This window comes from Populus trichocarpa, chromosome 10 (genome assembly GCF_000002775.5).
Source record: "Populus trichocarpa isolate Nisqually-1 chromosome 10, P.trichocarpa_v4.1, whole genome shotgun sequence".
NCBI classification, from domain to species: domain Eukaryota; kingdom Viridiplantae; phylum Streptophyta; class Magnoliopsida; order Malpighiales; family Salicaceae; genus Populus; species Populus trichocarpa.
The window spans coordinates 8,016,437-8,083,939 of NC_037294.2; the positions used below are offsets into that span (position 1 = coordinate 8,016,437).

General features: G+C 34.5%; 6 protein-coding genes, 1 long non-coding RNA gene and 1 other non-coding gene across 17 annotated transcripts; 3 read left to right on the plus strand and 5 right to left on the minus strand.

The window, feature by feature from the left end:
• Nucleotides 1-8,920: 8,920 nt before the first annotated feature.
• Nucleotides 8,921-8,993, plus strand: TRNAR-ACG (transfer RNA arginine (anticodon ACG)). The gene has a single exon. It is a non-coding gene; the product is annotated as a tRNA-Arg (tRNA).
• A 677-nt stretch (nt 8,994-9,670) lies between these two features.
• On the minus strand, nt 9,671-17,282 carry LOC7477080 (eukaryotic translation initiation factor 4B2). The gene is made up of 3 exons (XM_002314553.4): nt 15,641-17,282; nt 11,270-11,692; nt 9,671-10,149 (listed from the first exon to the last, which is right to left on the minus strand). Exons 1-3 carry the CDS (start codon nt 16,762-16,764, stop codon nt 10,128-10,130), a joined length of 1,569 nt encoding a protein of 522 aa, XP_002314589.2. The 5' UTR covers nt 16,765-17,282; the 3' UTR covers nt 9,671-10,127.
• LOC112328951 (uncharacterized) lies at nt 13,726-15,632 on the minus strand. The gene is made up of 2 exons (XR_002984357.2): nt 14,729-15,632; nt 13,726-14,677 (listed from the first exon to the last, which is right to left on the minus strand). It is a non-coding gene; the product is annotated as an uncharacterized LOC112328951 (long non-coding RNA).
• A 334-nt stretch (nt 17,283-17,616) lies between the features above and the next one.
• Nucleotides 17,617-23,193, minus strand: LOC7477078 (alpha-galactosidase). 4 transcript variants are annotated; one of them, XM_024610484.2, is made up of 14 exons: nt 22,872-23,179; nt 22,329-22,470; nt 21,953-22,210; nt 21,554-21,728; nt 21,009-21,070; nt 20,742-20,923; nt 20,537-20,634; nt 20,083-20,141; nt 19,856-19,990; nt 19,530-19,774; nt 19,288-19,303; nt 18,967-19,042; nt 18,835-18,888; nt 17,617-18,253 (listed from the first exon to the last, which is right to left on the minus strand). In XM_024610484.2, exons 1-14 carry the CDS (start codon nt 22,928-22,930, stop codon nt 18,033-18,035), a joined length of 1,782 nt encoding a protein of 593 aa, XP_024466252.2. In that variant the 5' UTR covers nt 22,931-23,179; the 3' UTR covers nt 17,617-18,032. The 4 variants fall into 4 exon arrangements, 3 of the variants coding, with proteins under 3 accessions (XP_024466252.2, XP_024466248.2, XP_006378245.3); XM_024610480.2 differs by having other exon boundaries at nt 19,288-19,438; nt 22,872-23,168; XM_006378183.3 differs by having other exon boundaries at nt 19,288-19,438; nt 20,760-20,923; nt 22,872-23,152.
• On the minus strand, nt 18,158-38,939 carry LOC127903900 (uncharacterized). 2 transcript variants are annotated; one of them, XM_024610483.2, is made up of 15 exons: nt 38,499-38,937; nt 38,308-38,378; nt 37,829-37,970; nt 37,452-37,709; nt 37,018-37,192; nt 36,118-36,179; nt 35,867-36,030; nt 35,642-35,739; nt 35,180-35,238; nt 34,954-35,088; nt 34,622-34,872; nt 34,383-34,533; nt 33,998-34,073; nt 33,866-33,919; nt 32,886-33,271 (listed from the first exon to the last, which is right to left on the minus strand). In XM_024610483.2, the coding sequence occupies exons 2-15, from the start codon at nt 38,364-38,366 to the stop codon at nt 33,051-33,053; spliced, it is 1,905 nt and encodes a 634-aa protein (XP_024466251.2). In that variant the 5' UTR covers nt 38,367-38,378; nt 38,499-38,937; the 3' UTR covers nt 32,886-33,050. The 2 variants fall into 2 exon arrangements, 1 of the variants encoding a protein (XP_024466251.2); XR_008060300.1 differs by lacking the exon at nt 32,886-33,271 and adding an exon at nt 18,158-18,253 and having other exon boundaries at nt 33,866-34,073; nt 38,499-38,939.
• A 1,739-nt stretch (nt 38,940-40,678) lies between these two features.
• LOC7460744 (protein PECTIC ARABINOGALACTAN SYNTHESIS-RELATED) lies at nt 40,679-46,583 on the minus strand. The gene is made up of 11 exons (XM_002314551.4): nt 46,185-46,583; nt 46,047-46,097; nt 45,859-45,949; nt 44,321-44,397; nt 43,322-43,410; nt 42,756-42,875; nt 42,525-42,641; nt 42,252-42,395; nt 42,036-42,159; nt 41,762-41,953; nt 40,679-41,172 (listed from the first exon to the last, which is right to left on the minus strand). The coding sequence occupies exons 1-11, from the start codon at nt 46,455-46,457 to the stop codon at nt 40,813-40,815; spliced, it is 1,638 nt and encodes a 545-aa protein (XP_002314587.1). The 5' UTR covers nt 46,458-46,583; the 3' UTR covers nt 40,679-40,812.
• A 75-nt stretch (nt 46,584-46,658) lies between these two features.
• On the plus strand, nt 46,659-51,353 carry LOC7460743 (uncharacterized). 2 transcript variants are annotated; one of them, XM_002315623.4, is made up of 3 exons: nt 46,659-46,812; nt 49,578-49,964; nt 51,093-51,353. In XM_002315623.4, the coding sequence occupies exons 2-3, from the start codon at nt 49,633-49,635 to the stop codon at nt 51,100-51,102; spliced, it is 342 nt and encodes a 113-aa protein (XP_002315659.1). In that variant the 5' UTR covers nt 46,659-46,812; nt 49,578-49,632; the 3' UTR covers nt 51,103-51,353. The 2 variants fall into 2 exon arrangements, with proteins under 2 accessions (XP_002315659.1, XP_024466018.1); XM_024610250.2 differs by having other exon boundaries at nt 46,696-46,812; nt 49,582-49,964.
• Nucleotides 51,354-58,390: 7,037 nt separating this feature from the next.
• LOC18102411 (coilin) lies at nt 58,391-64,831 on the plus strand. 5 transcript variants are annotated; one of them, XM_024609338.2, is made up of 14 exons: nt 58,391-58,956; nt 59,050-59,114; nt 59,229-59,498; nt 59,708-59,863; nt 59,980-60,135; nt 60,951-61,020; nt 61,733-61,810; nt 62,030-62,249; nt 62,397-62,437; nt 62,975-63,172; nt 63,431-63,502; nt 63,589-63,738; nt 64,116-64,278; nt 64,391-64,831. In XM_024609338.2, exons 1-14 carry the CDS (start codon nt 58,780-58,782, stop codon nt 64,576-64,578), a joined length of 2,004 nt encoding a protein of 667 aa, XP_024465106.2. In that variant the 5' UTR covers nt 58,391-58,779; the 3' UTR covers nt 64,579-64,831. The 5 variants fall into 5 exon arrangements, with proteins under 5 accessions (XP_024465106.2, XP_024465108.2, XP_052312844.1 ...); XM_024609337.2 differs by having other exon boundaries at nt 58,392-58,956; nt 62,030-62,261; XM_024609339.2 differs by having other exon boundaries at nt 58,392-58,956; nt 62,066-62,261.
• Nucleotides 64,832-67,503: the final 2,672 nt, after the last annotated feature.

Genomic DNA, 67,503 nt, shown 5'->3' on the forward strand with positions numbered 1-67,503 from the left:
GGACAGGTCACCTTATACAAAAAAAAGTTGGGGGACTAAAATGTATTTCACTAACAAATTTAAAAGCGTCACTTATGTTACATGTGTATTTTACTTCAGTCCCCTGCCTTTCAATTCAATCCTCTTTCCCAAGAAAAATGCCATTGGGTGCTAATTTTGGCTTCAAAAGTCTCAGTTGCGCAAAGAAAATTTTTAAGGATCAAATTGAATTTTTTTTTAAAAAATCAATGCTCTAATCTACGGTGATTTGTAAGAAATTGAACAATGATTTTATATACAGTGAAAACACCACAAGCTTTATTTTTTGTTAATAGTAACAAAAGATAACAGTGTTAAAAATAAAAACTTTATTGATAATACATGTAATTACAATCATATTCGTAAGAATACAATAAAATGATTATAAAAATAAATTTTAATTATTTTAATTTTTCATTTTATTTTATCATTTGACAATACTTGATTTTTAATCAGTAATTGTATTACAATATAAAATATAAAATCTTGATTTGTTTTTTCAATGTACCCCCTCAAATTTCTAGAGATTTTAAACAAAATTTTTTATGAGTTTGATATTTATATTTAAAGATAATATTGAAATTTTGATGATGATTTTGAAAAATAACCTCAATAGGCCAAGGCTATTCAAGCCAATAACAACCAAAGAAAAAATAATTTATAAGTAAATATTTAACTCTTTGTAAATCTTGAAAAATATAACATGAAATTAGTAATTTATAAACAAGAGAAATGCCAAAAAAGTCATAATAAAAAAGAGTCTCGAAATTGTGATTATAAGGACAATAAGAAATAATGATAGTAAATTATAGGATTAGTGTTTAAATCACTTAATCAAATATAGGTTGATAGTAATATAAATTTCTTGTAAGAGATGTATGATGATGAAAGAAAGAAAATGACAAAAATAAAAATGGTTAACAAAATAAAATAAATCAAGATTAAAAGAAAAGAATGGTCGGTCAACGGATGACGATAGACAACAATGTTGTTTGTCGATAAATGCAAAAAATATTTAAAAAACTCAATACATGACAATCACTTGTTCTGATACAATGTTAAAAATAAAAAACTTTATTGATAGGATATATGTATATTGTCTCATGTTTCACTGTAGATTTTAATACTGCTATTTTTTTTTCATTTTAGTCATCAAAAAAAAAAATTATTGCATTTTTTGTGAGCTATTTTGGACATTTTGTGAGTTGATTGTTCCTTATATTCATGTATTCTGTTGACTTAAAAGGAATTTTTTTCATATTTTTAAATTTTTTTGGAGTCTAATTTAATGAATTATAATCCTTATTTGTAGTGGAAAGGAATGGTTAAAAAAGGGTCAAACTACCCACCTAGCCAATCTTATATTCATATGAAACAAACCTTTTTAGTCCACAAATTTTCCTTTTTATTCTTTTACAATCACTTTAGTTATTAGAGTTTTACTTTTGATCTAAAAATTCATTTTGTTTATTTTTCAGTTTCTTAGTTTGGGTGAGAAGGGAGAAAGTGCTGAAAAATGATGAAAGAGAGAGAAAGTTGTCTGGTGACCACATTCTAATAACAAATAGATTAATTTTTATATTAATGAGTTCTATTAAACAAGAGAATTTTCATATAGGTGTTTTAGAACTGTCATTTTGTTTAAAGAAAGTAGATTGCGACTAAAAAATTATTTTGAATTTAGGTTACTTATTTTGTTTTTTAACTGATTGAATGTTGATTTTAGAATCAAAATGGACTTGTTCAGGTTTCTAAATTGTTTCTTTGGTGTTTTCAATTGGAAAAAAAAAGGTTAAAAATGAATTATTTTTTTGGCACCTAAGATTTAGTCTTGACTTTCTGACCATTCAAGGTGGCTAGAACGTCAACTGTTAGATGATGTGTTGTCTGTCCAATTTAACAAAAACAAATATAAAGAGGGCCACACACGCAAGCTAAACGAGCTGGTCCAGGTCATGGATTTGACGAGTTAGTCTGGTTTGACTTGGATCAATCTTGAATATCATCGATTCAATATTTTTTAAAAAATGCTAAAACAAAACCGTCTATATTTTTTTAGGGTCATATCCCTTTTTGAATGGGCTGACCTATTCACGTTTAGTCCTACTCGGTCAATCGAGTCACATCAAGTCAACTTAGACCATGTTTAATTTGAAGTTTGGGCTAGGAGAGGAGCTAGGATAGGGGGTCCCTAGGTTGACCATGCAGTTAAGGTTGGGTTAAATAATATCGTCAAAACGTTTTGCAAGACAATGCATGAGAAGTGTATTATTTTTATATTTTTTAATACATTCGCATCAAAATTATCTAAGCATTATTATTTTTATATAATTTAAATTTACTTTTATTTTATAATTATGATAAGATGTTTTCTAAGAAAGCATTATGCTTAAAAAAAATCAAGATAAAGAAGAATATCTTATTTTGATTTTACATCATCCAAATAATTTTTACATTTTCTTGGTTGTTTTTTTTTTTATTAAAGAAAGGATATAGAACAAAAAATTATATATTTTTATTGGAAAAAAACTTAATAAGAAAACAAGGGATTATGCTAGCATAGTATTTTATTTCAATAAACTATTACTTTTGTTAAGAAAAAATACTAACATATAGTTGAATGAGAAAAATTGAACAAGTTTTTATGACACAAGATCATATATTCTATGTGAATTTACCTCAAAACTTCTAGATTTTTTTTTTGTATTATTGTTAACAACTCTTTTTAATATTTATTGGTATAAATTATTATTAATTTATTTTATTAAATATACACATTGGTTTTTCTTTTTTATAATTAAGTATTTCAAGATGTTAAAAAAAATTAACACCGCTTGTATAATTTTTTCATTACAAATTAACTTTTAATCTTACTAAGTGGATAAGTCTACTTAGAGTTGAATGTTATTTATTTATATTTATCTTAGTAATAAGGTAGTATGCACATTGAGGTAATCAAAAGTGAATATTTATATTGATTTGTTTTTATAGGGTTATAGTGATTTTAGAAAAATATCTCAGTATTAAATTATACTTGATTTTGCAAGTATTTATTTTTTATTATATAATTAAATAAAATGATATAAATTTTTTTTTATTAAATTCAATGGAGTTCATAACTCAAGTTGAATTTAAGTTGATCTAAGTTGATCTAAATTCAATGAGTTAATCTAAGTTGACCCGGACTGATCAAATATATCGCCGTCTCAATTTTTTTTTTAAATATGTAATTTTGAAAATATTTTTAAAATCAAACTATGTTTTTACTAATTGTTCGAGTTTTGTTTTAATTTGTTAAGTCGATTGGGTTATGTTGTAACAACTCTTATTATTTTCAAGGAGAAAAGAGAAATTCTTATTATTTTTGTTTGGCATGAAAGTATTTCTCTCTTTTATATATATGTTTCTCTCCTATAATATAAATATTAATAATTATAACTTCAATATTATAGATTTTTTTTTAAAAAAGGTAGGCAGCTCCTCTAAAAATCAGTGCATTAATAAATACAAAATATATTAAAAATAAACAATTAAGAGTATAAGGAATTGAACCGTTACCTCCCTGATAGATATTATGCTCCTGTACAATTTGTTTTTTAATTTATATTGATTGTCCAGACCAATTTACATGGATCTCCTGCATAATTTTTATAATAATTTACTTAATCTCATTCTCCCCTCAAGTTCGTGAGTTTTAAATACAACTATTAAAATTCTAACTCTTTTGATACAATTATTAATATTTTATTTTCTTCTCTTTTATTTAACTTAACGATAATTTAAAGCATTTTTTCTAAGAAGTCAAGTTTAACACCAATAGTTGCCAAATTAAATCTGAATTATCGATTATAGCTTGAAGGCTAATGGATTATCAACCATAAAAAACCTATTTTTTTTTATTAAAAAAACATCAAATCTATCAAGTCCAATAAATATTAAAAAAAAAAGACTAAACTAATTCTGAAGTGTCATGTCTCAACATGAATAATTATTAAATTTTATTTTAAGTCAATACATTGCATTTTGACGGCGGCTATTTTTTTTTTTTAATGGAAGTTATTATGTTTTGAAGTTCATCTATAAAGTTTAATTAATATAGTTTTATGTTAATTTAAAAAAGAAGTAATTTAATTTTGGGTTTTCATTTGTTTTTGCAGTTTTTTTATTTCAATGATGTTGCGATTTATCATTTATCTCAAATATATAAATAAATAAACGAAATGAGAAGTCCATACGTACAATATTATAATTAGTTTACTAAATATTATGTATATTTCTTGCAAATAATTTCCTCACCAGCCGTTTAAATATCAATGAGATACAATATTATTTATTATGTGAATGAAGGCTTTAATGAAAAAAAATAAAAATTAATCATTCCAACTTGCATATATTAAAGTTCTCAAAATATTAAAATTATCGTTATAAGTTTCGGTTAAGTATTTGTTTATATTTAGTATCGTAATATATAATGTTTTTTTAAAGTGTTTTTTCTTGAAAATTTATTAAAATAATTTATTTTTTAAATTATTTTTTTTATTTTTGACAATAACACATTAAAATCATTGAAAAACAATAAAAAAAATTAATCTAAAAAGACATGTATAAGATCTAATTAAATAGGAAGAGACTTCATTATATGTATAAGTTATCCTGAAAATACCTTAATTTAATAAAAAATAATTAGTTTACTAAATATTATGTATATTTCTTACAAATAATTTCCTCACCAGCCGTTTAAATATCAATGAGATACAATATTATTTATTATGTGAATGAAGGCTTTAATGAAAAAAAAATTTAATCATTCCAACTTGCATACATTAAAGTTATCTAAATATTAAAATTATCGTTATAAGTTTCGGTTAAGTATTTGTTTATATTTGGTATCATGATATATGATGTTTTTTAAAATGTATTTTTTCTTAAAAATTTATTAAAATAATTTATTTTTAACAATAACATATTAAAATCATTGAAAAACAATAAAAAAAAATTAATCTAAAAAGACATGTATAAGATCTAATTAAATAGAAAAAGACTTGATGATACGTAAAAGCTATCCTGAAAATACTTTAATTTAATAAAAAATAATTTAAGAACTTTTAATGTCTAAGTTCTAAAACTATTAATTATTTTTTTTCACTCACGAGAATAAACTGTAGAGTGATGTTTTTTACTTGATTTGTGCATAAGATTGAAAATAGTTTTTTACAAATCACTTTCGGTAAAAAATACATTTATTTCTTGTTTCTCAACCTAATAAAAGTATTTTGAAAAATAAAATAAAAATATGATTGCAACACCAGATCATACTCTTAATTAAGCCTACAGATCACTTTCGGTCAGCCCTGCTTAACACTAAATTGTTTTTTATTCAAATAAAAATTATATATTTCCTAGTCACTTTTTTAGTCATGATAAGTATTTTGCTTACAATATAAAATTTATATATTATTTTTATTTTATTTTATTAGATTTTAATATTTGAAATTTCTCTTCAATACATGAAAGTTAATAAATTAACAAAAATTTAAAAAACTTGGGAGGTGGCCATTGGTCACATTAACAGTGAACCTCTTGCCCTTTTTTTAATTGCATCTTTTTACGGTATAATTAAAGTTAAGTTTCAAATTACAGTAGAAATATAAAATTAAAAAATAATGGTTAAATTTTTTTTTCTTTTCAATTGCATCCTTTTAATCTAATTATATAAAATTAGATTCTAAATTATAGTTGAATTACAAAACAAAAAGATAAAGGACTGAAATGTGAAACACTAAGAAAATACATCGTTCACTCTAAATTCATAACAACTTTTATTTTGAAAAGTTTTTTTTTATTTATTTTTCAGTCCTTGTGTTAGAAAAAGAAGAGAGAAAGTTGTTGGAAAATAACGAAAGAGAGAGAAAATAGTTGGTTGTCGCGATTCCAACAACAAAAATTGTCAAGTTTGTTGTCAATGAGTTCCATTCAATAATGTGAGTTCAATGGTAATGAGTTTTCCCTGCAAACATGCATGAAAAAAAAGATCGAGTTTCTTTTTAATCTTTAAGGTTCGATTGATTTTGGTTTTTTCGGGTGATTTTGGGGTATTTTGAGTTTAGTCGATGGTTTAGGAAGGCTTTTATGGTAGTGTTAGGTGTTTTTGGCTGAAGATAAATTGAAAAATTGATTTTCAACTCAAAAAACTCCACCTCATAATTTTTTGACCACCACAATGAATGAGCAACATCATGTCACATTATCTATTTTCCATAAACGTTGTCTTTTTTAAAGTCTTGACACGTTGGGCCACTCAGGGTTGCGTGCCTGGTCTGACCTCTTCTTCTTTTATTTTACCTTCAACGTTGGGTTTATGATGATTTTTTTTTAAATTTTTTTTATTCAATCTCATATTTTAATATTGAGTTGATTTTGAATTAGTATTTATTTTTTTATTATATAATTAAAAAAAATATCAACCTATTAAAGTTCATTAAATGGATAATAGGTTTGACGAGTTAACTCGAGTTGACCAGAATTGATTCAATACTCCATCATCTCCATAGTTATTAAACCCGGCCCGGCCCGGCAGGTCGACCCGGGGCCTGGACCGGGCCGGGCAATACAAAAGACCGGTGCAAGGAAAAAACCGGCCAGACCCGGGCGACCCGGGCGACCCGGCCAGACCCGGGTGACCCGGCCTGACCCGGGTGAGACCCGGGATATATATACTAACTCACCTGCTAAATTTTTACCCTAATTTCCTTCTCTGCCGTTCAAAGTTTGATTAATTTTAATTCGAAAGAGAAGCTCGATTCCATTGCTATATCTTGTCATACTCTTGTAGGAATTTGCAATTTGCACCAGTAATTCAAAAGAGAAGCTCGATTCCAGGTGCGTCCTCTTTCTGCTTCACAGTATTTAAGTTTACAATTTATACTCTTTTCCCCTTGCGTTTCCCTTTTGAATTCAAACCTCTCAAAGCATGAAAGCAATATTCTGATGATGGATTGTTGATATTTGCTTGTGACTGACACCAATGCTTGCTAAAAATGGGCCCACATGTTGACTCAAACCTTGGTGGATTGTTGATACACTGTTACCTCCTCTTGTTCATGATATTTTGAATTTATTCTGAACAAAAAGTATACTTTGACGTTGAAAGAGAAGCACTTTGTTAACCATCAGTCCATTGAAGTCTGTAGAAACAGTGTTAAGATATAATGATAAGAAGGATCTGTCGATGTCTGTCACGTGAAGAAAACTAATGGCAGTGGTGAATGTGAATCTTTTAGGTCACTTGCATGTTCAGTGAAAGTCCTAGTCTGCTCAGTGTTTGCCTGTGTCATCTTCCCCCTGCATATTGACTCCGCTTGCTCTGCATTCTATATATTTCTGCTGTGAAAGGCTAATGGCAATGTGCTTCTTTTGTTATCTTTAAAAGTTGTTGTTTACTTGTTTTGTTGTTAATGTTACTCGTTTCTCTTTGGTTGATCTTGGCTGTTCGATTTAAAATCATTTTAACCGTTGATCGCCATCTTCACCCCTCTGAACATCGCTTTCCTCCAAATTGATGTGCTGGACACGTTCATGGCTTATTATTTCAACTTCTCAACAAATATACGTTTAGCGATGGAAGAACGATTCTAACTTAGCTTTCCTCTAGCTTTGTTGTCGTTCGCTGGGCTCTTTGATTAGTTTGATTTGTTCTTTGCTAATCATTGTAAAGAGAGAAGAAAATTTGTGACTGTTGATTATATTATTTGACTTGTACATAAAGTATAATTTTTAAAAATACAAAATGAAAGCATTACGTACTCAAAACATAATACATTCTAGATAATATTTCCTTTTTTTTTTTACTCTTGTATTTATTTTAGCATTTTGTTCTTCCCTTTTCTTTTCATGACATATGCTTTCAATTGTGCTGAATAACAAGTTAACGACCAATAAGATAGATTATTTGCTTTCGTTGGGTTATACATACAACTGCATCAATTTTATTTTGTTTAATGTTGACTTTTGTGAAGAGATATAAATGGTGATATATGTTCTCAATTAGGAAAATGGATTCTAATGCAAAATGGAGTTAAAATGTTGATTTATGGATTATAATGCAAACTAGAGTTGAATGTTGCCACCTTATTTTTATTATGTTAAATGTTTGTTTATTTGAAGATAAATGCATTGTCTAATCTATTAATGCTAATTAATTATGCTAGTACATATGTTAATGTGATATTTTATGTTAAAAAAATCATATTAATGTGTGTTTTTGTTGTTGACCCGGGTTGACCCGGGTCAACCCACAAGACCCGTGACCCAGTCATTTTACCGGGTCAACTACCGGGTCGGGTCTGATAACTATGATCATCTCAATGTTAAAAAATAAAGATATTGGCTTCAATGTTTTTTTAATCTTTTTAAGTAAAACTATTTTTTACTGGTCATCCATATTGCATTTAAACCAACGAGTTTTGTCTTTATTTTTTTTATATTAGTTTTTTTGTCTTTTGATTTTTTTTTTTGTATTTGAATCTAACAAGTTGATTATGTTGCATCCCGCACAATTTAATTTAAAATTTACACTAGGCATGAAGTCAAAGTCAATTTTTCAAATTTAACTTAGAGGATGAAATTTAATAATAATGATAAAAAAATTCCATAACTTAGATATTATTTTTTACATTAAAAAAAAATTAATCTAGCCTGCATAGTGAAGTAAACTAGTGACTTACTAAACGAAAGAATTTTTATGAATAATGGAGGGTGATTTTGTTAAAACAAAACTACTTGAAGGTTGTCACATTCCATCCACAAGCTTCGAACCTTCTCTAGAACATTTAGTTATGATTTGAATGTAAAATATTACATATATATATATATATAATAATATTTGAAAATAGATAGCACGGAGGATTCCATGGCCCAATGGATAAGGCGCTGGTCTACGGAACCAGAGATTCTGGGTTCGATCCCCAGTGGAGTCGTTTATTGTGGCTGTGGGTATATACCCGAAGCCTGCGCATGGTGGTTTTTTGGTTGTTGTTGCAGAAGACCGGTGAAACCTGCAGAAGTCGTCGCACATATTTATATTTTTATGTTGTAAGAAGGTATTTAAGAGTATAATAATGATTATTTTTTTTGAAATAAAAAAATTATTTTTCAGCATAATAAAATAATCAGAAAATACTAAAAAGAATTAATTTAAAGCAAAATAAAAATAAAAATTAATATTTTTTAAAAATCATTTTTATAACGTAAAAACACAACTCTATGACCATGAGTAAGGTCTAATGTCGCATTCCTATTTCCAACCTCATGAGCTTGATTTCTATTTCCTCGCTTCCTTTTTCTATATCCATTGCTTCGAATGTTATCATGAGACATGAATAGATGGATTTAACATAAAGAGGAGTCTGAATCTGATGCAGTGAATAAATGCTCCCTTCATTCTGTAAATGGCGACCCTGTCACTCTTTTTTTTCACGGAACAAACGTCTTTTTTATATCCAAGCAGTGGAGCAACTACAAGCATGAAATAGCATTGCGAAATATTTACTGTGGTAGAGTCATTCATAGGCACAAAAGGAATCAAAACAGGTGAAAATGAAGCAATCCCTCAAGCACTGTAAAAAAAAAAAAAAAAAAAAAATTCTTTGTGCAGTTGAGAGGAAGAGAAAAAAAGAATCAATTGAGAGCATAGCAGTTAGCACAAAGCAGCTTCCTCGGCTCAGGCACAACAGGACCATTTAACTGTATAGCACCTTGGAACTGTCCAAGAAGGGGCAAAAGGAGGAGGAAAAACTACAGGTCCCATAGTGTTCAAATAAATTGAGTCCTACAAATGACACAGCCTCCTTGCCACAAAAGGGACAGAAAAGGGGAGGAAATTCAACTTTACATAGTCTTCTCAAGATGTAACAACAGATTAACCCAAGGGTTCCCAATGCTTGAAACTCCATATTCCTTGCTCTATTCCCAGAGCACATGAACAAGGGGAACATGTAAATTAAAAAAGAAAAAAGGAAAAATGAAAAGCAAGGAATAAGGGAGACAAAATATTATTTGGTTTCAGTTGTCAAAAGATGAAGAGAACTCAATGAATCAACACTGCCAGCTTCTCACCACCTATCCGTCCTTTGCCTGCCAAACAAAACCTTGTTAGCATTGGGGATTTCATTTCCCCTCTGTCCAGAAACAAGGGGAATGCACATGCAATGCAGGCAAATAACACGATCATGGCAAAAACACCATGGTAGAGACTTTTATTTTACCAAAACAAGCCTGGGAAAAAAAACCATCCATGCAGAAAAGGTTTGGTTTTAACGAGAGCTGATTGCTCTTTAAGCATCGATGGTTCCTAGGAAGATCAACAAACCTAATACAACAAACATCTCACCACCATTGCCACTCTGCTAGGTGACTGCAAGGCACTTGCAAACCAGATGGATCGATTTAGCCTATGCACTTATAACGGAAGAGCAATCATGGCAATCTATTGTCTAGATACAGGTTTCAAAAACATTCTTTTGCCTTAAACTGCCCGTGATTGTTAGTTCTCAGCTAGAAGATGCTTGTGGCACTCTTTACCCAGACTCTTTCATATTAATTAGCTGGGTAAAGCTAGGGCTACTTAATTCTTTACTAAGACTTTGTTACTAAATGATGTGGCAGCTTGTGATTGGTGATTTATTAGCTAATACTATAATAATAAAAAATTCACTTCATATGATTTGGAAAACTTTCCATACAATGAAACGCCACATCACTTGGTAAGAAATATTTTGCAAAATATTTAAGAACCCCTTGCCATTACTCTTGCTAGATGTCCAGGCTTTTTGAAGTAGCATGCTCAATTGACTGGCAGGTTAAAAAATTAGAACAAAAAGGTTCAGAGATAAAAGGATTGTATCTAATTTATTGAACAAAACCACCACAGAATTCCCAATTTAAGTATACAGGCAGCTTTCATAGTTTCATGAGCTGCTCCAACAAAAAGTTTGTTAATATTTGGAGTTCGTTAATAAACCATTTTTTCCTGGCCTTCCGATAAATTAATTAACTTCCCAAATGAAATTGGCAACTCAAAATTAATCACTGAACCTTTTGCCTATATTAATAGATTAAACCATGGCTGACAATACTTCAAATAACATAAGATCTAAAAAATACCATTATGAAAGAGGGCAAAAGGGGCTACTTCACAGCTAATGCTAAAGGGAAGATCAGAGATACATGAAAGAAGTTATTACTATATCTTTACCTGTCAAAATCTCTGCTACCCAGAAATCCTCTTTCCCTGCCACCTTGAAATGATCTTTGCTCGTCAGCAGGCCTTGCCCAAATATCTGGCTTGCCACGAGATCGAGGCCTATCCATGAACTCCATACTTCTCGACTCGTCAAATGACCCAGGTCGCGAAGGAGGTCTCTCTGAAAACCCAGGAGACCTGCCTGCCCCAGAACCTGGCCTTTCAATGGCTTTTGGTCCAAATCGAACTTTGTCATCCAAATCACGGACCAATATTTCTAATTCCCTTTCTTTCTCATTTATCATCTCCCTTAAACTGGGTAGGTCATCAACAGAAACTTGTTGAGGTTCCTGATTCACTTTTGTCGCTTTCTCAAGCTCCGTCTTCAAATGCTCTATTTGTTCTTTCAATAACTTTTCCTCTTCAGTTTCAGGCCTAAAATAATTTTTACAGTTAGTATCAAGAATACAAGTTCATCAGTCACCGTGAGAACCACACAAAGCTGACACAGTGCTGAAAATGAGCACAGACATAGAAAAATACATTATTCTAAAGCATTCACATACAACCAGAGAATCCTAGGTCACAGTACAGACTTTAAAATAAAGTAGGCAGTCGCAAAACTCCAGTAAAAGTTTCAGCAATTAAAGGAAGGTGCAAACAGGTAGAAGTGGAAAAATGTAGTGAGCAACAGTAGAAAGGTGGTGTTTACGCTATGAAAACTGAGAAATGCAGAGTGAAGATCAAGCAGGGGTACTAAATCATGGTGTAAAATACATTCAGCAAAATGAAGATGGGGCCATATGATATCCCGCAAACCATTACAAAAATATAAACAAGATAAGACACATAAATGCCTTGATGCTGCAGATTTACGTGGAGCTTTCAGGAAAAATTAATCATAGATCACATGAACAAGCAAATTTGGGATTTAAAAAAATATGCAACATAACATCACTCAACAGCAGTTCTGTGCAGTTATGACCATTAAGTTAATTAAAATGCAGAGGGGATAAGAGGAGAACGAAAACAAGGGGTAAGAAGGGAAAAAAAAAACCAACCCCTGGATTGAAGATTAACCAGTTCAGTTAACTTACAACAGTTTCAATGTTGTTAAGTCTGCCTCATCCAAATAAGGCACATACATTCTTGCATCAAACAGCAATAACAACATGGAAAAGAAGTGCCACATGTAGCAGTAGCATCATCTATATAAAATTAAGACAAGTGCACATGTTAAATTGTCATGTCCATACAGATAACCAAGAAAACAGCCACAAAAAAAAAAGAAATTGCATTCTTTTATGTTCATCCAACAAGAAACAACAAACCAAATTCAGTAATTAGCATGATGAATACAGGCAGCCTCAAAAGTAAGTCAATGCACAACCACCAAAAACTTTACCAGCAAATCAGTAACACCAAAGTACGTTTTCAATATTTCTGCGAAACATTAATTGGTGTACACTTAATAAGAATACCACTGGACTAGTGTGCATTTTTAACCGCAACGTATTCTACTTCAGTGGGTATTTTAAACAAAACATGCTTAAAACAGTAAGTAATTCCACATAATTATTACAAAAAAGTTCTATTCACTCTGTCCCACAGAGAGTTCCTTATTGACAAAGTAAATATATTAAGAACAACTATTAAATGTTGTCCCACCTCACATATCTTTTTTATTGACGTTCCAACATTGTCCTTTCAAATTAAATGTTGTTGAAGTGCTGGATTTAGTTTTATTTAGTTTTTGATAAAGGGGAAAAATATGAACATAAGAGAATGAATAATTCAGCTTTTTTATAATGGACATATTTTGGAACAGAACTAAAAGGATAAGAGTACAGTCTTTGTGGGGCTGAAGCATATTTATTTTTTGCAATTGGAAAAATATTCTTTGTAAATATACCAACCTTAAACTCAGCTAATTAACTTTTGGAATTGTGTCCATAAAATGAAAGTGGGAGCACGAAGTATCAGCATCCCTCCTAACAGAAATTATAAGATCTGTGGTGTCCATAAAATGGACAAGAGAGAGAAGCATCAGCTAACCCCATGCAATGAAGGAAGCATATCAACAAATGAGTCGAATTGAAAAGGAGACAGTAGAGACAGATATGTTGAAACAAAAAAATTACATGAGAAATGAGCTATCATCTAAATATGTTTTGGTTATGTGCGATGTGGATTTATGCATGCTTCACCATGAAACAATGATTGGATTCAAGTTGTAGAAGTGAACAAAAAGTTGGGAAAAAGACAAAAAAAAAAAACAGAAACCCTCTCTATGTATAACATTCGTGTGTGTCTGTGGATTTTGCTAACCTGACCCTTGTGCCCACTTTTCTTTGGACAAAAATTAACCTTAAATTTAATATTTTATAAGGGCACATGTATCCATTAACTACAAAGGTTTCTCTCACACACCTCTCTTAGTCTTTCTCTGTTTCTCACTGACTGCAAAATTCTTTTTTTTTCCATGAAGATCATAAGCATTCAAAATCAAATGGATAGCATTATTCTCTAATCAACAAGACTAAGCAAGCATTTTGGCCCCCTTCATAGAACATTGAAGTTTATAAACATTATAGACAAAAAGGAGAATGATTGCACAATGCCCATCTCTGTTTTCCCCCTTCATTTGCAAACATTCTATTAGTGGCATATCACCAGTTGAATTCAATCCAACAATCAAATGTCCTGAGATCACCAGTAATACAAAAGCCTAGCTACATATGACATGGACTATTCATTCAAAAATCTAAACTAGTAATTCAATTTTAAGAAGACATTAAAACTTTCAGAGTCGATTTAAAATCAGAAACATGAACGAATTACAATCATGAGTAGATCAGCAAATTCCCAATTTGGAGGTGTATTTTCATATGCATGATGATGACAAAGATACCATTATGGCATTCAACCAGTGGTTGAAGGCAGGAAAGGAGAAGATGAATAGGGGATAAATAAGATAGAAAAAATGCCCTAGATGAAAAACCCTCTTCTTCTTTTTTTACATTTCTTCTTTTTTTTTAAAAAGAGAGAAGGTATTTGTGTCAAGTAAAAGCAGACACAATAAGAACCCACCCAAATAGCTGGTAGGTTATCGTGTATATAGCTAAAAGTATAAAATCTAAACACAGAACCCATCTCTTTTTTTCGTAAAACTCACACTGTTGCACTCAGGCCTTTGCCCTGATAAACTAAAAAAAGATACCACCTTTTGACATGAAAACCTGACAACATCATCCATCCAACTAGGTGATCTAGCAAAGAAAATTGGCAAGGCAAGACTCCTCCGGCTTATGCTTGTATCAATTGTAACAAAAAATCTCATCATAAAGCATGATAATTCACTTGTTGAAATAAGAAAGCTAAAAAAGTAAAATATATAAACCTGTTTGCACAAAAGGAATTCTCAAGAAGTACAGAGAATGGAATACTTGCCAATAAAGCTCAATTGTAAACCTCAAGAAGTACAGAGAATGGAATACTTGCCAATAAAGCTCAATTGTAAACCAAACCAACTCATGACCAACTACATGATATGGAAAAAATAAAAACAATAACTCAACTAACTTAAGCATGCCAACGGTAGATGCAAATGTTGCAATATAATCCTCTCAGTTCAGCCACTTGGACCAAGAAAAAAAAAATACTTTAATGGAAAAACTCACTGTAATATAATATTTTTTTTCCCAGTAAGTGATAATAAAGGATGAGCCTAGAAACACAACAAAGATTGTGACCAAGGAAATTTTAGCTGATGACAGGGTAGAACCAGCTTTTTTCCTATTTTGAGCTCAGCTTATTCAAATTTGAGTCTTGTCAACACCCTTAAGCTTTTCGGAAATACCCAACTATATTTTTTTACATCACAAATCAATATTCAATTCCTATTCAACAGAAAATCATTTCAAAACTTCTGCCGTGTAGTTGTATGAGACAAGCTATAAACATATTCATGGATTTGGAGAGAGACTATACAACAAGAATTGTTAGTCATCATCAAGCATCAAAATTCTAGTGCAATAAGCAAGGCTGTCAGTTGATATGTTTTGCATCACAACAAGGCACAGCTAACATTAGAAAAGCATCAGATCATACTTGAACTTCCGAATTATCCAAATGCTTCTCAATGTCCTATTATCATTGTAAGATCAACTAATGGCTAGCATATTGTATATCCCACAACAAATGAAACCTAGCAGAAATATCCACAACAAAAAGAAGCAGTTTGAAGCCAGATAAGATAAGAGAAGCATTCTCGAATTGACAATATGCAAAAGCCCAAGCAAGTAGACACACATGAACAAGCAATTCCAAGAAAACCATGCGCACAATGTATGAACACAACAAAGATAATGCCACAAGACATACCTATCTACCCCACGATGCTCCAACTCACGGTCAATCTTTATCCAATCTTGACCTCTTTCCTGCAACAACAGTTCCCTGGGCTTTGCCTCTCCAAAAGGATTCACCCTCGGCCTCGGCTTCGCAGCCACATTCTCAAACCCTTGGTGCAGCAGCCCTGGCCCTTCAGACCTATTCGATTGGGCACTAGAAGGTCTGCTAGAATGTGCACTAGTTGGCCTGCTAGATTGTAAGCTCGAGTTCTTCTTAGCTTCCATTTCCATCTCCAGCTTCTTCCAATCCAATCCTTTCTCTGCCAACACATCTTCTCTCGGCCTCGCTGTCCCAAATGGATTAGACCTGTTTGTTTTTACAGGCTCGTTAACTACAACTTCAACTCTTGGTGGATCCAGAACCAATCTAGGCCTCTCCCTCTCTGGCTCACGATATCCTCCTCTGCTCGAGCGATCAGGCTCCGGTCCAGAATCACGAAAACCCGAACCAAAAGTAGAAGGTCGAATAGGTAACGGTTTTTTATCAACTGCCCAATTATCAACTTCATCAGCCCTAGAACCACCTCCGTCACCACCGCCACCTCCGAGTGAACTGTAACGACTTTGTCGTCCAGAATCAAAAGAAGGTTGCGGTTTCTTCGCCATTGCCCAATTATCAACCTCATCAGCACGCGAAGGCTGATCGTAATCAGAAACCCTAGAAGGAGGTTGGCCTCTTCGTTCATCATCAAAACCACCACCAAATTGCCTTCTACCACCACCACCACCCCAAGACCCGTCGGTGTTGTCACGATCACGCATACGTCCAGGAGGCGGCCCGGTTCGACCGTAATTGGAAAATCCACCACCGAGGTGTCCATGTTGCATTTCTTCAGCGGAACGCTCTTTTGGACCTGTAGGGAGGCGGAACATCTCGTCAGGAGTCAAGCCTTTGGATTCAACACCGCCGCCGCTGGGTGTGGAATAAAATTCGTTGAGAGACATTTTCTTCTTTTTAGGCTTAGCGGTTCCAGCAGCTTCTTTCAGGCTGGGGAAGCTTTGAGAAACGGCTGCTGCAGCGGCTGCGCGCTCCTCTTCTTCGGCTTGCTCGGAATCGGCTGCCCATGCACCGATTTTCCCCCACTTTTTTGACATTGTTTTAAGAAAGAAAAAAAAAAGAAGATCCGGAAAGGAGAAATGAACGGATCTTTAGAAAATGAAAAATTGGTGAACTTAGGGAGAGAGATTCGGGTGGGTAATGAGCTGGGCTCCGTTAAGGGAGCCGGAGCTCTGAGAACATGCGTTGATGAAGACGGAGGAGGAGGAGGAAGGTTACAGTTGTTGAGTTCGTTTCTTTATTATTATTATTATTATTAATCTCTTTTAAACAAAATCTAAGAAAAAGTAAATTAAAAAAGAAGTCCAGAGACAGAGGGACTGCTAAGGTGACCAGCGGGTGATGAGGATGGGAGAGGTCTGATCTGATCAGAGGAAGCAAGGTAGTGGTGATTCTTGGTGTGTGGAGCGGGGATAAGGGACGATTGTGTGGCCCACTAGCGATGGAGGAGTCAGTGATTTTAGAAATTATGCAATTGGACGGCCAGGATGCTCTTGGGATCCTCCACCTTTTTTCGGGTGGAAAAGGAGCATTGGCTAATAGCGCAGCGAGTGCTGTGCTAGTAATTTCTCAGAATAATAACCAAACAGTAGCCAGTAGTTTTGTGCTGTCCAAAAAAGATAGCTCTCTATTATTAAATTATTATAATTGAAGAAATTACAGTGATTTGAATTTTGAACAACCTTGTTTCACTGTGATTGAAGAAATTATAGTGATTTGAATCTCTTTGTCGGTTGAAATTGACGACTGCACAATAGTTAGATAGTGACCGTCTGATATCGTAGTACCGTATATTTCTTTCTTATCACGGATATAAAAAAAAAATTAATTAAAAAGCTTTATTTTTTTATATTGGATTTCACACGTGTCGAATTTTAATTCTTAAAAAATAAAATAACTTGTTTTTTTATTTATTTTACATCAAAATCATCCCAAAAAATATCAGGCTTTAATTTATTTTACATCAAATTGGTTTGGACTCCCTCGAATGTTATTTCATCTGAAATGAATCACACCCCTCATATTCTTGATTTACAGTTCTATAACTCTCATCAACAATTTTCTAAACCTGACAAATATTATTTTTAACATAGTTTTTCTATATTAACAACAACGGAGATGACCATCTGAATTTCTAGCAAGGATTCCGGCGATGCATGGGCTCGTTTTGGCTGCACCAACTTAAAACGTCCATGAATCCACTGCCTTTGATACAATAGATACCTCTTCTTTCCACTCACACAACATCAGAGAGCGAAGATGAGAAGGAAAAGGGGAAAGAAACTCTGCTGTGTGTCAGTTTATACTAGGGACAGTTGAGGACAAACAATGCACAGCCATGCATCTCTACCTCCATTGATATTGAATCTTTTATTTCTCCAAAATCTTTTCCACTCCAAACTTCTCTGCCGAAACATGACGTCGCATTCAAGTTTTTCCCAGGAAGTGCCTTAGTCAGGTCTGATATCGTTGCTGATATTACTGTCTTCTCTGAGTTCAGATTGAAAAGTGCAACATAAATCTCTCCTGAGTAAACAGTGGCAAAGTCAGTACTGAATTATTAAGAGCAACAGACACATGTGATATGCCATAAAAGTTTTCAGACAATGAACTCAGCATGGTATGGTTGGATACTACCAGATCAGTGTCATAGTAGACACAGAAGTTGGCAGCTAGAAGAAGAAGATCATTAATTCTCTTTAAATTAGGCAACTTGGAACTTGATAAAATGAATATATATTTACGTAATCAATGAAGCATGAATATAGATAAAGAGCAGACAATTTTCCACCTCAGTTACAAGGACAAAAAAAACCAGTTAGATTTAAAATAGCATCCCTTCACTAAGGAGGACAATTATAATTATCTTACGATAACCGATGATGAGCATATGGCTCAGTGGTAGAGATCTCTTGTTCAAGTCTCATCTCTGTCAAAACTTCAACAAAAATCGGAACATACTCATCTAAAAAAGAAAAACCATCTCAGGGTTGAAGTTTCTTATCAAACCACAAACTTCTTTGGGTTCTTTTAAAAAGAAAAAAACAGCAAAGGAATGGTAACAGAATGGAAACCAAATTTATAGAGACTTTAGGGGGGCATTAAACCTTTTCTACCAGTAGCAATCCAAGAGCGAACTCCTCCGCTGTTACCAACATTAGCTGCATATATCAAGGAAGGATCATCAAATAGCCCTTATCGTATGTATAGAAAATCAGCTTCAACTTCTAGCATAATACCGTCAATTGATTTCACAGTTACACAGAGACCAGAATAGCTGCTGATAAGGGATCCATTATTGCTCAACTCCCACATCTGTTGAAATTAAGAGTTTGCTTTCAAATACCACTCATATATGTAAAATTCATGAGAAAAAAATGTCACCCTGCAGACTGGCTGTGAGCAGAAAAACACAAGCATTCTGGCAAACCAATTAATTATATGTATTTGTTAAATTGTTTGATGTAGATTTATCTCCTTTGCATTCCACCAAAATCTTACAGGATACTAACCTCTGTGCCTCTTTGTTAGATGCTAGGGAATTGTGAATGAAGAGATACCTGGTTGGCATCTGATCTGCAAGGGGAGAAGGAACCACTGTTAAATTCTTTTGAAGTACGCTTCTTTCTTGGAGATGCATCCAAACAAAACTCCATTTCATGACTAGCTAATAAATGGAACCCTCCTTGATTGGAAATTAACCGTCCATCACTACATTGCCATTCACAGAATCAGATAGTGAAAATAATAATAATAACTCCTTGTTTGGAACAACTTGAATAAGGAAGGTGAAAGTGCATACGAAGTCAAAATTCGCTTGTATAGGCATAAAGGTTCATGGCTTCTCATGCTCTCTTTCCAGCATATCTGGTCAAGATCTTGGTCAAGTGCTTTAATTGACCAACCGTTAACTTTGGGATGGTTACAGCTAGTGAAACCCAGAAACTGTGTATGTGATGTGCCAACTTCCTTCAAACTTCTTCTCAATCTTCGGCTGTGATTCGTGGTCTTATGTGCAGAAACCTTTGTGCCAGTAACAAATGGAAACTGCATGTGCAATGCGATGATACATCAGAAAAAAACTCAGTTAATATTCCAAAGACCTCTTAAAGACATTGTTTCACATGCCTCCATATTGTTCGTGCTAAAAGAATTTATTTCCAGAATGAAGGGATTGGTGATCAAATTAGATGTGGTCTCATCAAGCCTTCTAACATCTCCTCCAAACATGATAGGGGATCTGGCCATTGCCCACAAAGTCATCTGTGAAGGAAAATACTTGTATCGAGTCATCAATAAAGAATCTTAATCTTTTAACAAACAACGGACGCACATATAGAGTTGCATGTACATACCTGGGTTTTCTGCTCATCTAGATTAAGGTTACTCATTCTGTATGGTCCTCTGCCAGAACCTAGGATACAGAAAAGCAATGTGATTATTCAAGTTTTTGTCTTTTCCAGTAGAACTCTTAACACTTTCAAGTTAATCATGAATACCCCAGCAACTTATGTGGCAAACCCCTAGACCCAAGGAAAAAACAGGTCCAGATGTATTACTTTTCAATGATTGTCACTAGGATGTGTGCCGTTCCAGTTAATTACCATGATAAACACTCGTGCATGGACAAGCTATGCAATTTTGCTACCCCAATGTAACAGCAAGCATTCCACTACTTCGTTCAATTTACATGTCAGCAATCCATGTTGCAATCAGCTTTTCCTATACTCAGTCTCACCAACCCCTTACAAAATAAAATCACTTAAAATGTACTAGAATTAAAGAGAACAATCTGCTAATTTTTATCACCAGGATCTGTAAGCCATCCTATGGGCAGCATATCCAAGTCAGGCCATGACCTCCCCAGCAAGCCCTTCGCACCAATCTTATTAGCAGCAGCAAAGTCCCTGAAGTAGATGAACAAGAAATCACATAAAAAATGAGAGAATAGAAGAAAAGCACCAATTAGGAGCGATGATCTATATATAATTCGAACTTTAAGCTCTTATTTTACATGAAAACTTTATTCCACCTTGAAACATCAAAATGAGCTGCAACATCTCCCCATGTATCCCAATCATCACCTGTGACCCTGTACATGTTGACTAACCCACTTATATCTTTCTCCATGACTGGTGTCGGGATAACTCCCGGAGACACAGAATACAGAATGGGACGACTGAGCTTTTGCAGAACCTGAACAAGTGCACTTCATGTATCATCATCTCTATTCAGAAAAGATTAAAGACATAAAATTTATGCACCAGAAAGTGCTGTATACCTCTGACACAAATGTTATTTCATCTACATCCAAGTCATTACCAAATACACAATCATGTTTCACTGCAAATAAAAGAGAAGAAACGAACATGAAAATTATTAAAACAAAGAAAGACTGACATGAAGCCACTAAGAAAATGCAGAGGTATAAATAACAGGAGGGGAGATTGAAATGTGCAGAATTCACAGCTTTGTAATAAATACGAGTCAAAATTACTATCCATAAGAAGCTTGCCCGAGCCTAAAATGCTTGAAGAGGTCAAAACTCTACTAGACTCGCAATATTACTATCCAGTCCTTCCAGGACCTTCAACATACATTCCCCACATCATTATAGAAACAATATTTCTTCCATGCTTCCAAAAATGGAATTCTCGAAAGATGCAATGCTGCTTTGACAAGTTATTTTACCATTTTTAATCAGTAAAAAGAAAAATTCATTCTCTATAAAATGTTGAGACTTGAGATACACCCTTTTGGACTCACAGGCTTCTTAATGTGTTGGGTAAGATGGAAAAATGCAGGTTTCAGTTAATTATTAATTACCAAAATCAACACCCCACTCAGCATACTGTTCATAAAGTGACCTCAAGAAGGCTCTTCCTGCTCCCAACTTAGTATTTACACTCATGAAACCATGTGGCATCCATCCACAAGCCCTCTCCGTGATCCCTATGTCTTTTGCTCGCCACAGTCGTCCAGACTCTTCATAAGCACGTCCCTAATAAAAATAGAAATTTAGCATTAACTTTTTAGAGCAAATCGATTAGAAACTTGAGCTCATATTGCACCTTTCACCTGACTAGTCTATTTTTATGATGACAGTGTTTGTGAGACTGTAAAATCTGAGCATGGAAGGGAAAAGAGAAGAAATACTTCTCCTGCTGAAAAAAAAATGAAAAGAAGAGAGAAGAATGAACCCTCTTTGATAATAAGGAATAATACCGTGGTAGTATCCAAGATGGGGGTGTTCGCATCATATGCCTGTCTACTTAATCCTCTCATAACATGAATCCCAAGCTTCAAACCCACGCTCTGTACTTTCTGGGCTACTTCAGTGAACCCTTTCCCATCTTCAGATGAGGGCCACCTATCTGGATCAGGGATCAACCTCCCCCATTCATCAATTACATCAAATCCAAGAGAATTTGGGTAAGCACCTGGAACGTTCTTCCTATACCACAGGTAATCTATAACTGCATACTACATGGAATTTCACAGATAAAAGACAACTTCTATTTCAATAAACTTTCCGTTCTCAAATTGTTCCAGTAATTAAAAAAGTTCTAAAAGTTGATTGTAGTCATCAGTCATTTTATACCTCATATCCATAAGGCTGTAGACGCTGAGATATCTTTTCGGCACTTTGCAAGAAGTCTACTTCAGATAGAATCCAGTCAAAGGAATCGTAAGAGTTCCAACCTCGAGGAGGGAAGCTAGCGTGCTCAGGTTGAGATGATACCCTAAAACAGGTTGTGTACAAATGTTTTAAGTTCACAAACGAATATATTTAGCCAAGAAAGCCTTCAAAACAAATGTTGGAACAATTATGGGATTGAAAAAAAAGAAGCATGATCGTGTATTCTTCAATTCAATGTCCTATGATGATCATCAAAGACTAAAGAAGACAGTTTATCGAAATAGTAAAATTTAAGAATGAGTTGCAGTGCTATTTAGTTAGTAATTTTTTTTTTTTTTAGTTTTGAAAGTACTTGTCTTGCTTCAAAGAATCAAATGTAAAAATGGTTTTCTTATCTCAAAACCAGAGAAGGAAATTTACAACAAACACTGGAATATATCTACCAGCCAACTCCAATGTGAATCATAACAGTAGTGAAGAGAAGAAACATAGAGAGAGAAACACCTGTAACGATAAGAACTGAAGGAGAAGAGAAACAGAGAGCTCAGCAGTTGGATCCTCATTGTTTTAGTATACTGAAACGCAAAGGCAACCCTTCTTCCTAGCTATCTACGACAAGGTGAGAGCGTATCTCATATAGAGCAAACATACCCAAGGCTAATTAGTCAAACACTGTAAAAGGTTTAGCATCACTCAACTAGGAAAGAAAGTATATGGTATCAGATGAGGCACCCAAAAAATCATGCAGCCAACACCGAATCATGACATCATCCCATTTATGAAAATCGTCAGTATATCTAAATTCCTATGGCCTATATAATTAAGTACATGAAAGGAAACAAATATTCAAACTAAATTATGATCCAAGGAAAACGGATATAGTATATGAGGGAATTAATCAAATATAATATCCTGCAGAACAATCTTAAAATAATGTAAGGAACCAAATATTATGTAAGGAAACTGAATATATTTTATCACTATTAGAAAATTAGAAGAAGAAAAATAAAATAGATTATTATTATAAAACAGATTATTATTAAATATATTGGGTTGGGTCGTCCCATTTATATGGGCTGAGCCCAGCCTGGTTGGGCTCGGCCCAAAAGAGTTAGACTCATGTCAACCCAACAGTTCTGGTCTTTTTTTTTGGTTTGGGATGAGCTGGGCTGGCACGAGATTGATCCAAACTCGAGAAAGGAATTATCCCCCCCAAAAGCTCTGCATGCTGAACGAATTACCGTTTTGCATACATAACGAAGATGAGGGGGGAACGAAGGAAAGAAGAAGGGAGAAGTTTACCTGGTATGGGAAGCTGCTGGTGGAGAGGATGGTGGTCACGCCGGCAGTGGGTTGCTAGAGGAGGAAGAAGGAGAAGTTTGCAGAGGAGAGAGAGAGAGAGAGCTCGGTTGTGCGCTTATTATGTGAGGTGGTCGGGCAGTTGCTTGTGGTGGAGATGGTAGTGGTTAAGTCGGTGGTGAGGGTGTTGGTGGCTGAAGGCCACGGTGGAGAGAGAGAGAGAGAGTTCATGGTGGCAGCAGAAATGGGGGGGAAGGCTAATTTCCCCCTTTTCGGTCCATGAAATCCACTCATATTTATAAAGAGGTGGATGAGGGATGTTTCGTCTCTATTGGTGCCAAATCTTGGCTCTTAATTCGACCCGGTAGGATCCCAACCATTAGCTCAAAGTAGCTATCATGGGCTGTCAGATTTGTTACAGGAAAATGGCTGGTCAGGTTGGCCACTTTGAGGCAGTGCTATAGCCACTGTGGTATCAATCAGGTAGAACAGATAACACTGGCATGTAGCCAGGTGCTAGGTGATCATTTTCATGTAACTTTTGTCCAATTTAGTGGAGAGATAAAGCATAAAACGCCTCGGGAAGGAGGCCACTTGAGCAGCTTCTCTAGAGCAGAAGATGAACAGTCAACCTCAAAACGGAATCGTTTTGGCAAAGTTCATTTAAATCCTTCGGTTTCTGATGTCTCCAAATTACACCTCTGATTGGCTTCAAACTTTTAATTTTGTTCAATTTCAGCCCTGGATTTCAGTGTCTTTTTTCATCTTGGTTCTTGATTTTGAATTTATGCAATTTTACTGTTAAGTGACCGTTAAACTTTCAATTCTCTTCAATTTCACCCCTGATTTCTATCGATTGGGTTCCCAGAGTTTGACACCTTTTTCAAAATGATCATTGGCTTTGAATTTCTTCAATTTAGTCCTTAATTGACCTCAAAACTTTGATTTTCTTGCAATTTTACCCCTGATTTCAATCAATTGACTTGAAAAAAATTAAATTTGGTCTCCTAAAATTCCAATCTTATCAATTAAGCCCAAATTGGGCTCCCAAACTTAATTTTTCACCTATTAAGCTCCTAATAAAATTAGTTTGACTCATTTAAAGATAATTAAGTCCTTGCACCTAATTAAATTCTTCAATTGAACCCAAATTAATTTTTAAACATAATTAAACTTTAATTTAGTCCATGATTAAATCAAATTGGCCTTTTAAGAATCTAATTATGTCCCTATGCTTAATTTTTATACAGATTTGTCCAATAATGATTTAATTTGACCTTGAATCTGCATTGTCTCTCTCGTTTTGGGTAAAATGAGGTACAATTAGGCTCTCGATTCCATCCAAAATTGCAGCTTGATTTTTCTGTATATTTGTAATCCTCCTCAGCCTGCTTTTGCCAAAATATCAATCTCTATTTTTTTTTTTGGATTTGTTTTGAAAGAAAAAAGATGAATTTGGGTAATAACCAAAAAACAAGTTATAAAAATAATGATGATAAATGATAATCAAATTATTTTTTAATTTGTCAATGATGTTAGCGTGTTGAGAATTGTAAGTCTTCTCGTGTCCTTTTCAACTCTACTTGAGGGAATAATAACTTTTATCCTTAAAAAAGTTAACAAAAAGCTAGAAGGGCTCGAATATTTATTGTGGACTTAGAGATATAACTATTATGGATTCAAATAGTGGTGTATTCCTTTTTTTTCTTTCTCAATCTTATCATAGGTTGTGTGGCTTATTTGAGGAAAAGTTTTAAAAACTTCCTCCTACTTTTCAACTAGGAAAAAGAGAGACAAGAAATAAGGAGTAGATACAAATGCAAAGGAGGGAGCTTAGAGAAAAAAAAAGAGTGTTATTCTAAGGGGTTGTCTAATTTGGCAACAATATATTAAATGGGAAAAAAATTAGTTAAGAGGGTTCCATGGTTTAAGATTTGTTATTTGTGTTTGAATTTAAATTTGGGAATTGGGGTGGAATTAGGATTAGGGCTCCATGGTTTTAGGTTTGTGATTTGTGTTTCAATTTAGGAACTAGGGTGGGAATTGAGAATCACGGTTTTATTGATGGGTTTGAAAAACAAGAAGGAGCAACACGAGAAACAGTTACAGGGTAAGTTTTCTCTTATAGTTTTGTAAGAGTTCTTTTACAGCACAAACAGTAATAAGATTATCACGATCCTTTTAATAATTTATCATAAATCATACTAGACTTAAAATTGCTAAACAATCTTTTGATTTTTAATGATTTAGGGTTCCAATAAAATATTCTTAATTTTGGATATTTTTCTATATACATTTTTTTTCTCGATCGCTTTTACACATGACAATTTTGCTCTGATTTTGCTTTTTTAGGTTGTTAATTATTGATGAGAATCATCAACTAACACCAGAGAATTCATTACATGTGTCAATTAGGCCTTTTACATGGTCAAGAACTAAGAAGATTAAAGAGGCATCTAATAAGATAATTCAAGATATTTGGGCTTTATTTCCTACAAAACTTGCGAATTCAATTTATTTTTCTACTTACACATGGGTTGAACTTATTTTTATAATGTCTAATTTTATGTTAATAGGCATAATTTTCGATTCAATCATTTGTTCGGGCTAAAATTTTACCAAGATTATAAAAACCTTTTTTCATATGGGGTTCATTAGACTGTTGTAACGATCAGATATTGGGAAAACCTTTTTATAAAGCCTAGAAGTTAGTGTTCAAAATATGCAATATTTTTCTAGTCGATTTAAGATTCTTTTTCTTATTTTATTTGGATTTTTTTGTTATTTTTTCAGCCTTGTTAGTACATTGTACCTAATATAAATAAGGTTATTTCACTTGTATTTATATAGATGAATTAATTATTCAGAAACAAAACTTATGTGTGAGAGTTTACTCTTACTCTTGATTCTTTATAAAACTTTTAAAACTTATCAAAGATTACTTCTTTGTAGCGCTCATCTTTATACCTTCGATTGTTGGTTCCTTATAATCAACAAGTCAAGGTTTTCAACCTTATACCTTCTATTCGTGATTCATTATAATTAACAGGTCGAGATCTTCATCCAATAACTATATTTTTTTGGTTTAGGTAATCGTTAAATCATGTATTTCCAAACTTGATTTTTATTTTCTCAGGTTGTGTTCAATCTTGATTGTGTATTATAAGGTTTTTACCCTCCGAGTTAACATAAATTGGTATCAGAGCTTAGCTTTAAAATTAGGTTTTATCTATGTACCTATCTTTAAATTCATTTTTTATTCATGTTTTGAGTCTTGTTTCCTTTGTTAGGTTTGGTTTTCTCTCAAAATTATCGAACCCTGGTTCTTATGTCTTGAATTTCAGCTTATTTTGTAGTTTAGCTTAGTGTTGTGTTTTCTTTGAATTATATATATATATATATATATATATATATATATATATAGAGAGAGAGAGAGAGAGAGAGAGAGAGAGTTATTTGTTATTTACGTTTCTGCTAATATTTATTAAAAAAGATCAAATCACAAAATCAAGTTGATTAAAATTGGTTTTGTTGAAATCGATAGCCTTGAGAAAAATTTCATATAGATATTATTTAAAAGTGGTAAAAGGCAAGAGGGTGAGGGAATAAAATTGAGAAAATCCAAGTTAAGAGAGAGATACAAGTGAAGTGATATATCTTTAAATGCAAACATGTAAAGGAATGTGTGAGGGTCATTACTAATATATCTTACAACTTTAGAATATATCTTTTAAAATCAAGTCAACATGCAAGCAAGGTAATGATTAAAGGTCGAATTCTTTTAAGGAGAGGGAATGGTGAAAATCATCAATGAATACCACATGATTCATTACATTTGTCAATTGAGCTTATTATAAGGTTAATAGCTAAGAAGATTAAATAGGCATTCAATGATCTCATTCAAGTTATTTGGGTTCTACAATGGTATTCTTTGTTTTTCTTCATTAGATTTGCTTATGTTGTTTCTATTGTGGGTTACGTTTATAGGATTGAGCTTTTGCTAAAAAAGCCCAATTTTTTTTTAAAGAATCCAGGGATCATTTTAGAATTTTTTGTGGGTTCTTCACACTTTTTTTCTAGTTTTTTCACTTAATATCGAGACTGTAGACTTATATTGTAAGATACTAACTCAATCTTAAATACTTGCTTTTCGCTGAAATTTCAAAAAAAAAATCTAAAAATTTCTAAAAAAATTCTTCATTTTTAAAATATAAAAAATATGTTTTATTATATGTATATATAGCCAAATTCTGAAACTTTCATGCATATTTTATATAAAAAAAATTACATTTTCATTATACTTTGAAAATAAATATAAAAAAAAATCAATTAATAGATATCAGTATATCACAATAAATTTGCTATTATCCATTAGGATTTGTGTTAACTAATTGGCTTAACATAGAACTCCGAAACAAAATAAAAGGAACCAAATGACAGATCGATATCACAGTGATTAGGATACTGATTAATGAGTGTTATAGAACTTTTCAAGTGAGGAACAAATTTAGTTACCTAAATTAATTGCATTTCAGGATGACTAAAACTTAATTTGCATTCCAGGAGAAGGGAAAAATATATCGAAAAGTATATAGTGTAAATGGTGGATCCAAGAAAATTTATAAACAGAAAGGTGAAAGGTGCAGACTTTTCTCTCCAATTTGTCTCCAAACTTAAGCCTGTTGCCTTCGCTCCTCTGCTTGCTCCAATGCATTGTATTTTAGCATGTCGTCCCTTCAATATTTTGCTTTCCAGTTAGCACCTTATGGTTTCATTTGCTTCCCTGTATTAACAACGCTGGCGAAGCTTCTTTCCCACAGGATCAATGGCCATCCAGCGTTACCAGCATTTGAGCAACACAAGCAGACATAAGTTGTTTTCTGACAAAAAGCTGCTTGTTCTATCCTCGCTCCGACCACTGCCAAGTCGGCATCAGCCTCTAATGTGTCACCTCCCACCTCCCGAGTCCGAAGCCTTTTATCTGGGTCAGTTAAACATATTGCTGTGCTCTATTCTGGTTGATGAACAATGCCACCTGCTGAACATATCTGCTAATATCTCTTTTATTGTCTCTTCATATTTTAAGAAAGCTTTGGAATAGCTTCTTGAATGCTGAACTGCTATTTTTGATTCCGTGCTTGCAATTTTGTGGTTCAAGAAAGCTTGAATAGCTTCTTGAATGCTAGCTGAACTGCTATTTTTGATTCTGTGCTTGCAATTTTGTAGTTTAAGAAAGCTTTGGAATAGCTTCTTCAATGTTGAACTGCTATTTTGGTTCTGTGTTTGCAACTGTTATAGAATGCGGTTTAATTCAATGTCATCTCTCTTTTCACATCCGTTTGGGAGGCCCGTGCCGCAACAATCAAAAGAAAACCCCGCTCCGCTGCGGGAAATGTATCTAGTTATTATTATCAAGAAACTAAAATACTGACTTAACAATTAAGAGTTGATTTAGAAATTAATTAAGAACAAACTTGATTTTTTATTTTCATTATTAATAGTTAAATGACTTAATTAGACTTATAAATAAATAAATAAAATATTAACTTTCATCGAGGGGTTTTTAGATATTTTTACTTTTCAAGCATAATTATATTACTAAATTGTGATAGGAAGCAACAAAAATAAAGCTTTCTTCCCCGGGGTTTTCCATCTTTTTATTTTGGTTTTTTTTTTTTATGATAATCAAGTTGATTTAAAATAAATTTTATTTTTCATAAATATAGAATATTAATTAAAAGAAAAAATGGTTGGTCAAAGTATGAGAGTGCCCTACTATTTATATTTCATATGTTATTTAGTATTGTTGTTTATTTTATTTATTTTATTGATTCTTTTTTTTAATTTTTTCATTAATCATTAGATTTCATTTGATTTTTAAATCAAATTCAATCCTCATTCTTTTGATATTTTTATATCCTTCCACTAATTAAATTTTATTTTAATTTCACCCTCATCATTTGATTTTAATTTTGTTTTCATGTCGAATTTGACTCCACTCTTTTTACTGGTGTTTATTTTGTTTTTGGATGTCATTTTATTACTTTTTTAAAAAAATTCATAGGTTTTAAAGGTTAACACATGTTGACTTTGATCTTTTTAGGTCCTTTTATAAAATTTATTTTTTTTATAGCTGACCAAACCCAATTACTTTTGGTTCTGGCCAATGCCATACCTAATTGTAGATGAGTCTTGCGCTGTCAGGCCTAATATTTGGGTCTGGTGTTGCCAATTCCATGTTTGGATCTGGCAGCATATGTCAGACCGAACACTTGGCCCTGGCAATATGTCAAGCCCAAGTGTAACCTGTGTCTAGCGCCTACTAGACCCAAGCACCATCTGGGTCTGGTAGGTGCTACCAAGCCCAGTAGCTTGGCCTGGCGCACTACCAAGCCAACGGGGTGAGCCTAATACATGTTTCCTGAAAGTGTTGAACCCGATGATTTTTGTCATCATAACTCAGGCATCGCCAGATTTGCTATGCCCATGAATTCAAACATAATACATGAATCAAACGTCATCAATCCTATAGATTTTTATGTAAAATCTTAGAGGATTTATTTCTCAACAAACAGGCTTAATTAAACAAGTCTACACCCCGCCAACACCATTAGGTGTATTAAAGTCTTTCATGACCCGTCATATCTCCATCTTTTAGCTAGATAAAACGAATGGAATACAACCCACAATACAACTCAAAATATCACAAAGATAAAATTACACTTCAATCCCTCCTCTCCACAAAAGGACAAGACTCATGAGTTATAAATACACCATGAGACCTTCTAAACAAAAGTTCACAATCTTCATTCTCTATTGCATATATATTTTCAGAGCATCTCTCTCTAGAATATTATTGTATTTTCTCTCTCTAAAAAGATACTTATTTAAGCATCGGAGAGTCTCCACCTTCATCAAAGAGGACCTTTTGCAGGTATTAGCCATAAGCCACTTTGACCTACCAAGTATCAAGCATAAGCTATCAACCATCTTCACTAGGGAGAATGGATGAGATTGTCAGGACCAATTGATTAATCGATTATTCAACTCGGGAGCCTTGGTCCTAGGCTACTTTGATTTTTTTAGGACTTAATCAGTAGCACCGTCTGTGGGAACATGATAAAAAAAAAACCATTGATTTCTTCCTAAAACTTACTTTTGACATTTTCAGGTCATTCTATGACATACAACCAATGCCCACCTGGGTTAGGACGCAAGACAAGTCTACTCACTACCATAGACACTCCTACCCAGCAAGAGCTTTAACAACTCACTAGTGAGGTGCAACTCCTCACATAGGCAATATTGGCAACTCGAGGGAAAAATCAGATATTTTCACCCCAACAAGTCTTAACACCCTCAACAACACACAATGCTTTAACACCACGACCATCAGCTGCACCAGAAGCCCGTAGATGATTACACTACCTAAAAAAGACCAGGAAGAATGACAATCGCAGGAGTTCCTTAAAGGATCACTGGCATAATTGCGACACCCATGCACAAAGCAAATACTCTAAACGAACTTCCCCTGGTTGTTATGAGACGAACATTAGTCACTGTAATCGTCGTACGCCTAGCTCCCCAGGCTCCCAAAAGCCCAACATATAAAGAACTAAGCGACGGTTTATGCATGAGCATATCTAGGAGAATGTCTATAGCCACCATTAATGGAGAGGTTCTCCTTTGTCCAAATACATATTGAACATCGACTCTCTAAGGACTATATTTTCAAGGGAGTACAAAATATGCGCAGTAGCTTAGAGTTTGTCATCCAAGATTGTGACTCGATGTGTAAGATATTTTCTATAACCATCAGAGGGTCTGTGCATGCCCAATATAACAACTTGGAACCAAAATCTATTAAAGGGTTTAATGATCTTAGCGTCAAGCTATAAGCACGCTTTAGTATTAGTAAGGTTGTTAAAATCGTGTTTTGACTCGTAAAATAGTGCGATTTTAAGAGTCAAAACATCCTTTACGTGCTGAATCGTTTGAAAAAAAATCAAAAATAGATGAAATTGGGTTGAAATCAGGTGAAATTGTTAAAATCGGGTAAAATCGCAAAAAATCACGAGTTCAGGATTGATTGAACGATTTCACCAAAACAGAAGTAAATGTTTCCCTCCATGCTCCAACTGTCTGGCGCCTATTGGCTGGGTACAGTCACACATACGTGCCTATGAGGCTGTGCCTATGAGGCTATGCCTATAACGCCGATGAGAACGAGGTGGCTTACGGGAAAACAACAGATGCACACAAGACCACAAATCTGTTTCAAGTGGAATCAATCACCGGCCGCCACATGGCAATGGATATTTGCTCAATTTGCTTTAGTGTCTTCTCTGTTATGTCCTTGTTTGTTTTCTTCTACATCGAGAAAGTCAAAGAGGTCTCAATAAAATGAACAGGGCAGCAGATATCATATCAGACAATAAGCTCATATAGCATTTTCAAGTAGTGGGTACGCCATGTTTTATGTTCTTAAATTTATGTTGAGCTTTTTATATTGTCTTGAACTCATAGGAAATGAAACTGGTTTTAGTTTACATGACACACCAGCAGATTGTTTATTTTAAGTTTGTTAATTATTAGTTAATGAAAAGTTACTTAAATTATGTATGAATTTTTATTTGACCCATATATTTTAAGATGCTTGAACTATATATGAATTTTTATTTGGAGCATGTATTTCAAGGTGCTTGAAACTATGTATGAATTTTTATTTGTAGCATGAAATTTTTTTATGTATTTTAAAATTCCTTACGATTTTATGATCTATTTTTACGATCCGAGTTTATTACTCCTTTTCCGTGCCGAGTTAAAAATTTGTTTTTAACAACCTTGAGTACTAGCATACCCGTAAAAAAAACTTCACAAAACACTTTTGTGCTCCCTACTAAGAAGGCAAGTCTCCATAAATATATTTGAGGAAATTCAATAAGAAGATGCTTAAGGTAAAATAATTGCTCAGCAGCCTTAAAAGCTTTTTGAAAGGAGTTAAGGAATATGTCCTATGAGGAAAGTTTATATAATAACTTATTCAAAAATAACTTTTTATTTTTTTCAGGTTGAAGTTCCCTCGTCATTAATCCTAGGAATGTGTATTCTTCTAGGAAAGGAATGGACTTGGTCTGATGTCTACAGAAGGATTCTTGATGAAGTGCACTATTTAGGATGCAGTGCACTATTTAATGTCTACAGAAAGATACAAGAAGATTAGTAAATCAATATGACATTTAGGAGCTGGTGTAGCATAATCATTTTGGCTGCACCGACTTAAAGCGTACATGAATTCACTGTCTCTGATACAACAGATACCTCTTCTTTCCACTCACACAACAACAACAGAGAAAGGAAAGAACTCTGCTGTGTCAGTTTATACTAGGGACAGTTGAGGACAAACAATGCACAGCCATGGATCTCTACCTCCATAGATATTGAATCTTTTATTTCTCCAAAATCTTTTCCACTCCAAACTTCTCTGCCGAAACATGACGTCGCATTCAAGTTTTTCCCAGGAAGTGCCTTAGTCAGGTCTGATATCGTTGCTGATATTACTGTCTTCTCTGAGTTCAGATTGAAAAGTGCAACATAAATCTCTCCTAAAAACAGAGGCAAAGTCAGTACTTAATTATTAAGAGAAATAGATACATATGTGATATGCCAAAAAAGTTTTCAGACAATGAACTGTAGGCATGTTAACTATCAATCATACTTCATAGGTATGGTTGGATACTACCAGAGTGCCATGGTAGACACAGAAGTTGGCATCTAGCAGAAGATCATTAATTGTCTTTAAATTAGGCAACTTGGAACTTGATAAATGAATATATATTTGCGTAATCAATGAAGCATGAATATAGATAAAGAGCAGACAATATTCCACCTCAGTTACAGGGGGGGGAAAACAGTTAGATTGAAAATAGCATCCCTTCACCAAGGAGGACAATTATAATCATCTTACGGTAACCGATGAGCATATGGCTCAGTGGTAGAGATCTCTTGTTCGAGTTTTACCTCTGTCAAAACTTCAACAAAAATCGGAACATACTCATCAAAAAAAGAAAAACCATCTCAGGGGTGAAGTTTCTCATCAAACCACAAACTTCTTTGGGTTCTTTTAAAAAGCAAAAACAGCAAAGGAATGGTAACAGAATGGAAACCAAATTTATAGAGATTTTAGGGGGGCAATAAACCTTTTCTACCAGTAGCAATCCAAGAGCGAACTCCTCCGCGGTTACCAACATTAGCTGCATATATCAAGGAAGCCTCATCAAATGGCCCTTATCGTACGTATAGAAAATCAGCTTGAACTTCTAGCATAATACCGTCAATTGATTTCACAGTTGCACAGAGACCAGAATAGCTGCTGATAAGGGATCCATTATTGTTTAACTCCCACATCTGTTGAAATTAAGAGTTTGCTTTCAAATACCACTCGTAAATGTAAAATTCACAAGAAAAAAATGTCACCCGGCAGACTGGCTGTGAGCAGAAAAACACAAGCATTCTGGCAAACCAATTAAATATATATGCATAATGACATTTTAATTTGGAGCTTCAACTGTCAATCAGACTTCTCCAAATTCCAGCTATATGTATTTGTTAAATTGTTTAATGTCGTTTTATCTCCTTTGCATTCCACCAAAATCTTACAGGATACTAGCCTCTGTGCCTTTGTTAGATGCTAGGGAACTGTGAATGAAGATATACCTGGTTGGCATCTGATCTGCAAGGGGAGAAGGAACCACTCTTAAATTCTTTTGAAGTACGCTTCTTTCTTGGAGATGCATCCAAACAAAACTCCATTCCATCACTAGCTAATAAATGGAGCTCTCCTTGATTGTAAATTAACCTCTCATCACTACATTGCCATTCACAGGATCACATAGTGAAAATAATAGTACTTTGTTGTTTGGAACAACTTAAATAAGAAAGGTGAAAGTGCATACGAAGACAAAAGAGGTTTTTGCTTGTATAAGCATAAAGGTTCATGGCTTCCCATGTGCTCTTTCCAGCATATCTGGTCAAGATCTTGGTCAAGAGCTTCAATTGACCAACCATTAACTTTGGGATGATTGCAGCTAGTGAAACCCAGAAACTGTGCATGTGATTTGCCAACTTCCTTCAAACATCTTCTCGATCTTTGGCTGTGAGCTGTGGTCTTATGTGCAGAACCCTTTGTGCCAGTAACATAAGGAAACTGCATGTGCAATGCGATGATATATCAGAAAAAAACTCAGTAAAAATTCCAAAGACCTCAAAAACTCATTGTTTCACATGCCTCCATATTGTTCGTGCTATAAGAATTTATTTCCAGAATGAAGGGATTGGTGATCAAACTGTATGTGATCTCATCAAGTTTTCTAACATCTCCTCCAAACATTAGAGGGGATCTGGCCATTGCCCACAAAGTCATCTGCGAAGGAAAATATTGTATCAGGTCATTAATAAAGAAGCTTAATTTTTCAACAGTGGACTGACGCACATATAGAGTTGCATGTACACACCTGAGTTTTTTGCTCATCCAGATTAAGGTTACTCATTCTGTATGGTCCTCTGTTAGAACCTAGGATGCAGAAAAGCAATGTGATTATTCAAGTTTTTGTCTTTTCCAGTAGAACTCTTTACTTTAAACACTTTCAAGTTAATCATGAATACCCAGCAACTTATGTGGCAAACCCCTAGACCCAAGGTAAAAACCAGTCCAAATGTATACTTTTCAATTGACTTGTCACTAGGATGTGTGTCGTTCCTGTTAATTACCATGATAAACACAAGAGTGCATGGACAAGTTATGCTGTTTTGCTACCCCAATGTAACAGCAAGCATTCCACTGCTTCGTTCAATTTATATGTCAGTAATCTATGTTGCAATCAGCTTTCCTATACTCAGTCTCAACAACCCTTTAAAAAATAAAATTACTTAAAATGTGCTAGAATTAAAGAGAACAATCTGCTAATTTTTATCACCTGGATCTGTAAGCCATCCTAGGGGCAGCATATCCAAGTCAGGCCATGATCTCCCCAGCAAGCCCTTGGCACCAATCTTATTAGCAGCAGCGAAGTCTCTGAAGTAGAAGAACAAGATATTGCATAAAAAAAATGAAAGAATAGAAGAAAAGCACCAATTAGGGGCAAGGATCTACATATAATTTGAACTTTAGGCTCTTTTTTAACATGAAAACTTTAATCCACCTTGAAACATCGAAATGAGCTGCAACATCCCCCCATGTATCCCAATCATCCCCTGTTACCCTGTACATGTTGACTAACCCACTTATATCTTTCGCCATGGTTGGTGTCGCGCTAGTTCCAGGAGACAAAGAATACAGAATGGGACGATTGAGCTTTTGCAGAACCTGAACAAGTGCTCTTCATATATCATCATCATCTCTATTCGGAAAAGATTGAAGCATAAAATTTATGCACCAGAAAGTGATGTATACCTCTGACACAAACGTTATTTCATCAACATCCAAGTCATCACCAAATACACAATCATGTTTCACTGCAAATAAAAGAGAAAAAAGAACATCAAAATTATTAAAACAAAGAAAGACTGACATGAAGCCACTAAGAAAATGTAATGGTATAAATAACAGGAGGAAAGATTGAAATGTACGGAATTCACAATTTTGTAATAAATGCGAGTCAAATTTTTTAATTCCTGGCTTGATTTACAGTAGCAAACAAACCAAATTGTTTGTGACCAGTTCTGGGCTCAACTCCATATAGATGAACAGAATAGCTAGATTTTAAACAAACAAACACATATTCAGCACAAACAGGGCAACTAAGCATCCTAAAAAAACTACAGCTCAGCCTTTACCGAAATAAATTTTTTTTTTTTTTGTTTCTTTCCACAAAAATTGATATCTATACAGGTTTGGTACTAGTTCTGTCAGTATGACTTGTGTATCCAAACTTTGCACTTTCATTTCTTGGCTGAGTGTACAACCTTGAGCTCAAGATAAATTTTGGAGGTTCTTAAATAAACCATAAGAAGCTTGCAAACTTGCCTAAGGCTAGTTCGAGCTTAAAATGCTTGAAGAGGTCAAAACTCTACTAGACTCATTTGCGATATTACTATCGAGTCCTTCCAGGACCTTCATAATATAATCCCCACATTATTACATAAACAATAATTCATCCATGCTTCCTATAATGGAAATTCTCAAAAGATGCAACGCTACTTCGAGAAATTATTTTACCGTTTTTAATCAGTAAAAAGTAAAATTCATTCTCTAGAAAATGTTGAGACTTGAGATACACCCTATTGGAGTCACAGACTTCTTAATGTGTTGGGTAAGATGGAAAAATGCGGGTTTCAGTTAATTAGTAATTACCAAAATCAACACCCCACTCAGCATACTGTTCATAAAGTGACCTCAAGAATGCTCTTCCTGCTCCCAACTTAGTATTTACACTCATGAAACCATGTGACATCCATGCACAAGCTCTTTCCTTGATCCCTATGTCTTTTGCCCGCCATTGTCGTCCAGACTCTTCATAAGCACCTCCCTAATAAAAATTGAAATTTAGCATTAACTTTTGATAGCAAATCGATTAGATTGTTAACTTTATGCCTTATATCAGACCTTTCACCTGACTAGTCTATTTTTATGATGATAAAGTTTGCAAGACTCTGCAATCTGGGCATGCAAGGGAAAAGAGAAGAAATACTTCTCCCGGTGAAAAAAAAAACATGAAAACAAAAGAAAAATAAAGAAAACAAAAGATGAGAGAAGAATGAATCCTAATTGATAATAAAGAACAATACCGTGGTAGTATCCAAGATGAGGGTGTTCGCATCATATGCCTGTCTACTTAATCCTCTCATAACATGAATCCCAAACTTCAAACCCATGCTGTGTACTTTCTTGGCTACTTCAGTGAACCCTTTCCCATCTTTGGATGAGGTCCACCTATCTGGATCAGGGATCATCCTCCCCCATTCATCAATGACATCAAATCCAAGAGAATCTGGGTAAGCACCCGGAACATTCTTCCTATACCACAAGTAATCTACCACTGCATACTACATGAAATTACGCAGATAAATGACAACTTCTATTCCAATAAACTTTCCCATTCTCATATTGCTCAAGTAATTAAAGAAGTTCTAAAAGTTGATTGTAGTCATCAACCATTTTATACCTCATATCCATAAGGCTTTAGACGCTGAGAGATGATTCCGGCGCTTTGCAAGAAGTCTTCTTCAGATAAAATCCAGCAAAAGGAATCGTAAGAGTTCCAACCTCGAGGTGGGAAGCTAGCGTGCTCAGGTTGAGATGATACCCTAAAACAGGTTTTGTACAAATTATTAAGTTCACAAACTAATATATTTGGCCAAGAAAGCCTTCGAAACAAATGTTGGAACAATTATAGGATTTAGAAAATGAGACATAATTGTGTATTCTTCAATCCAATGTCCTATGAGGATCATCAAAGACTAGACAAGACAGTTCATCGAAATAGCAAAATTTGGGAATGTAATTGCAGTACTATTTAGTTAGAAATTTTGAAAGTACTTGTCTTGCTTCCAAGAATCAAATGTAAAAAGGGTTTTCTTATCTCAAAAACTCCTATGTGAATCATAACAGTAGTGAAGAGAAGAAAAATAAAGAGAGAAACACCTGTAAAGATAAGAACCGAAGGAGAAGAGAAACAGAGAGCTCAGCAATTGGATCCTCATTGTTTTAGTATACTGAAATGCAAATGCAGCAAGTATTAGAGAGTTGTAAAAGACATGATATAGATAAATTTTTCAACTTTCTAAACCAATCTAGCTAGATGGTAATTTATGAATTGATGCAGCCAAACTTACGAAAGTTTTTTTGTTGGGAATCTTGAGAGCACTAGGCTTGCTTGGTTGGTAATTACATGAAGCAAGGGTGAATGACTATGATGTTTCCAAGAAATTTACTACAAGTTTCTCCAACAAACGAAAGGTCCAGTTTTTCTGGTTCGGGGTTGAAGATATAAAGGTTGAGATAAATAATAGGGGGGGGAGAGAGAGAGAGGCACCTATAAAGAGAGAAAGTGGAGAGGAAGAAGAGACAGATGGCTCCACAGTAGGATCCTCACAGTCTCGAGTTCACTTCTTCTTAATTATAATTACTGAAATGCAATGCAGGTCCTTCCTCCTAACCATCAAATCTTTTTAAGGGCATTAATGATGCAGTGTTGATTAGTAACTGGGGTGGGTGGTGGGGATGATGAAAATGGATGATCTCTTTTTTCTTCTTATTTAATCCGCCGGTGATGCTAAGTTCCCTCGTGTCCTTTTCAATCCTACTAAGGAATAATAATTTTTATCCTTAAAAAATATTTATTAAACGGTGTTGTCGTCTGGTTAGTTGAAAAGAAGAAACAAGTAAAGTGTTAAAATTGGAGTCGGCGGCTCAGTCGGAGCATAAGCTTGTTACTGATCCGACAAACCTGTCGGTGTGGAAGAAAAGAATCAAATTAGGACACTTAAGCTTGTTACTAGATACATTCGAATCCCAACAATCTTCTGAACTCGACTTTCGATGCACAATTGACACTTGGCTAAATAGATGCTTTTCTTCTGAACAGAGATAATTCAGCTGTGAGCGTGTTGACCAGTAGCTTATTTACCACTTGCTATTTCCAACTTCTAGATAGCCTTCGATATTTCCATTAGCAATAGCTGTCCAACTTACAAATTTCAACTTGTAATTTACAATAAATAAATCAACAAAAAAAAAAAAAACAGCTTCTAGTCTTTGGCACAACTGCTTATTGTACTGGAGACTGAACTGTTGACTGGCTGCGAAGAGATTACTTTTTCGGTATTGTTATAGTTTTTATGGTTATGATTTAAAAAAAATTATTTTATAAAAATTATTTTTATTTAAGATTGGTTTGGTATTTATATATATTTGATTAAAATTGTGGTTTAAATTAAGATTCAATAAAAAATAGTTTAATATGTTTGGTTAAATATGTTTTTCAAATTGAGGTTATAAAATAACTAAAATATATATATTAATATTGATCGTTTTTAATTTAAACATTGTAAATTTAACTACCACTATTACATCATTAAATAAATAATATTTTATATCAAATATTTTTTATTGTTCAATTAACTTATCTACAATTTCATCATGTATGAAATTCATTTGATAAGAACTATAATTTCCATGGTTTTTTGAGCATGCAACAAAATCAGGTAAAATATAATTAGAAACAAAATTGAAATTACAATCAAATTCTGCAAATATTACATCATCGTGCAATCTTCTTCTAATTTATGTAATATTATTAAATAATATTAAACATCAGTTTTTCAAGTAAAACACAATTAAAAAAATAATTTTTTTTACGGGGTCGGACGGGAGATACTGTTCATGTGAACAATGCCAAGTGCAATTCAGCTGGCACTGTTCACTTGAATTAATTCACCAAGCATTGTTCACTTCTTGTGCAAAACTACACGGATGCAAGAACAGGGAGAAACGTTTGAAGCAAACGTGTTTCTTTCCATCTGGCCAAATCGTTTGGAGAAAAACAGAGAGGGAACAAGAAAAAAAAAAGTAGAACAAGATCGAAGAGAGAGTGAGAGGACCCAGAGAAGCAGAAGATAAACAGAAAACGAGATAGGATATCTTCTGGCCAGATCGTCACCATCGTCTTCGTCACCATTGTCTTCGTCTCCAGCCTTCAGCACCAGGTGAGCCTTTCTTCCCCGACTCACAATTTAATTACACTCTTTACTGTGCAGATCGCACATGCACAGATGCGGCAGGAAGGGAGAAGCAGATGAATATTGCTTTTGGCTAACCCGCGATTTGAACGTTAATTGTGGTGGGTCCCATATACAGTAAATATCGTTTGTTATTTTACCAAACGATTTGTTTCCCTGGTTTGCTTCGAACACAGACTCAACCACGGAAACAAACACACTCTCAAGTATGCTCGAATCCTGCTCCAGCTTGCCGGCAGCTATCTGTGCTGATCATATTCCTCTAGTTCTTCCCATATAAAAACCTTACGCCACTCATTTTTCTTCATTCTTGGTAAAATAATATAGCTTTTCAAATCACAGAGCCATGATTCTTTCAGACATGCTCCTCATAATGAATTAGAGGCGACGCATCTAGAAATACATGCAGTCAGGCTCTACACATACAAGGAGTCAGAGGGTTTTCCCACAGGTCATAATTAGGGAAGGTCTCCTCTGGCAATCCAGTTCGTGTTTGGTGAGTGACAATCACATCCTCTACAAAAGTTGCCCAGCCCATGTATGGGTCTCCAAAAGATTTGGACATCAGCCCCTTGTCTGGTTTTATGGATTTGTGAAGATGACCCGTGTACCGACGGGCCCCAATAATCAATTTAGCAAAGTTGCCTCCATGGGTCATCACAAACACGTCAGACTTCAGGCAAACCAAGAAGTCGAGAGCTGCCAAACTTGTCACATGCTTCCTGAAACCATCTAACTCCTCTTTGGTTGCCAACTCTTCCTTTGTTACCTGTTAGAAACCCTCAGAGTCAAGTATTGATGGTTAATAAAATCAAAATTTGTATAGAAAAAACTCACTTTGAAAGGCTCCTCTCACAGGCTAGCCATTTAAAAAAATGCAACTACAAAAATTCAGCCAACATTTGGAGCCCGAAAGCGCTTTGATTTCTCAATTTCCTAAACATTAAATAGAATTTAGAGCATGCAAAACCATTTAGCTTCCCATCCCAAAGTAAAATTAAACTCTCTTTTTTCCAAGGGTACCATACATATAAATACATTTGCAAGCATGTGTATTCATGAATGCATGAATATTGCAGTAGCTGGAAAACATTCTTCCTTTATTTATCTTTGGAGATAAGAGAGGTATCGATGTAGGTTATTTTGAATCAAGGACGTAACAGGATGGAGTATCCCGTGGCTGCAATATTATTCACTTGTGGAATTTATACACAGTTTTCCATTTTAAAAACATCGATTGGATGTATATGCTGGGCACCAAGCATGCACAAACAAGAGAGATGGAAATGATTTCATAAACATGTTTAGTCACTTCACCGATGAAAATGGAGTGACAGAAACAGAATCGAAGGCCTTACCAGGCTTGGGAACATGTTCTTCAGTGGAGCCATTCGGTTTTGTCCACCATAAACCTGGCCAGAAGCTACATAAATCTGAGTTTCCTTAGGATATCCCATTGCCCGAAGAATCACAGCTACTTCCCCGGGTTCAAGAGGGCACCTTCCTTCCTTCCGTTTTTGCAGGGCCAACTGCCATAGATGGGAACCGTTCTGCAAGATAAATCCCCAAAAGCTTATGAATCATCCATGCCTGTTCAAGTTTCAAACTAAAACCAGAAAACTGATAACTCACCTTATATCGTCGGGGCCACTCTTTTTTTCTATATTCTCCCATTCTAGCTTTCTCATCCCTTGTCCCCACAAAATCACAGAATGATAGACCTACCATTCCCTTTTCAAATCTAAGATGAAGAGCCCTGTATGACAAATAATGTTCAGTGCCACTGAACTTCAAATTATAAAAAGTTGGAACTAAGTCCAGACAACTTCAGATATCAATGTCACATACATATATGGATTTGAAACTCCTGTGCGGTTTCGCATCCTTGATACCAACAAATCAGACATTTCCTCTATCTCAGGAAGAAATTTCAGAGCATGATAATTCACCCTGCACCTTAGCCTGTTGATTTCTGGAGGAACATTATCATATCTACAGCATACACAAAAAAGGAAAAAAAAAAAGACAGAAAATTAACAATCCAAGACCATTTATTTTTCTTCCAGTGAAAGTAAAATTTTGAGCATAGTGCCCCAGAGATGTACAACATCCATGACTCACCCAAGCCGATCAACAAAAGGCTTCAGGGCCATTATCTTCTTTTCCTTGATTCGAGGCAGTACATTGTCTATGTAGAATTGAGCAGGTGCATATTTTGGAATGTTTTTCACTGTCCGTCTATAACATAGATGGCAATTTTTTTCCAGATAATCAACACCAGTTGCAACAAATTCAAGTCATCATATAAATGTGCACAACACGACAAAATGAGAAGGAGCACAAAAATCAAACCTTATACTTGTGAATAACTCTGATTTGTCAGTAAACCACTCAGGTATATCACGAACAATTCGTACATCATACTTTAAATAGTCAATGAAATGATCAACATCAAAAATGTCTTCAAATTTCCTGCAGACATTTTGTAAAAGAAAAAAAGGCTTGTGAGAAGGGGAAAATCTAACTCGTTAATGTAACTACAAATGAGACAAGGTTTGTTGTGAAAAAAGGAAATATAGCTAAGCATATAATAGTAATATGCCAAAATCAAATGAACCTATTTGAGATGACAATTCAACCACAAAGTAGAATTCCCAACGAATATACATGTTTGTTGAGTGCATTAATATCACATCAATTTCCAACTGATGTTTTCCCCCTCAAAAACAGCAAGACCTAGCATTGTTCAAGCTGAAAGACCTTAATAAGAAATATGAGGAGCAAAGCCATCCACAAGAAACATTGTTTATAAATCTCAGAAGAATAAAGAGAAAAAAAAACAAAAAATTTTAAAAGAATGTTGCAAGATGTAATGTCTAGGTATCAATGTTATCATATGCATAAGAGTATTGGCTTACGTTTGGTCTTTCCAAATCTGGTCCTGCTTCAGAACAGGCAAAATAAGGGTGGCATTCATTATTTTGGCCACTGCTACAGCATTGCATATCTGCATTAAAAATAAAGGCGGCATTCACTATAATTCAATCACTTTAAAGCTTGTTGCTTGGTAAGTAAAGGAATAAGCATAATTTTTTTATGAAATCTACTACAGGAAGTTACTTTGATTAAAAATAAAGAGGTGAGAAAAAAGAAAAATTGATTATTGAACAAGCAAATTACCAACATCAAATAATAACAAATAATTGACCAAAAAAAGAATATCCGAAATCACCAAGTCCAGATAGACCTGCTGAACTAACAAACATTATTCCGAACTAATGCAATTAAAAGATTCTCAGTGGAGTGATCACTTAGAGGTGCAAGTCTCAGCAATGTGAACAGCAGCGTGAACCTTGAGGCTTGACTTGGGCACCATTAGGGATTAGACTTGGGCACCATTAGGGAGAATCCCCCAAATATGAAATCATTGTCCCTTATTATAGCTAAATAGAAACTTAACTCTAGTTATTTAGAGCTGTTATCCCTATGGACATTGTGCAGCATGCCAGTTTTTCTGTGTCCATGGCCAGCATGGGAAGACACAACAGTGAATCAAATTAGAAAAGATGGAATTTAGGCGGATAAATTACATCACAATCTATGATTAGTTTCCATATTCCAAACAAAAAATTCATCACTTACAGAGTAGAGACAGCATATCTAACAAAAAAAGTCTAAAGAGATCTGAGGTAGCTCAAGTATGAAAGAACCATGTGGTTCCATAATACATTAGGCCATGCAGAAGATGAAGAGATAGATTCTCAAGGTCCATGAAACTCCTTACTTTGAGTGTGTGTGTGTGTGGGGGGGGGGGGGGGGGGGTGTTCTGTGAGTGATATATCGCAATTCAAAACCAAAAAGAAATGAAAAAACACAGAACTTTCATAATTACACTATTTGACAAAATGAATCCATACAGCAATCCTTTGCTGATTCAAACCGCCCTCTGCATGGATAAATATATAACCATTTGTTTCATTTTCGGGAGGAAGATCTGCAAAAATTAGAGAAAAGTCAGCACGTTAAAATGGAAAAAATGAATGGACGAGAATGAACGTAGATAAAACAACATTGCTTTCACCATTAGATATAGTTCATGCCAATCTTTCCAACACCACAACATATGACTGAGAATTCCTATATCTTTGGATATGTAAACTGGAAATATAACATTAAAACATGTTAAACAGTGCAAGTTTCTTCTAAACTTCTTTCCTCTCCTTGCCCATTCACATTACAAGTCAATGCATTTGGAAGCAATTAACTGACTCTAAATTGTATAAACTTCTTTCCTCTCCTTGTCCGTTCACATTACAAGTCAATGCATTTGTGACGCAATTTTTTTTTTCATTAAAGTACGATGTCATAGAACACACACAATGATACCCTTCACAGACCACTTCATGATATGTTTTGACTCCCCAGTGGGAGTCAGATACAAATGTGTCTAAGTGTCTAATTTGTTCAAATCCAAATCTTAGGATGCAGGGACAGGGGTCCAAATCAGATAGGGATGCATGGACAAGTTTATTCTACATTGTTATCATTCTAATTTCCCTCGCAAAAATATCTCCACATTTTAACAGATTGGAGATAATAGTTGCAAAATTGTAACAACATGAATTACTATATTTACGAGAAAAGAATTGCAAAGCCCTTGCAATTATGGTGCAAGCAAACGCTTCCTTGTTCAAATATGTTGTAAGAGTGGAGACCTGAAGAGACTGTATTGAGTGCTAATCTTGTTCATATATTGTCACCTTCTTTACAGATGGAAGGGTGATATCACTGCCTTTCAAGTCAGCTTGTATTTCAAAGAATAAAGATATCACCACTACTTGAATCATTTTTGGATACCTTCCAGTAGAGAATATTGTGAGCTTATATTGTATAGTTTACAATAAGTGAAAAGGAACTGTGGCATGTCATCTGAAATTATCAAGATTGGTGATGGGCAGAATTCCTTGAAGGTGGCGGAATAATTGACAAGCCACCCATATCTATGGACATGAATCTGCCAGCAAATGCAGAATTTGAAAAGAAAAGCGATGGCTATGAAAGCAAAATGTGCCTGGAGAGGAGGAGTATGTGTTGAATGTGGAAAATACTTCTTAAGTGAAACAGTTTCCAAGAAGAGAAAGGAATCAAGGGAGCTTACAGGCCAAAATATGTTGTTTGTCGCTCAAAGAGGAGTAAAAGGAACCCCATATCATGAAATTCTCTTGTGGTCTAAATATCATAAGCGTGTTGGTTTGCTTGGATTGCCTAGGAAATTCTCTTGTGCGCATCACTACTGACAATCAAAATGGGTGCGAATGGGAGATCACACCATGTCAACATGGGCTAAACCGCCAGGCATGCGTGCGTTTTGAACTTGGATTTCATACCCACACCAATGTCGTATGAATCAACATGAATATCTAGGGCTAAACTACTGTGCTCATTTAAAACTCACCTGATATCCCATTATCACGGCGCTCAGCACAAGGCTTCCATGAGGTTGTGGCAGAGTAAGGATTTTCCCAAAGCGAAGGAGCTTCGTTGACCTAAAATATAGAAGAAGCTGGTGAAAAAAAAAAAACTAGCAGATTTTTATCAAAAACTATAAAACGAGGGAAACAGAAAGAAACTTGAAGAACTTACATGCGGACAGTGAAGAACAATGCCATCTTTCTTACACAGGTATGGGGCATTCTACAAAGAGAGAGAGAAAAAATAGTAGTGAGATTTTTTAAGAAGAGAAATGCAAACAAATTTCAAAATCGAAATCCAAAAACCCACCAGTCGATTAAAGATGGAGAAAGCGGAGATCAATCCAACAATAGCAAAAACAGCAACCAAGAATAACGAGATCTTGGAGTTGAGAAGAGAAAAAACCCTAGGATCGTCACTGAGAAAAGACCAAAAAGAACGGTCACGATCTCTGGAAAAGTGATGACGGTGATCGTCATCGTGGGTAGTACCGTGAATGAGAGGTGAGGCGTCCTCGTCACGCTTCATTGGTGACGAAGAGGCTCGAGCTCCCACCGAGCTCGAGTGCCTCAGCTCCGCCATTGCTCTCTTTGGACTGTAAGCCAGCTCTGCGGATGATGAAGGTGAACTGTCTCAAGGCATGCCTTGCCTGTGACTTCGAGTTCAGATGTAAAACTAAAAATCAGATTGCGGATTACAAGAGGATCGCGTATGGATACTGCTGAGCCTGACCCAAAACCGGACCTGAAATTTAATAATATCCTTCAAGTTTTTAAAAATTACATTTATGCCATATATATATAAGAGAAAGTTAGGTTATCATATTTCTCCAGCCGTTTACTCTCTTATCTGCCACAGCCCCCGATTCCACGCTCTGCTCTCCTCAACTGCCTAGCCTGCTTTGAGTTTCTGCCTTTATCCTTTCTTCGGATTTTAGGTATGTATGAATGTATGCATGCTTGTTAAGTCGATTAGCTGGTTCTTCCAATCTTTATATTCTTGCTTGCTTGCTGGGTGCTGGTCAATTATAAATTAAGCATTCTTTGATTACAGCATTTTTGTTATCTAATTGATGGTTTGTTTATAGTGAGTCCTCCTAAATTTTGTTCTGATGTATTATTATATTTGTTGACAAATTTGATCAAAACTTTGTGATCACTGCGCCTTCAGTCACCATGTCTTTTTTAGAAAATTTTTCGTAGAAAGAATCAATTTCTACCACCGGTTCACAATAACATTACGAGAGAAATTGTCTTGAATCCGGTCTGATGATCTACTCTTGTAATTTTTATCGATTTGATCTTATTGAATCCGTGTCATGAGAAATGATTTGATCTGATATACGTTTGTTATTTTGGTCTCTTAAGAGATCTGGAAAATGAGATTTTCTCTTGCTTTCTCGGCATCCAAACAGAGAGCAGAGAGTTACCGTATTATTTGATTGATGTATATGCATATCTGTTGGTTGAGGCTGTTTGAGATTGAATTGAGTCTCTCATAATCTTGAAAAATTTTAATCCTTTTAGTAAATATTAAAAAATAATAATAAGGATGAAAATAGAAGGAAAAAAAAAAGAGTAAAGCACTAAAAAAATCCTGTTCTTTTAGTTGTATTTGTAAAAATATTAATTAGTAATAGTAATAGCAAAGCACCTAAAAAAAAAGTATATTTCTTTTAGTTGTCCTAGCTAGCTTACCCATGTGTGTCAGATCAAAATCATTTTTAAATGCAAAAAAAGAAAAATTGAAAATGCAAGCGCTATCAACTTGTTTTTTAGTTTGGAAAAAAAATTTCATTGATTTTATCTTAATGGTTATTTGTTATTGGTAATAACAAATTATTTTTGTTTTTATACAAAATTCATACAAGTACAACTATTTGTATAAAAGAGAAGATAAAAAAAAATCAAGACAAATTAATGCAATTAAAAAATATAAAAAAAAAATCAATTACAATCTAAAAAACAAAGTTGATACAATTTGTTTTTAAAAAGAAAGCACATAAATCAATTTTTAAATACAAAAAAGGGATAAAAAAAAAAACAAAAAAAAATGGTCAAACGCACATTGGTCAAACGCACATGGGTCAAGCCCATGCGTTTAGCCTTGATAAAAAAGCCTAGGCTTGCATGAGTATTTTTTTTTTATTATTCCTAAGGAATGGATGTTGCATCGTCCGCTCTTGTTTTTTGTTTTTAAGGCAAGTGATAGGTCGCCTTCAATGACAGGAAACCTATCGTAGAATAGTTGCCAACTAGTCTTTTTCTGATAACCGAAGGTGATTGGAAAATTGAGGTTAATGTTTTTGGATTTCAAAAACCTAATTATCAGCTTGCTTTTACTTGAAAACACTTCCAAAACACAATATAAACCTCGACAAACTACTTGACAACCTCCGAACACTTCAAAATCATTCTAAAAAATGAAAATACTGAAAAAAACAAACGAAAACCAATCTACTTTTCTTGCCATGTTTAGAGAAAAAAACCACATTCATTTAACTCCGCTCGAGAAAAGGAACCCGTTGATACAAAGATCCTCTTTTTTGGTGACCGAAATATGGCTAGCCGATAAGTTTCTCTCTCCTCTCTAAACTAGAAATTGAAAAATAAACAAACTAAATTCTTGAACCAAGATAAAAATTCTAAAAACTTTGAAATTGACCACGCATTTTCTCCGTGTTTTACATTGTGATATTCTTGTTTTACATTGTGATTTTAAAAAAAAATTTGTCTTTGTACTATAATTGAAAACTTTATTTCATGAAATTAAGTGACAAAAGGATTAAATAAAAAAGTTTGAGGATGAATTTAAAAAAAAAAAGAACAAAAATGAAAGAGAGAGAGAGAGAGAGAGAGTTGGAAAGCAGCTTAACTTTCACATGAACAGTGAAAGCGATCCCATTTCTTTTAGTATATTTAGTAATTAATGATTGATTAAATTTTCTAAAAAAGATGAAGGTGATAATTTGTTGAATTGTTACAAATGTTGGAACAATAGTGAGGTTTTCTAGAAAAAAAAAATTGAAAGGAAAAGAAAGAAAGAAAAGAATACAAACCGATCGCGTTGAATTCCTTAAACAAATCCTAGCCGTTCAAAATAGGGCAAGTGTATCCCTATTCTCCCTCCATACTATTAAACCTATTCAAAGCAGTTTTTTGATATCTTCGCCTCAAAAAACAGTAGCATCAACAGCAAGCAAATCAGCAGTTTCTTGACCGCATCCTGATAGGTAATCCTCAAAAACTAAAATGGATTTTCTGTAAATTCCCTTTTCATCAAACACCAAGCAGATCGAACCTGCTATATAATTGGTTGTGATTATTTTAGCTTCTAATAACAAATGGGCTGTTCTATTTTTCTTGTTTGTCAACAGGGTTGTCGTAAAAGTTTGAATCTTGACATAAGTTTTCTAATGTGTAATTTGTCTCCAAAGCAAATGGGTTTTTTTTTTTATATTTCACTTCTTTGAAAGATCAAAGCTGCCATTTTGTAGAGTAGAGATGCATTAATCTTGTTTCAGTTTGTCAGTTACCATTGGAAAAAAAAACTGAGGATGAAATCATAAAGAAAAAAAAAACAAAAGTGAGAAGAAAAGAAGAAGAAGAGTGAAGCACCATAACAAAATCCAGTTCTTGTAGTATATTTAGTAATAGTAATTAAGAATAGTAATTGATGTGTTTTCTGTGATTCTCTTTTTAGCCAGTGATAGCTAAATCCCTAGCTACGCAAGCAATTGACTCAAGGGATTTGAGAAATGAACACGATAGTGAGAAGAGCATATAATCTCTGTAGGAGTCCGCCGCTGCTGCCGATTCAGGGAGTTAACTCAGTGAGTGGAGGAGAACACCAGATACAACAGTGCAGGGGGATCAGAGTGAGGGTACATAATGGGAACTTGGAGCAGGCATTGAAGTTTATGCAGAGGAAGATGCAGTCCAGTGGGATTGAGAGGCAAATAAAGAACTTACAGACTCACCACGTTAAGAATTCAGAGAAGCGAGTTTTGGCTCGTAAAAAGCTTCAGCGTAGGATTCAATCCCAAGAACTCGCTCACAGGATCAAGGTTATCCTTGCTGATAAAGCCAGGTGTGTGCTTACGGTTTGTTTTTGGTTTCTTGAGAAATTGAATTGGATTCTATTTATTTTAGGTTGTTTAGGTTTTTTTAACTGTGATTGTTGGAAGGAGATTTTGGAATTATGTTAAACTGCTCTGTAAAACCTTGATCTCACACCTGATGGACATTAATTATGAAATTATTAGCTAAATTATGTATTATACATCTATTCTGTATCAACTCAAATTGGATAATGCTATGCCACTTATTTGGCAGCTAAGAATGCATATAGCAGATTCCATTCTAAAGCTTGTTTAGAGGATGTTAAAATAAATACAGGAACAGTAGGAATATGATTAGAACAGAAAAGGTAAATAAAGCATGTTAAAACAGCAATCTAGACTTGTCTATATGGTGCGACTTTAGAGAATTTACAGCCATGCTCTGCAGTAAAGCTGCTGTCACAATTGACATGTCTGAAGTCATTTGGTATTGTTTTTAAGTTACTTGAGATTAATTCTCATTTACTATTGAGATCGATGAAATTGGAAGTGATGGATGGTTATTCTCGTGTGAATATTGAATGGGCTGCTCTAATAGTAATAAGCTTCTATGTGATGCTTCTAGTCTCTTATGGTTCACTTTAAGCGGCTGGCTTCCTGTAGAAGTCTCTTGTTGATTGTTGTCGCGGTTCCCTGGGTTTGCAATAACAAGAAGCACAACATGCAACTATATTTGCAGTCCTGAGATAGTGTTCTAGAGCATACCGAGATCAAAAGCTCACTGTTCCTTTCACTCTTTTGCCTCTGCCATTTCTGACACCCATTTATCTCCATACTACACCGACTCGATAAATAGTGCAAACCTTGTACGTTTCGCACATGACTGGCATGGGAGTTGCGGGCAATATATATCAAGAAGTCTGTAATGGTTGAATTCTCCCTAGCATGTGCTAGAAGCATGGGGTATTTACCCATGAAACCATCTAGACAGTGTGGACAGGCAAATGTGTGCATTGTGGCGCTGTATTTATGCTGTGTAGTAGTGCTGTAGACGTACAAAACCACACATCTTATTTGGTTTACTAGAATTGTAGCACATTATTTCATAAGTAATTGTTTGTCATGTGATCTTTATTGATACTGATTAATGTTTTCAGGGGCCTGTGAGAAAAGCTTTGAAGTACCTTTCTTGGTGCAAGATGGACTCTGAGAGGTTGATTAACCAGCAGGCTTTTTTTCAGCTTCAAGTGAACTTCAGCTGTTCTTTCAAACTCTTTTTACGCCCTCGTGGTAGTCTCTATTGTCCGATTTAGTTCTGCTTGCTTTGCTGAATGTTGGGTAATTTTTGCCCCCTGTGAAAAAAGGAGACTGGAAAAAAAGAGTACATTTTATAAAATAAAATTTATAAAATTTGGTTAGTGCTTCCAGCAGTTTTGCTTTAAGAATTATTGATATCCCAAGTTTTACATATCTTTATGTACTTACCAAACACTCTTAATACCTCATTTTTCAAATATATTTTTTATATTTTTAATGCTTAACTTTCAATTTTTAATCTGACATAGAATGGGATAAATTTTTCATAAAAGAGAAAACTATTTTTGAGTCTTAACTCCCCCCCTGCTCCTTAAAAGTTGTAAACAAAGTTTAAAGGAACAGAAAATCATTATGTTATATTTTGTAATAGTATTATATTTGAATTTGAATATATAATAATATGGTTCATAATTTTCAAATTAAAGAAACAAGATTTTCTTAGTACCCGTGTGATTTATTTTTTAAGGTTGGAAGGGCAAAAGCTTATCAAGAAGGTAAAATTTCTAGTCTATTTAAGTACTTGCATGATTATAAAATTTCAGGACGAAGATGCATTTGCATTTTTGTGTGTAAAGAGTACATGTGAGGAGTAGGTAAGTTTTTCTTAAAAAAAAAAAAAACAGAACTAGACAGAAAAGACCGATAATAAATATAAAAATATATTTGATTGAAAAGGAGAAACATAGATATACAAATAAATTTATCTTTAAGATAATTTTAAAATAAATTTTTGTACTTTTAAAAAATAAGGTATATGGGACATGTTTTCAAAAATAATATTTTTTATTTTTTATTGTTAGAATATTCTTGTAAAAAACTCTCAATTATAAAATTATTCAATTAAGACATGTAAAAATAAAAATAGTTATTATTATAGTTTTAAAATTCAACTTGAGGGTCGATCCAAAGCAAGGCTTGAGTAACGGATCAACATAAGAATAAAAATAATTATTATTATTATAGTTTTAAAATCCGATTCACAAGTCGACTCGGGGTAAGGTCCTGGTCATGAGTGGGATTAACCATAGACCCGGATCAATACAAGAACAAAAGTGATTATTATCATGGTTTTAAAACCTGATCATGGGTGGTTAACCCGAGGTGAGGCCCAAGTCAAGTGTCAGGAAGGTCAACCCAAGCTGACTCATATCAATGTAAGGATAAAAGTTATTATTAACATAGTGTCAAAACCCAAATCGGGGTTAATCTGGGGAAAATGCTCAGGTCATAGATCAGGAAGGTCAACCTAGGTTGACTTAAGTCAACTTATGGATAAAAACAGTTATTATCATAGTTTTGAAACCCGACTCGAGAGTCGAACCGAGACAAGTTTCATGTCACAAGTCAGGAAAGTCAACCCAGTTGACCCTCTTTAAAAAAAATTAATCAAAGCAACCTTATTTTGACCAAAAATAATTTTTTTAAAAAAATCAACGGATTTTTGACACGTGTTTTATCTCGAGTCAGCCTAAGTTTTTGACCGAGTTAGGTCAGGTCAATCCTTTGTCTGTTTTTTTAAACTCGAACCAATACAAGTCTTGGATCGGTCCGGTTTTAGGTCAATTAATCAGGTCAGTCCTAGTTTTATAACTACGGTTATTATAATATTATTAATTTCAAAACTCAATGTAAATTAAAGTAAAAAAATAATATCTAATTATTTTTTAAAATATATAAATTTGATAACAATACATACTGAGGGTGAAATAAGTTTTTATATATTTTATTTTGTCTTATCTACCATAATCAAACAGAATACAAAGACAATCACTTTATCTCGTACAATATTATTAAACATAATTTTGGCATCGTCTTATGTGAAACCCAAACTTTTGGCCCAAACCCAAGTTTAAGTCAGTCCAAACCCAACATCGGTTAACTTAGGAAAATAAGGAAAAGTTGCAAGAGAATTTTTTTTTTCTCTTCTTTTTTCTTATGGTTGTCATGACCCTTCCCTTATCAAACCAATTATTTTAGTTTTTTATCTTGAGTTTTTGTTCAAGAAAGGTGGAAGTAACAAGTAAGTGTTTTCTTTTAATGTTATTTTTTATTTTTGGGTTGTTCATGGAAGGATCAATAAAGAAGTTAGGATTTTGTGTATGATTTTGATGATTGAATGAATTTATTTGAAGTATTAAGGTGCTATTTAGTTTTAAAACAAATTGATTTGATGACTGGAATGATGAGTTTTAGAAAAACAAGTCGTCTGTTTTTGGATTCTATAGATTGAGGACTAACAAGTTAGGATTCTAGAAATCCAAACAAACCGATCAACCTGTTAGCCTGAACCGGTCAATTGGTTCACTTGTTGCTATCGACCAACTGAATGATTTGTGTAGTAGTCAACCTGTTGGTTAATCCAGTCGATTGGTTAACCATGCAGTGGTGATTAATTGAGTCTGTTAGGTTCAATTAGTTTGAGTTATGTTCGGAATTGATCGAGTGAAATAGTTCGGCCTCATATTTACTTTTTAGACTCTAAGCTTAGATTTTTTAATCTTTCATGCTACTTTGCTTCGAGTTTTTTTAGTGTTTTTTTTGTATTCGTTATGAGTTCTACTAATGTTCCTCATAACAATCTTTAGTAGTCTCCGATTCTACATTCGTTTGCCTTTTGTTTTTGTTTTTCAGATGAATGAGATAATCTTTAATATGCATGTAATATAAATAATATATGTATGTTAATATTAGGATAAGTACAATTGATTATTTCTTGTATATCGATATATACATGTTGTTTTATTTCTGAGTACTCATTCATTCTTGATTTTGCACTAGCATTCTATTGAATCAAATTATATTTGATATGACTTACATTTGTTTTGGGTATTCATGCGAATAATTATTATGTCTTGATATTGGTATGCTTGTTAGAAACTTCATACTAACGAAAAGTAGTTAGTCTTTGTGCACTTCATATGTGTATACCTAACTAATGAGAGATGCACTCGCCTGTGGCGATTTATCCTTCCACAATGCTCACATTCGGGTGTCATCTGGTCACCTTCGAGTGTCATTTGATTTTTAACATGTATTCCACCACCTTATGTTAATATGCTTAGTTTTGTTCTCTTATTTTTATATCATCACAATTGATGACTTATATTCATAAATAACTAAAATATATATAAAATGTTATTTCCTCACTGAGTTGATTAAACTCACCTATCCATTTAAATTATATTTATATTATTAGTTTCTATTAGCAGGTTGATCTTGACTAAGAGTTTATGCTTTCTTCATTTTTTGGTCGACATGTCTTACTTGTTTTCGCGAGACTTTTCTTTTAATTTGATTCAATATCTTAGATGTTCCACTATTATACTGTTTTATTTAAAATTTGGATTTTGACTATATAATAAATATATGGATTATTGTTTTTATTTTAATTGATGGTGAGAAATTTTGAGCTATTATTGATTTTATTACTTTAAACAATATCATATTTTAAAAGATTATGAAATGTTGCATGATTTTATATGATTTTGGTTTTATTATATGTATATTCTCAAATTCAGCGCATATGGGGTGTCCCCACAACACCGCTCTTATGTTGTCGATCACGGACCCGGGATTCGGGTCATGAAATCTTCTTTTTTATTTTATCTCTTCTATCTCCAATCTTCTTCCTTTTTATTATAAAACAATAACCAAACATTATCTAGAAACATTCTAAGTTTTCAGTCAAAATAGCTCTTGATTTCTGTGTCTCATTTTTTCAAAACAGCTTGGGACGTGGTTGGCAATGATTTCTGTGCAGCTATACGTGATTTTTTTTGTCTCTGGCCGACTCTTGAAGCAAGTAAATCACTTAGTAATAGCTCTTGTGCCCAAGTCTGATAATGTCACCTTTGCTGCTGACTTAAGGCCAATATCCTGCTGCAATGTTATTTATAAAGTTATCTCTAAGATCCTGGCAGGTAGAATGGCTAATGTTCTTCATGAGATAATTAATCCTGCTCAAAATGCATTTCTTGGAGGTAGAAATATGGCAGACAACATCAACCTCATGCAGGAGCTCCTTAGGCATTATGGCAGGAAAAGAGCCTCACCACGATGTATCATTAAAATTGATTTCAAGAAGGCATTTGATTCTGTCCAGTGGCCTTTTCTTAAGCAACTGATGAAACTATTTGGGTTCCTAGATCATTTTGTCCATCTTGTTATGATGTGTGTTGAAACAACATCCTTCTCAGTGGCAGTTAATGGTGACTTGTTTGGGTTCTTTGCTGGTAAATGTGGTGTTCGGCAAGGAAATCCATTATCTCCCTATCTTTTTATCATGTGCATGGAATATTTTTCCCGGCTGCTTAATATGGCTACTCAAAAGGCTGAGTTCCATTTTCACCCGAAGTGTCAGTCCTTGGGTGTCAGCCATTTAGCTTTTGCTGATGACATACTTTTGCTATGCCGCTGTGATTCACCCTCTGTTGACATTCTGATCCAGCAACTATTGGTCTTTAGGAGGATGTCTGGATTAACCATTAACGCAGCTAAATCTTTTATTTTCTTTGGTGGTGTTGGGGAAGACACCAAGCGTGCTATGCTGCTTCACACAGGTTTTGCAGAAGGAAGTTTTCCATTTAAATATCTGGGTGTTCCGCTAAGTCCCCATCGGTTGCTAGCTAGTCAATACCACCCTCTACTACATAAGTTGGAGTCATGTATTCAAAGCTGGTTGGGGAAGCATCTGTCCTATGCTGGCAGACTTGTTTTAATTAAATCAGTTTTGCATGGTATGGTCCAACTGTGGCTCAATATTTTTCCTATGCCGAAATTTCTTATGGAGTGGTAACCCGCAAAGCAACAAGTCTGCACTTGTGGCTTGGAAACAGGTCTGTCTCCCGTTGAATGAAGGGGGGTTAGGTATTCTTGACATTGCAGCCAGAAACAAATGCTTTTTGGCAAGGCAACTCTGGAACATTCATCTTAAATCCGACTCCCTCTGGATCCGTTGGGTCCATCATTTTTATCTCACTCACGGTACAATCTGAAGTTCCAGGGCTCATAAAAGTTCATCTCCTCTCTGGAAAGCCATCCTGCTGTTGAAAGATCAGTTGCTCAATGACTGTGGAGGAAATGCTGAAGCTGTTAACATGTTACAAACGTGGCACAATGAGAGAAAATTCACTGCTAATGCACATGAACACTTCAGATTCAAAGGATCAACTATTCACTGGGAAAAAGTGGTATGGGAGCTTTGGTCATTGCCTAGGCACAACTTCATCCTATGGTTAGCTGTGCTTGGAAAGCTGAAAACAAAGGATAGATTGCATTACATCTCTCCAGACACCCAATGCTCTTTCTGCAGGCAAGAAGAGGAGACTCATGGCCACCTCTTCTTTGCTTGTGCACGGACCTCTACGTTATGGGGGAAGGTTAAATACTGGTTAAGGCTTACCAGGAACATGGCAAGTCTGACTAGTGCTATTCGAGCTATGAATAACAACAAGAAAGGGCTGCAGTCGAGAATGAAAAGAGTTGGCCTTGCTCTGGTTGTATATATAATATGGGAAGAAAGGAACCGAAGAGTCTTTGAGAATGCTGGAAAATCTATTGATGTTCTATTTCGAAAATTTCAGATTCTATTCTATACTGTTTTGTATTTTCATGACAACAATCACTTGGCATACAATGTTGCAGACTGAAGCTTCGGGCAGTACAGTTTTGGTTCCTGCTGGTTTGGTTTCTTGCACTTCATCAGCTAGTCTGGAGCTATCCTGAAGCTTGGTGGAAGATGGCCACTGTGTCCGCTTGGTTTGGAATGGTCATGGTTTTCTACGTGATATTTAATGAAGACATGCAGCGTTCTTGGCTGGTAGTGTGCTCTTTTGCTTGGATTTTTTGTGGCTCTGGCTGATGATTTCCACGCCCCTGCATGGAAGAGCTCCTGGTTTGCTATTGGTTTTTTGCCTGGGGGCTGAATGGTGTTTACGTGATATGAGTCTCTTCATGGTATCTGCATGGGGTGAGTTCCTTCAGCGTGGTCCCTTCATCCCTGTCTGCATGAGCTGCTGTCTACTTCTCTCGGCTGGTGGAAGATGGCTTATGGCATGGCTCGGCTTGGAATCTTACGTAGAATGCATTAATGAAACTGTTCTTGCATGTGTTTTGATTGGCTGAAACTGAGCATTTATTTTGGATGGGAGGGAGCGGCTCTGATTGGCTATTTCCTCCACCGGTGTGCTGCAACAAGTTTTTTGCATGTGTTTTGATTGGCTGGAGCTACAGTGTGCTGGCCGCTTTTGTTTGGATGAGTGCTCTTCGGACACCTGCTCTTTGGGCACTGGTTCTTTTGATGGCATTGGTCTGTCTTCTTAGTGGGCTGATTTTTGGGCACCTGTTCTCTGTAATAGGTTCCCTCTTCCTTCAGTGTGTTTTATTTGATAGTAATGTATGGCCTTGCATGGTCTTTCCTTGGGAGCATGTTCCCGTTACTGTTTATTTCAGTTTCATAGGTTTGGGAGTTTGTTTCTCTCTTTGGCCTCACCTCCTTATACAAATTTTTTTGTTTTTGCTGGGCCACCAGCCTTGTTACTTTGATGTATAATACATATTTACATTTTGATCAAAAAAAAAAAAAAGTTTTCAGTCAAAATAAGATAGACCCATAATTGTTTAAAAAATATAATTTAATTTTTGATAAATAACAATTTTTCAATATTAACTAAAGATAATATGCTAGTTCTAAAACATGACATGCGTATGAGAAATTAGTGGGACACATGTTATTTTTTAAGATTATCATATGATCTTTGTATTCGTTTACCACTAAAAAAATTAGTTGAAAGAACCTATTATTTATCAAAAAATATTTCATGGTGGTGAAATTAATATTTTTAAAGATCATGGATAAGATTGTTAAAAATATATTTTTTAACATGACACAAAAAAATAACTCACGGGCGTATTAATGTATTTAGAAATATGGTTACAGTTATTTTTTAAAATGTTTTTCACTTATAAATATATTAAAATAATATTTTTTTATTTTTAAAAAATTATTTTTAATATCAGCACATCAAAATAATATAAAAACATAAAAAAATATTAATTTAAATAAAAAAATAAAATATTTTTAAAACATAAAAATTAACATGTTATATGTCAGCTTCTTCGAAAATTCAATGTGCTTTTGGATCATTTAGCAAAATAATGATAAGATGTTGATGTAACACATTAAAGTGTGTTTGGAATGCTGTAGAAATCATGTATAATCTTTACTCGCTGAAGAAGGCTTTCGATAACAAGGCATGCTCTGCAATGGCCATCAATATTAATGAGCAGAGAAATTCGAATTGAAAAGCATAGAGAGCATAAATCTTCACTCGCAGCTCTTCACCAGCTCAGCCATGGATTTTTAGAAGGTACACGCGCTCTTGTAAAATCTGACATTTTACAGTACTGTTTTCAAAACCCCAAAGCCACTGAGAAAGAGGGTTTAAAAGTGCCGATCTTGGCAACCCCATTCCTGCTTGAAATTTTCCCTCCCTGCCTCCGCCCCTCTCTCTCTTCAATCGCTGGGCGATGGAGACGGTCAGGCTTCGCTTAGTGCTCGACAACGCTTTGACTACGACGACGGAAGGACTTAGAAAGTGCTGGATTCTATTAAAACCCCAACACAAAACCATCTCCGATCTCTCCTCCCATATCCTCCAGGTGTTCGACCTCCACAATGCATGCCCCAGCGGCCTCTTCCTCTCTGTAAGTATTTAATTTCTCTTTAATAAATTGCAATTTTTTTTGGCAGTCCTTAAAATTCTTTTTCTTCCTTCTGATTTTATTTTACGGTTACAGATGGAAGGGTTTGTATTACCGCCTTTTGAGTCCACTTGTATTTTGAATGATAAAGATATTGTCAGGTTAGTTAAATTTTATATGTTGCCAGGTTAGTTAATTATATATATATATATATTATTTTTCTGTGGAAAATAACACTTAGTGCTATTTATATTATAATGTAATATCTGTAACAGAGTGATAAAGAAAGATGGCACGGCTACTGAAATTATCAAGATAGATGATGGGCTGAATGATTCGTTGAACGTGGTGGAAATAATTGACAAGCCACCGGTAACCACAGGCACGAATCTGCTTGCGAATGAGGAATTTGAAAAGGAATCTGACAGCTATGAAAGTGAACAAGAGGTGGATGTTGCTGCAGAGGTGGAGGATGTAGAAAATAGTCCAGAAGTGAAAGCAGTTTCGAAGAAGAGAAAGGCATCAAAGGATGCTCACAGCCCAAAGTATGGTTTCTGTGCTACTTCTCAAAATGGGGTGAAAAATAAGAATTTTTTAATATGTATCTTATGTTACACAGACACATGTTTTGCGCTATTTGTAGCGTATCTGTAGTTTAGAGACTCCAGCTAGTAATTTCATTGTGTTCAAAACAAGTTCAAAGATGAAGTAGCTGGTTTAGAAATCATTATATAATGGGATTTCTACACTGCAGGAGGAAGAAAACCAAATCTGCTAGTGCTAAAAAATGCCTAGAGGTTTCAGAAAATGTAGTGACTGATGTCTCTGCAGAGCAGAATGGCACTTTGGGCATTGTTGATGTTGATGAAAGAAGTGGCAAGAGTAGGAAAGCTATGCGTGACACTAAGAAGTAAGTTTTGTAAATTTCTTAGTGCCTATTAGTGCACCTTTTTAACTGTAAAATTCTTACAATTTCTCTTAGAACTTTTGGGTTTGCACTCAATTCTGGAAACTTCTACACTGCAGGAGGAAGAAAACTAAATCTGCTAGTGCTGAAAAATGTATGGAAGTTTCAGAAAATGTTGTGACAAGTGTCTGCGCAGGGCAGAATGGCACTTTGAGCTTTTTTAAAGCAGATGAAAGAAGTAGCAAGAGTACAGAAGCTACTATTAATGCACAGAAGTAAGTTTTGTAAGATCCTTATTCACACATAACCACGTTTTTCTTCCTTAGTAGGTTTCTAACTATAAGATTTTCCTATTTATATATATAAAAAAACCTATGAGATATTCTTCATCATCATTCATTGTTGGTGGCACTGGTAAGATTTGAGCTATGTGTTACTTCATGTTCATGTTACCTAGAATTCCAATTATTATGATCACTTGGAATGGGAATGGGTATGACCTATCCCAGAACATCATTTGATGGGTCTAGGATCATATACAACATTGAAGGATTGCTTAAATAGAAGCCTAATGCAATAAGGTAGGCATAAGTGACATTTGTCCCAAGTGTCCCTTTTCCAAAAAAAAGTTGCTACTAAGTTTTGGATCAGCAATTCCAAATCAACTTCACTGGACTAGTTCCAAGGCTTTTAAGGCATTCTGTCTTTTCATTGCCAATCTTGACCACAACTTTCCATGGTTGTCTGTGTGTCGTTGTTCGGCGAGTGGGATGTACCTCAATGAAGTTGACAAGGAGCTATTTCCAACGCAAGGAACATGCTATTTAGAGATAAAGAAGATTTCCAAGTCTTGTCTAGTTCCTATACTAGAACTTTCAATTGAAGTTCTACTCATATTTTGATATTTATGATCCACTTTTCTAGAAATGTGAAAACATGATATGATGATTGGTCCCTCCTGTATGACATGACTGTGCAAAAATATTGCTTGTTCATGAGGGGAGGCATCTTTATAGCTCATGATGTCTTCGATTCTTTTCCTCATTTTTACTTGGCTAACTGAATATCTCTTTACCCTTCTGCATTGTAGGTCTTGCCAGCCTGAACAAAATGGAAATGGGAGTGTGGATGCCTCACATATACTTTCTGGATCTAAAAAGGTTTTGATCTATCATTTTACTGAACATATGGCTAACATTTGTGTTTTTAATTCTGAGATGTGCTGTAGTCTTTCATTGAGGAATTGGGTGAAACTCAGCATGATGTAATGATTTCTGCCACCTGCAGCTTTTCATTGTGCAAAAAAGTCTACTGGTATCAAATTAAATTTGAATAATGTTAAGGCTGAGTCATTTTTGTTCCTATAACATGTTATTAAAACTTGGCTAAACCCCACCCATTGCATAGTATTAAACATGTTCTGTGAATGTTTGCGTGTGTAAGCTCAGCTCTCTTTCTGATGGAAAACAACCATGATTTTGTATGTATTTATGAAGGAGCTAGTGCAGCTAAATTGTCAGAGTCAATTTTGATGTGTGTTGTGGTCATAAAACTCTACAGAAATGATATCATGTATTCCTATACATTCCCTTCTTTCCATAGAGGACCAATGCATGGATAGTTATGATTCCCTTACAGAACACAAAGGGACAATTTAGCACGAACTTTAATGGTAATTGTGAAAGAAAAGGACAAGAAAGGGAATAGAGCGTTTGCATACTTGAAAGTTAATTTTTATCATTTAAAGCTATCTGAACTTTTAGGCTAGGGGTCTTGCAAGTATGACCAGTGGACCAAGGGGCTCAAGCCAGAGGCTATTGGCCTCCCTATGCAAGCAACGATTCTAACACTTGCATTTCCCTTTCTTGTCAGTGCCCCAGTAGAAGTGCTAGGCGTAAAAAGGCCAAGAGGCATTGGTTGAAGGAACAACTCAAAGCTGAAAAGAAAGCAGTACGTTGGTGTTTTTTAAGTTTCCAACCCGGTTATTCCAAGTGTATTCATGTGGTTTAGCTGTTTTGCTTTTGCGGACGGTCTTTGGAGCAGGTTTTAGGTTAAGCGCACACACACACACACACACGCACGCACACACACACACACACACACCTGGGTGCTGTTGACGGGAAAATTAGTTCTTAGCTACACTGCTTTGCTTTATGTTGAATTTTACAGCAAAATAAGAGGGAGTTGCTTTTGAATATCAATCAGCAATCATCTGAAAAGGATAATCAGAATGTTTCTGGAGAATCACCTGAACCAGGAAGTCAGAAAACCTCTGAAGAAAAACTCAGGGAAGACAACCAATTGGGAGAGCGAGATAGTGATGTAGAGGGTGATGTTGTTCCCGTAGTGATCAGGCCGGGACACATTCGTTTTGAGCCGCTCAAGAAAGGTCTAATGCTCGGTGTGTCTTTTCTTCCTTTTATGTGGCTGAAGAGTTCTATATTTTATCACAAGGCTGTTCCAAGTGATTAACAATTTTGTGTACTGTAAATACACCATTCAGTCATGTGACACACCTACTTGCTTGTTGTTCCAGGGGATTCTGATCATGCTGTGCCGCAAAATCACGTTTCTATTGTATGTTTCATTTATCCATTTAATTTTTTACTGCATATCTGTCTCTACACTCATGTTTTGAATACTAAATACCTTGATGAGATATATTCTAGCATGCATTTCTTTTATCCATTTAAGTTTTGTAAGTAAAAATTACAACCATTTCTGCAGAACATTTTAGCACTCCCGCATATTTTTACTTTTGTAAGTCCTAAGATGTTTGTGCTCAACATCTCTATAATCTTGTTTCTCTTCCACATGCCCTACAATTATACCATGCTTTATGAGGGTGTATCTGGGGGAGTGCTAAAATGTTCTGCACAAATGGTTTTTGTTGTAATTTTTTGGAACTGCAGTGAAATAGGATTTTGATGTATAGTTGTTTTTATAAATTAGTCAACAGGTTCTGCTATTTGTAGTTTCAAATTCTTACAATATCTTTGTGTGTGCTCCTTGTAAAAAAATTGCTTAGTGTGTGCTACACTTGTATGTTGTCATGGCATCACTTTTTCTTAGCTTCAATCGATGTTGAATTTCTGTTTTCGTGTCCTGCTTCAGGAAAGATTTCAGTGGAATGGAATAACAAGCAAAAAGAAGGGCCAAAAGTGGGGTAAAGAGAAAGTGGTGTCATGTAAAAGGAATGATTATAACAATTTCAAGAAAGAGTCTTACAGCAGTCTTACTATTGAAGAACAGACACCTGTATATGATTGCACCAACTTTGAAGAGTTTCCACTCTATGCTAGCTTGCCAAAGGTTTGTTTTTGTTAAAACTTCATTTGCCATTCATTGCATTGATATCTATATCTTTCTATTGTAGAAAATAAACAGTGGCAACTGGGCTTTATATGGTGATAGTGACTGCTAGTTTACTTTTAAGACCTACTCTGGATCTGTTGATTGATCTCTCAAACTTGTATTTGTCTTGAAAGTTTCCTAATTTGCAAAGAGCATAGTCCAAATTTGTTTCTCGTATGGAGGCCAAAGCATCTAGTTATTCTTGGATTTTTGCAGGAAGGTGATGTAATTGCTTATCGTTTGGTTGAGCTGTCATCATCCTGGACCCCTGAGCTCTCATCATACCGTGTAGGGCTTCTTGTGTAATAAAACTGATCTTCAACTCATTATTTATTGGCAGAGCATACCATTCATCATATTCTCTCTGTCCATAGGTTGGAAAGGTATCAAAATATGATCTTGAATCCAATATAGTTATGCTGGCCCAAGTACCAGAATATCCAGTAATTCCTGAGAAGATAGATGATGAGGCATCCGATGCACTACCAGAAACATCCCCTTATCAGGACGATGGTTCCTTAGAGGTATGTCAGCCCTGCATTGCATTTCTTATATATGTATGTTTTCTTTTTTCTTTTTTCTTTTAGGTGGGTGTCTCGGTGTGTGTTTCTATGTTTAGTGAACACAGAATTTGAATGTGCTTCCAAAAACTTGAGGGATCTGACTACATTGATTAAGGTGGAGTTCTTCAGTTTTGAAGTGTTTGACAAATGGGATTCGATTAGTTCTTGGAAATTTTATGTTATTTCACTGATTCACATAACGTTCAGGCTATTAGATTAAGTCTTGGGCTGTGGTCTAGTTTGCAGTTGCCTAAATGATAGATTTAGTAACCTTAGGCCAAACTGTTCTCGTTTGTCCTTCTCAATCAAGATAGTTGACAAGTAAAGCTCTTCTCCAGATAAAGTTTTCGGCACTTTTTGAAGTTCGCCTTGTTCACCATGGCAATATAAAGTCAGCAAAATCAGTTACTGGTGGATCTAATGAAGTCCATGTAAGGGATCAAGATTCTGGAACTGGTTTCAAGCTGAACAACAACCACGAAGCTGGTACTTCTGCTCAAGGTATTACTTCCAACTATTTTTACATCAAGAGTCGGGTTAATGATGGGTGCAAAGAGCAATGATAACAATACGATCAATGTAAACATGCTTACTTACCTTTCTTGTACTTCAGAAAACGGAAAACATAATCCATGGGAAGAAACTAACCAGGCTTTGACAGCACAGAAGGCATGGCTATCTCAGGAAGATAGCTGTAAAAAACCTGAGAGTTCAGGCAGGAGCCCATGGTCCTATAAGGCCTTGAGGGGCAGCGCATTGGGTCCAACAGTTGCTTTATTAAGAGCACAAAATGAATTATGACGAGCACAGAATGAATGAATCGAGTAGCGTGGCTGTGCATTTGCTATCCCCATAATTTTGCAACCACAAGGTGGGTGAGCATTTCACTGATGATGCTAAATTTTGCTTGAGGTACATGTAATGGAAACATGCAAGGGATATTTATGGCTCAACTTTTTTGTATAGTGTCGTCTCTTACCTTCAACTGCAGTGCCCAAGTGGAACTCCTTTCTGTCAATTCTCTCCTTTATGCTGCTTAGAGATCTTCATTCAATCACCGCTTTCTCCGTATAGGAATGCACTTTTTTTGTTGAATTAGAAAAAAAGAAGATCATATTGCAATTTTGGAGTAAGCACTTCAGTGATGAACAAAGGAGACGGGTGTACTCCCATTAAAGGTTTGTATTTATTGACCTGCATCGACTGAAGGGGGTCTAAAGAGAGTTCGACTTGTGAAGGTGGGTACAGGTGTCTTTTTCTCCGAACTTGACGTCTCTTTCTTAGAGGAAGGTGTTAATATCAACATGGAGACTGGAGAGTGTTTTTCATGCTTTTTTTTTTTGTGTTTTTAAAATTTTTTGATTTAAAATTAATTTTTTTTTTTACAGTTTTAGATTATTTTGATATTTTAATGTTAAAAATAAATTTTAAAAAATATAAAAAATACTATTTTAATATTTTTTATATATATATTTTCAAATAAAAAATATTTTGAAAACCAACTACTTTTATAATCTCAAATATTATCTTTTTAGTTATTTTTTTTTATATAAAAGTGTTTTTGAGTTTTTTTATTTTAAATTATTTTTTTTGATATTTTTAATTGTTTTGATATGCTAATATTAAAAATAAATTTTAAAAAATAAAAAAATAAATATACAACAAATTTTCTTTTTGTTTTTTTTTTAAAAAATTACAATTGTTTGGTTTTTCAATTTAAGAGAATGATTGAGAGGATTTTTAATATCCTCTTCAACGGGTGCATTAATATTTAGACTTGAATATAGAATGTTGATATAAAAAATAAATTCACTTACTATATAAACCATACGCATACCTTTTAAGTTGTCCCTTCTCTTTTTGAAATTTAATAGAAATCTAAATTTCGACTTGAAATAAAAAAGAAAAAAGAGAAGATATTGAAAAAAAAAAAAAAAACCGAACATATGTTGTTTTGTTCTGGGCCTAGCTTCTCTCTCTCGACCCTCTTCCCTTCTCATTTCTCCATCGCCGAAACCAGCTAGAGCTCAGCTAAAAGAAACTACTACTACTACTACTACTACTACTACTACAACTTCTTTTTATTTTTACAAATTCTCTTCAACGTAAAAGTTTACTTCAGCTTTCCATTTCTTGTATTGAAAAAGCCGTGAGCTCACCGATATTTGGTATTGTGGTAGTTTTTATGGTTATGATTTTAAAAAATTGTTTTAAATTTTTTTTTTTTGGTTGATGTTGGTTTGATATTTATATATATTTGGTTAAAACTGTGGTTGAAATTGAGGTTGAACAAAAAGTAGTTTAATGTGTTTGGTTAAAGAATGCTTTTCAAATTGAGGTTACAAAATAATATATATATATATATATATATATATATATATATATATATATATATATAGTTTTTAATTTAAATATTATAGATTTAACTACTGCTATTACATCATGAAATAAATAATATTGATATCAAATATTTTTTATTGTTCCATTAAACGATCTACAATTTCATCACGTACGAAATCCATCCGACAAGGACTACAGTTTTCTTGGTTTCTTAAGCGTGCAACAACATCAGATAAAATATCATCAAGAACAAAATTGGGATTGCGATCAAATTCTGTAAATGTTACGTCATCAAGCGATCTCCTTGTAATTTTTTGAATAAAACACAATTAAAAATAAAAATAAAAATTGAATTTTTTTTAACTGGGTCGGACCCGGCAAGAACAAAATTAGGATTGCGATCAAATTCTACAAATGCTACGTCATCAAGCGATCTCCTTGTAATTTTTCGAATAAAACACAATTAAAAATAAAAATAAAAATTATTTTTTTTTTAACTGGGTCGGACCCGGTTTAATGCATTTAGCTTTGGACCGGACCTGGTCTGGCCAGAACAATGGAGTTTAACTCTCCACTGTTCACTTAAGTGAACAGTGGAGAGTGAAACTCTCTCAGCTGCTTTTCGCGAACCTGTGGTTTAAATAAAATCTGCATGGTGTTAAAGTAATTCAGATCAAACATAAAAGGAGGCTAGAATTCTCAATAATATGTTTATTATGAGTGCTTAAGTTAACCTAAATACAAAGGAATTATATATAGGTTAAACTAAAAATATTATTCTACCCTTAATAAATAAGACTAGATAAATATTATTTAACATCTCCCCTCAAACTCACGATGCGGCAGTTACAAGCATCGAGAGTTTGCCAACTAGAAAACAAAAACGAGAGATGGAATGCTCCTTGGTAAAGAAATCTGCAAGGAAGAAGGAACAAAAGGCATAGTAATGGTGCCATGCTTGAGATGATGACATTCGATCTCAATGTGCTTAGTTCGCTCATGAAAAACCAAGTTGTGAGCAATCTGAATAGAACTCTGGTTGTCACAATACATAGGATATAGTAGGATGAGAAAAGAAAACTCTCATATCAGCAAGTAACCAACGTAACCAAACAATCTCTTTGGTAGTAGATGTCATGGCAGAAGCTGAAGGAAAGTCGAAATACCAGATTTTGCAGAAGCGGAAAACAAAATATCACTCCAAAAAAAATTGCAGAAACTGAATGCAAATACCAAATTGCAGAAACTGAAGAGAAGATGAAATACCAAAACAATTGCAGAGACAAAACATAAATACCAAATTGCAAAAGCTGAAGGAAAGTCGAAATACTAGATTTTGCAGAAGCGAAAGACAAAATATCACTCCAAAAAACATTGCAGAAACTG

Bases quoted from the DNA above. Each gene is read 5' to 3' on its own strand.
- LOC7477078 (XM_024610480.2), bottom strand. From the start codon at position 22,930: ATGAGGATCCAACTGCTGAGCTCTCTGTTTCTCTTCTCCTTCAGTTCT. The intron at 21,071-21,553 runs GTAATTAATAAT...TTTTATTTGCAG, and splicing joins TGAGTGGGGTGTTGATTTTG to TGAAACATGATTGTGTATTT. The intron at 19,439-19,529 runs GTATGCACTTTC...ATGGCAATGTAG, and splicing joins TACAAGCGAATTTTGACTTC to TGATGGACGGTTAATTTCCA.
- LOC127903900 (XM_024610483.2), bottom strand. From the start codon at position 38,366: ATGAGGATCCAATTGCTGAGCTCTCTGTTTCTCTTCTCCTTCGGTTCT. The intron at 36,031-36,117 runs GTATACATCACT...GCACTTGTTCAG, and splicing joins AAATAACGTTTGTGTCAGAG to GTTCTGCAAAAGCTCAATCG. The intron at 33,272-33,865 runs GTTTATTGCCCC...CTCTGTTTTTAG, and splicing joins GATTGCTACTGGTAGAAAAG to GAGAGATTTATGTTGCACTT.
- LOC7460743 (XM_002315623.4), top strand. From the start codon at position 49,633: ATGAACACGATAGTGAGAAGAGCATATAATCTCTGTAGGAGTCCGCCG.
- LOC18102411 (XM_024609337.2), top strand. From the start codon at position 58,780: ATGGAGACGGTCAGGCTTCGCTTAGTGCTCGACAACGCTTTGACTACG. The intron at 58,957-59,049 runs GTAAGTATTTAA...TTACGGTTACAG, and splicing joins CCAGCGGCCTCTTCCTCTCT to ATGGAAGGGTTTGTATTACC. The intron at 63,739-64,115 runs GTATGTCAGCCC...GCTCTTCTCCAG, and splicing joins AGGACGATGGTTCCTTAGAG to ATAAAGTTTTCGGCACTTTT.
- LOC7477080 (XM_002314553.4), bottom strand. From the start codon at position 16,764: ATGTCAAAAAAGTGGGGGAAAATCGGTGCATGGGCAGCCGATTCCGAG. The intron at 11,693-15,640 runs GTATGTCTTGTG...AAATTATTTTAG, and splicing joins GAGCATCGTGGGGTAGATAG to GCCTGAAACTGAAGAGGAAA. The intron at 10,150-11,269 runs GTAAAGATATAG...TTTGTTTGGCAG, and splicing joins GGTAGCAGAGATTTTGACAG to GCAAAGGACGGATAGGTGGT.
- LOC7460744 (XM_002314551.4), bottom strand. From the start codon at position 46,457: ATGGCGGAGCTGAGGCACTCGAGCTCGGTGGGAGCTCGAGCCTCTTCG. The intron at 44,398-45,858 runs GTGAGTTTTAAA...TAATTTTTGCAG, and splicing joins CCGTGATAATGGGATATCAG to ATCTTCCTCCCGAAAATGAA. The intron at 42,642-42,755 runs GTTTGATTTTTG...TCTATGTTATAG, and splicing joins GAGTTATTCACAAGTATAAG to ACGGACAGTGAAAAACATTC.